We start from the raw sequence: 72089 nt of genomic DNA, 5'->3' as shown, positions 1-72089 counted from the left end.
CTTTACATATAGGTCATCGAACTTATTTGGTTCATGAGAAAACTGCCTGATGCTTGATTGCGCGGTAACATTTTTGACAGTCAGATGGGGATCATATTGTCTGTTGCAGATGGTAGGGAAATTTTATTCCAAGATATAATTAATCGCAATGGTTGCATGCATGAAATCCTCAAAAGTATACATACCACAAAGAAGAGGAAAAACATACCACACTTTCTTATTAGAATCCTTTAAGACTTTTGAAATACCATTCCCTACAGTTTGGTATGTTATTTCTCGAGCCAAAAGTTCGTTAGGGATATACAGAGGCAAGACATGGGGGTTAGCAAGACTACCAAAGACTTAGACGTAGGTAAACAACTCATCACCAAACCAATTTCAACTGTGGAGTAAGTCGGTTTCGGCTTCTGGGGAAATCCTATGAGTTCTCTTGTCAAAGATGATTTTATAAATAGGCAGCATTACTCCACAAAAACTTTTATAAAAATGAGGATGATACTTTGAGTCCCAAAGGATATCGTGATATATATGGATAGGATTTGGGTCCTCTAACATCCACTTCCATCCCATAGAGGTGAAATCCACAGTGAAACACAGGGCATCCATTGCATAGGCACTCATGTCGAAGGGAGGAATTATATTTTTGAAACCTTATGATTATTTCTAAAATTTAGGATATGAGTAGCTAAGTTTTCAAACAATATATTTCCCCAATCTTATATATATCCTTTTGAGGTAGCATCAATCAGTGGTGTCCATTGATCAGAAAATTTCTAAGTATTAGAATAAGCAAAGAGCTTACATATCATTGCAGTTATTTGACAATAGGGACCATCAAGAAATTCAATAGCATACATACACTTTTCCTCTTGCTTATTCGTGTTCAAATCTCTTCTCCATGCCCTAACAGGCTCTAATGCATGATCATTTTGACTCATGAATTTCTCCACAAACTATTTGTTATATTTGCACTGAGGTGATGGAAAATGGTATATTTCACTAAACTCACTGTCATTGAATGAGCTGATAATTGTTTTCTTATGTGTCTTGAACTTCCTTTCTGCAATGCTTAATTTTTCAACAACCCATCGAACCATGTCCATATAAGGAAGGATTTTGGGTCAGGCCGCTATCTTATGAAAGAATGAATTTTCCACATCACTGTAAGTGGTATTTGAGACTGGTGTAGAATCCTTGGTTGTAATTATTATTTGTGTGACTCTAGGTCCTTCATCCTCAAATAGTTTATAGATAGATTCCCAAGAGGTACTTTCAACATCTAGAGAATAGATTGTGTCAGAAAACAATCCTGGCATATTGGTGTTTTCAGTTGGAGGAGCGGTCAATTACTGCTAAGAAACAAGCTTCTTCTTTCCTTTGGCTACTTTAGACATTTTTCATAATTACATTTGTTGGGACTCGCCTGTAATGAAAAACACAAGTCTAAGTCATAACTTCTTCACCTAAAATACTTAGTGCAAATAGCGAATTTCACATGAAAAATTATGTATTTAAGGGCGAATTATGATAGAATTGAACTGCAATGAATGAGGATGATTATAATCTCAAAAACCATAAATTCACCACTTTCAGATATTAAATGTCAAAACTTGAATTCACAGGGGTTTTCCCACATCAACATATCAGAAGAGATATATCATTGAAATCAATTAGATGTGCATTAGAGAATTACGATATAGGTAAATCCTAATAAACTATATTTAAAGAAGTAACGACTATAAGCAAAGGGGAGAAGTGATATTGGGACTTCTATATCAGCGATGGCATATCAGATATTTAAGAGCGAGTATCTGATAAAAAATTTATGATATTAAGTGTAAACAGGAATATCGGAGATGTCATGGTATAGAAGGGAACAAGTATCGAAGATAATGGATATCTATGCTGGGAAGTATCGGAGATACTGAGTATCAAGAATAGTCGATATTGGAGGAGGTAGGTATCAAAGGAATTGAGATATCATAAGTATTGAGTATGGGACACTTAAAAATTTAGGATATTGTGAAACGTCGATATACCAAGTGGCGATTTTTGGGCCGATGAATCTTATAGTATTTAATTAAAAATGGAGTGCATGACTTATCTTATCTTTTTAGCAAAAGCCCCTTTTAATAAATAAATTAACCATCGGGAAAGTTTTATCAAAGAATGGATTTACCATAACTTTCTTAAAAGAAAAGTTACAATATTATAAGAATCTGATACAAATCTTCCGATAATGCATCAATTTTGTAATAAGACGACCTATCGGGATTTTAATTTATCATATCATTATAAAGGTTGGGCCTCTAATACTTGCGTTCTAATAAGGGAAATTTTCAAACCTAAGAGATTTTATAACAACTTAAAAAATTCCCTATCTTTATTGAAAACTAAAGAGTTTTATTAACATAAAATAAGTTTCCTTAATATTTATTATATAATTAAAATAAAAATAAGTGGGGGGGTTGTTGAATACTACAACAATTGCCGACATACTGGGTGAAGCAGTTATCTTTGTAAAATTAAATGACATTTTAACCACTAAGAACTCATTAGTTTGTAAATTTTCACAACTTGTTATTGATTAAAATCTTCATTATCTTTGTTAGTTATTTAATCAGTTGTAAAGATAAGTAGAGAACTATAGAAGCTTAGCATTTAGATAGACTTATTTGTCACTGGTAGAGCCACTGCTACCAGCAGACGTCCATAACCTCAACAGGGTTACCATTTAACCAAATTGTACCAGTATCCCATCAACTTATAGTAATTTTAGAGGTATTAATTTTCTTTTTTCTTTTTTTTTCCTTTAAAGCGATTGTCTTAGTTTGGTGGCCAGATGATGACAATGCCATTCACAGGTTATAATGATATTGAACAAATCAGCTCATGATGATACTTATTATCTTATAGTTATGCATCCATAATTCATTATCCTGTCTTGGTGACCAATCATGATAATGTCAACATCATTAGTTTCCCATGATCATGGTAAGTCGAATCATGATGATACCTCTTATCTTCAATTTTTTTTTATATTTTTTGAATTACACTTAAAAATGTAAAATTAGTGGATGGAGAGGTAAAATCACTACTTAAGAGTTGTTTTTGGCTTGAGGGGGCTTGGAGCCAGGTTCGTAGTTAGTGGTGCTAACCAACAAAACCCTACACTGCCAGCCCTTTTGGCAGCAACCCATGTAGCACAAGTTGCAGTCTCACCCAAGGCAGTATTGGGGGATGTTAGAACCAAGTTTCTGCATATAGAGGGTTATATGATGTGTTTTTGGAGACTTAGGGCTTTATCTTGACCTTCGCAAACCCTAACCCTCGGAACCCATAACTTACAGTAAATAACAGCTAACCGAGTTATGTCCTTCGCTGATTGTGCTAAACAAGCCTAACATCATATAAATAAACAAATCCACGTCTTCGCAAATCTATTAATTAATTTTCCTAATTAATTACATTCAAAAGATCATAAATACATAAATTTCATAATTACATAGTAATGCATAGATACATAGATATCACTTCAAAATATGTCTTTATTACTCTCAGATTCTCAGTTACAAACTCTTTCCAACCTTGTGCACATAGCTACAGGGGCCTGCGCACTCAGCTATGGACTTACCAAGGTCTTCGCGCACATAGTTATAGGGGCTCGCACACTCAGCTATGGACTTGCCAATGTCTTCGCGCACAAAGCTACAAGAAACTTCCCCTTCGCCCAAGTACAGAATAAAAAAAAATAGATTTAACTTATGCACTTGTACTTCGCTGCCCTATGAATCTTCTATCACTTCATTTTATATTATTCCTTCATTACAATACCATGGTCTACGAACCATGGGCGGGTCTCAAAACACTTGACTTTAACCAACTAAGGGGCTTTGACCTTCCTGAAGCCCCTTTGACTCCTATGGACTTGCGTTACTCACGCTCCACTCCTCAAAATGCGGAGACTTTATAAACTTTAACAAAACCTTAAAAAAAACTGACCCAGGGGACCCCATCCCAATAAGCCCCCAACACAAAGTCATGACTCGTCCTCAGTCACTATGTTGACGTTGCCTCAAATTTTGCTTGCAAACCACTGAATTTGATCTTCAACGCTTGAATATTTGTTTCTCCATGCATGGCAGCCTCGCGAACTTCTTCAACCAACTTCTCCAGCGTTGGACCTTGAACTGCAAAGCCCATGGTCCTCTATGTCTGTTGAAGGGATTTTAACTTGCTTTGCATATTCTGTGACAGTTGGCTTGATTCGTCAGCTGAAGGTTGCATTCTTGCGGATATGATAGTAGCCTTTTGATGCAACTCATCAATCTGAGTTTGTATGAATTTCCCTTCTTCGATTTTGGTGAACCTCTTCATAGGTGCTAAGGTCCGAACTGTCACCTTGATCTCATCAAACTGCAACTTCTTTTCACGGATGTCATATTCGATCATTTGCAAGTGTGGGTCCTCCTGCAGCGAAACCCACATTTCCATTGTCTGCTCAAATTCTTGGGTTGTGTTATATTCTTTCCACAACTAGCTACCCTAGTTAACAGGGGGATTAGAGGGGGTGCAGAGCCCCCCCTTCATTGTGCTGATTACACAGTGGGAGGGTCACAGGGGGGGCAAAATCCCCCCTTGTACGAGGTCCAGGGCAATGCCCCAGGGAAAAAACAAATTGACCCTATATTAGGTGGGTGGACCTACCTATGGTTTTGTGTATGGCTTTCGCACATGGTTTTGGGTGCGATGGTTTTCGTTCCATGCTACTAGATGCTTTGGAATGCATATATATCTATTGTAACATTGAAAGGAAAATAATGAAAAGTCAATCTGGTAGTCCCGGTTTTGGGATCTAGGGGAAAATCTCTGTGTATATGTGTTTTATGTGTTATGCTCTCGCATTGTTTATTTTCTATTTTTAGAATTCATATGCAGGTAATTTTTGTTCGGGGTTAAAACCTACATTTTTACCTCATCAACCCAAGGTTGCGTTCTTGTGGAAATGATAGCGGTGTTCTGACGCAGCTCATTAATCTAAGCCTGTATGAATTTCCCTTCTTAGAGTTTGGTGAACCTCTTCACAAGTGTTAATGTTCGCATTGTCGCCCTAATCTCATCAAATTGCAGTTTCTTTTTGTGAATGCAGCTTCGATCATTTTCAAGCGTGGGTCATCCTACAGAGAGGCCCACATTTCCATTGTCTGCTCAAATAATTGGCTACAGTCCTTGAATGCAGCAGCCAGAGTTTTCATATCTTCTTTAATGGTAGCTTCACGCTTCTCTCTAACCTCTAGAGGTGTGGTTCGTTGCAGCTTCAGTTGAAGCTCTAAAATATGTAGTTGCAGCTCAAGCCGCACCTTCCTGATTTCCTCCTTGGATTCCTTCATTGCAACAGCGAACTTGTGAATTTTCTCTGCTAAGGCCACCTCTACTTGTATTTGGAGCTTAGGGATCTCACTGCATACTTGGGTAAGGGTTGCCTCTAGCTATTCATTGTGTTACACAACTTTGTCGTGGGCCTACAAGGCCTATGCTTTTTCTACAAACATCTGTTGATTATTTGTCTTTACTTCGTCGATAATCAATAGAGCTCTTTCCTCCCAGAGGCAGACCTCGTCTGAAATTCCTTGGTGTAGTTCGTGCAAGGTCTAGATAGGAGGTGCTACAAGGTTGATACTCATCTTGGTCATATGCAACAGCCTAGCCTGATCCTCAGCTATTTCTACATGCAAGGAACCTTCCAGAAACATCACTATGTGGAGGTCTGAAGCTAGTTCTACCTTTGATGCCCCGCTCTCCTGACTCGCACACGCTTGACCCGTGCTCGCTTCGATCACTCCTATCTGGACCTGTAATTCCTTCAGGACCTATTGCATTTTTTCTAGAACCTGGTGGTACTAGTCTTTGATGTGTCCCCATATGTTTTCAGTAGCGAAGCGGACAACATCGTCGATCTCATCAAGGTCCCCCTCAGTGAGGACAAATGGTGTAGTACTTGTAGACCTATCAGACTTCTACTTCTTGCGAGGTCCCATCAAACTTTGCTTATGTCTCTTCCTGATCCTGAAGGGGGACTCTAAGTCCTCTGATCCGACATAAGGTTTTGTGTCCCATTCTTCTTCATCTGCGGTTTATACTTCAACATTTGTGCACTCTGTCTCGTGTTCTTTGAGGTCAATGGTGACTTGCGTTGTTGCTGCCTGCACATCTTTTTCCTTATGTGCTTCCCTCTCTTTCTTAGAAGCATTTTGTGCTTCTTTCTCTTTCTTAGAAGCCTTATGTTCTCCTTTCTCCTTGTCTTTCATGGCCTCTATTGCATTTGTTTTTTCCCTATTTCTACTTCTAAGGCCTTACTTGTTCATGTGGCTTCAACATACAGGGTGAGTCAGTCGCTCGGCCATCGGCGCATGACCCCCATAATATCATCCTCTGCGACTAAATAAGGAAACTTGTTCCATGTTCCTAAGGCATCCTTCTTCACGCACATGGACAGATTGTGAAAATTTTCTTTGAAGTCTATTATATTTTTATATTGCGCATGTAGACTAGGTGACAACCATGGCTATTGGTTGATCACCATACACAACTATAATTCAAACAGGACCCAGAACATCTTGGTTTCAACAATACAGTCAAGGTTCTTCGTTGCCCATAGCGAGAAAAATTTTGCAGCCTTGCACAAGTCTGGATCCGGCATTGGGAACTGGGAATCCTCGGGTGTCCTCCAAGCTACCAGTGTGATCAATAATGGTAACCATGTGTAGTGGAACGTTTTTCCGTCCTCCTGGGATTTGCAGAAATCAACCAAGAATTCTTGGTAGAGGTACTTTTCCCAGTTAAATTGGACCCCCTGGCTGCACTGCATAGCTAAGGATACCACTAGTGTTGGCACTTCATCGGCATGACACTTCTACATTATTTTTCCTGCCAAAATCTATGCAGCAAACTGCACAACTCCATGTGAGAGAGAGCTAACGGAATAGCCTCGCGACTTCTTAACCAACCCGAAGTCGCTCTTCATCTGATCCAAGAGATTTTTCTCCTATTACTTCGCCACAAAAGTGTTTGTGGGGTTCGTGACCCGATAAGATAGCACTCTTATTTTGTGGACCATCATATCATCAATTTGGATGGTCCCTCCCATCCAAAGGCACCCATCATGAACGAGAACCAACAATTGACACACACAGATGATATTAATGATACTACAGCTAAAATGCGGGAAATATAACATGTTGATCAACCATGCACACTCAATATCAGTCACCCACTTCATTAGTTTAAGCCTTCTAACACTTGCCTCCTCATAGTATATTGATTTCAAGAATTCTAACTGTGGAAACTTTGCATGATCGCCAAAATCCTAATCCTCCATCTTCAGAAATGGTACCCGGGCCAACAAGTCGCCCTCAATGGGTACTTCATCCAGCAACAATGGCATGAATACCTTGTATTTCAATGAGTCAAGGCCCTTAGTCACTTTGGCAGCCGATTTCCTAGGGGGTATATATGGTGGTAAATGACTAATTTCCTTTTCATCCTCTACACTGATATTTTCAATCCCCATAGTCAACTCTTCTTCATCTAGATCCTATGGTTTCGTCGGCTGATTATTTTTATCCATACGAACCTTATGTATAATGTCAGTAGGGATTTTGCGCGGTGATTGCTGACCTAGGGCTTGTTGTGGATTTTTCTCCTTTTCCTCTCCTATCGTGGAGGTAATAAGTTTTGGCCTCAGTGACCTGGGTGTTGTGGTAGGGACTGGTGGTGTTGCAATAATCTTGTCAAGGCTCTTCCAAAAGAGTTTCTTTTACCACTCAAACAAATCTGCCTCAAACCCAAGCCCCTTCTTCGAAAACTCCCTCTCTACCTCTTTCCAATATCGTCAAAACATACAGTAACCATCTATGCTCAAACTTAGGTGCAAAATATCAAGACAATATCTCTGGAAGCAAAGCATCTAAATGTGGAGCGAGATGTTTTATTTATAGCCCTTTTTAAATTCAAATCCATCGATTCCCTCCAGATTTCCCTCATTAATTCTCTTTTGGCGACAGATTTCCAAAGATGTGCTCCTTAAATGCTTTTCCCCCACTCCTTTTAATGGAAAAATAGCCATCCAATCATCTACAGTGATTCCAATGGTCACTTTATATCCAAGCTGCGTGGGACCCACCTTGCTAGCACAGTTCCTTCATCGCAACCCCCACCTACGCCTTTCTCCTAACCATCATGCAGCCCATTCTCTTCACCAAGCTTTTCTCCTAACAGCGTAGTTTATAGTCCCGCACTTCCTTGCAACTGCTTGAAGTACTAAGATTGTCCTGCATCCATGTAGTCATCGCGTAGGGGCGGGATCGCCCCTTTACAACTTCAACTGGCTCCCATTGACTCTTCCTAGAAATAGCTCGTCATTAAAATTCGTGAGCTGAATTGCACCTCCATCCATAATCTCCTTGACAATATATGGTCCCAGCCAATGCATCTGAAACTTTCCAGGGAACTTAGTAAACTTTCTATCATGCATCAACATTAAATCTCTATTTTTGAAGGTGTGATGCTTAATGTGGTGATCATGCCACACCCTTTCTCTAGCCTTCTGCACCAACTGATGAAAACCTGCCAAGAATCGATCTTCTTCTAACTCTAGTATCTGCGCAAGGCATTCTTCCATTATATCCTGATCTTCTATCTTCGTGACTACAACAATCATTAAGCTCATCACTATGTACTCCATTGGCATCACCACTTCTTGTCCATAAACCAGTCGAAATGGTGTCTGTCTAGTCAACTTCTTACAGGTAGTTCTATATTCCCAAAGAAAAGTTGGTATGCGTACAACCCAATCATTCTTATTCACATTACAGATCTTCGTCAAAGAATTCTACAGGATCTTATTGAAAGCTTCAACCGTTCCATTTTCTTGAGGATGGTATCACATGCTTTTTTGATGATACATCTGGAATTATTCTAGCAAAGCAGCAATTGTTTCATTCAGGAAATGCGAAGCCTTGTCACTCATCAAAATATTAGGACATCCAAACCTAGACAGAATGTACTCAAACATAAACTTTGCAGTTGTAGTTGCGCTACAATCCTTCATGGGTTGCACCTCAACCCACCCAGTCAAGTATTTTTTCTTTGTGATGATGTAGCGTGTTCCTATCTTCCTTCCTAGTGGTTGAATAGGTCCAAAAAAATCTATTCCCCATTTTTCGAATGTATATAATGAGACTTGCATGTTCAGGGGAAATTCATCCCTTTGCGACAACTTCCCAATCCTTTGACAGACATTGCATGCCCTACAATATGCCTTGGAATATTTGTGTACAGTTAGCCACCATAACCCATCTCGCAGGATCTTCTGCACAATCTCTCTTCTAGCATAATGTCCTCTAGCAAATCCTCCATGTGCTTCAGCGAGGATACTTTGTCTTTCGTATCCGGTACATACCTGCACAAAAATTCACCCGGCCTCATTTTATACAAGTTCCCTGCAATTACGAAGAAATCTACAGCCCTGACCACCAATTACTTCTTCTGATGTGTCTTATATCCTTCAGGGGCGACACCTATAGACAAGAATTGGATTATATCCACAAAATGTTCATCTGCAACACGCATAGCAAAGAGTTGTGCATCAGGAAATCCTTCATCAATACTTGTAGGTTCTTTGCCATTCTCAATCCGTGAAAGGTGATCGGGTCCAACATTTAACCTTCCTGGCTTCATAATTACTTCGAAGTCATACTCCTGAAATAACAGTAGCCACCTACAAATTTCCCCCCCAACACAAGCTTGTTGACCAAGTACTTCAAAGTTGAATGGTCTGTATACATTTTGAAGTGTGCACCCAACAGATAGTGCCTAAACTTCTGGAGTGCATAGACCATTGCCGACCCTTCGTGCTTCGTGGTTGAATAATTATTCTCTTCCTTAGACAGTTTTCTGCTCACAAATGCAATCGGGTAGTTGATATCTCTTGCACCTAGTTGGGTTAAAACTACTCCTAAGGCTATGCAGGATGCATCCACATGTACATGAAATTATTTCTTCCAATCGGGAAACACTAGAATAGATGTTGTAATCATCTTTACCTTCAAAGTATCTAATTTTTTCCAGAAATCATCATCCTGACAAAATGTCACATCTTTCTTCAATAACTTCTCCATGAGCGCAACAATCTCCACGTATGCCTTAATGAACTTTCTGTAGTATCTTGTATGGCCCAATGTTGCACGCAGCTGTTTTACATTTCTTGTGGGCTCCAAATTTATAATCACCGTAATTTTAGTAGGTTCCATCATCAACCCTTTCTTACAAGCAATGTAGCCCAAAACTATTCCATATGGTACGCAAAATATACACTTCTTCATATTTAGGGAGATCTGATACATCCTACAAGTATCCAACATCAAGCGAAGACTTGAAACATGATTTTTAACTAATCCGAACACCGTCCAATCATCAAAGTAGACCTCCAAAAACTTATGAATAAATTCCTTAAAGGTAGTGACTACCACCCTAGAAAATATCGTAGGGGAATTCTTAAGTCCAAAGGGCATAACTGTATACTGAAAAGAACACCATTTTGTAGAAAAGGTAGTCTTACTTCGATCTTCTGGCGCAATCTTGATCTGGTGATGTCTTGAGAATCCATCCATAAAAGAGTATGCTTCTTGACCACCAACGTTTTCCAAGACTTCATCTGTGAACGACGTGGGGAATGGATCATCTACATATGCATCATTCAACTTCCTTAGATCTACGCAGATCTTGATGTCACCCTTTGTCTTCTTTTCTTGAACCACCATAGGACTAACCCAGTCTGATTCTTCTACAGGCTCAATAATTCTTGATGCCAGCATCTTATCCATCTCTTCGCACAATGTTTCTTTGTATTTAGGATTCAATTGGTATGGGTACTACTTTACCCGCTTCGCATCTGGCTTCAGATTGATCTTCATAACACCCAGATCACCTACTACCCCCTTTAGATTAGAGAACTTTGTGGGAAACAAATCCTAATATTCATGTAACAACTCTGTGACTTTGTCAACTGTGTCCTCATCCCAGTAATTTCCTATATTAGTGAACTTCGACTGTTCTTCCAACCCGATGTTCACTTGCTTGGTCTTCAATGGTTTTGAAATGTCAAGAACCTCTACCTCAGGCCCAACAACTTTGCGTTGTCCCTCTAACTCGGGGATATTGATATTCCTGGGATCTTCCTCGCCCTCTTCTGTGGTAACATTGTATCACTCCAGAGCATGGCGCAGCTGCGTACTTCAGTCAGGTTGTACCCACGTGATAGGATCTATAAGAGTTCTGAATATCGCAGTCTTGATTTCCTGTAATGTTTCATCAATAAATTTGAATCCATCCTCAAAATTGAATGTTAGCAAAAATCTCTCCTTCAGAACATCCCACTCTGTGGTTCCATGTCGCAACTATGTTTCTAAGTACTAATTCATCATAATAGTATCCAAGGTATGGAAGAATATATGTACCCATTCATGTTATGGTTCCTCTCCCCATGCTTTCGTCCAACGAGCCAGATGCTCGCGCAGATCATCCTTCCCTGCATATTTTTTAGTAATGCAGGTATTTGCATAGCCAAATCACAACTTCATCATCCTTTAATACTCCTTCCAGTCTGAAAAATTGTTCTTATGTGACCCCACCATCTGGTAGGTGTAGCTTGCAGTGCTATGTCCAATTCCTGGAACCAATGCTCCTTGGTACATCCCTTTCAAATTTATCAAGAAACAAATTTACATCTTCTAAGCCATCATAATATGGTAAATTGTGTACCTCACTGGATATACACTAGAGTGGTTCAATAAGTCTGTTGCACCATAGCATTGATACTTCATGCAATCTATTCTACCAATGCTCAAGATCCTCATCTGAATTCGAGTTGTAGGAGTTGTCCTTTTCCCAAGTGATTCTTCCATCTGCTGTAGGATTGATCCAATCCTTGTTCTACTCAGTAAGCTTATAGATATGTTCAATATCATCCTCCTCGTAGTAATATTGGACTCGTTCAGTATATCATGCACCCTCAGCTAGATCCAATGGAACAATAATTCTCAGTTCCTTATTTTCAAACGTCATGTTACACTTCTTCAGGTTGACGACCACATTCATATCAAACGCCCAATCGATTCCAAGAAGCACTGGGTAGGGATTACTATCATACACTATTTCAATTACATAAAAATTAGCTATAGCGGGTGCCCCTTCAATGTCTACAGTTACACCATGTAGGTATCCCATAGGAATAATCTTCTGTTGGTTCTCCATTCGCAGCTGAATTGGGGACCATTGTAGTGCCATCTTGCCCATTCTTTCCCAGGTTTGTTTAGCAGAAATATTCACATCATAACCCAAATCTAAGATCACCTGGTCCATTTCAAACTCTCTTATTTGTTCATTCAATCTCATCTCCCGACTAGTCCTTTTCTTACTTTTGTCTACTTTACGCACTACGTGTTGTTCAGAGAGTGGCTTACCCTTGCCAACGCAGTTGTCTATTAACTCTTGTAGTCCCTCCACTGCTTTCTAGTCCCTTAAGAGCTTCATGCAAGTTTGCAAGAAGGATTTTAATACTAATGGATTTGTTTCCTACGCAGCAATGACCTCTTCAGGCTTCTTTGTTCGTGCATTCTGATTCTGTAATGTGGAAGCACCTGAATCCACAAAGTTCTTCTTCGCCTCCATAAATTTTTCTTTTTCCTTATGCAAATCAAATTCAGTATCTTTGTCAGCATCCCTACACACCCACGAATTTTCCTCTAGTTGTTTCCTCGCGGCTTTGTCTTCCCCAGTAGTTATACCGCTTCATGTAACTGAATTTATTCTTGGACCATACTCGCATGGTTCTGACCTCATCATCTAGATGTTTTGAGTGGGCTTCTCGCTCTTCTTCTCTTGCATCTTTGTGATGAGTATAGGACAATCTTTTATTACTTGGTCAAATTGTCGGCAATACTGACAAGAGGGGTGTGTCGGGTTCTGACAATCTCGCGCACAGTGACATGGTTCCGCATAATTGTAACAAATAACTTATCTGCGACCTCCTCCATCCTCCCCTTGTCCTTGGAATCCTCTACGCTCTGCAGGTGCACTTTGATCCTGCTATGGACGTGTCTCCGCGTGTACTCTATATGTTGGAGTTTTGTCCATCATTAACTCATAGCTTTAGCAATTATGCTCATCATGGCCTACAGACTTACAGAAATTGTAGAATAGTTGTTGGGGAGTCTGTATGAACTTATGCAACAAATGGAAATTGTCAGTTGAGTGTTTTCCTATTATTTGGAAGATAGCACACTAGGGTATTACACCATTACTCAATCCAGCGGAATTTTCTGGTTTTAGGGGGTTAGGACCTCCCCTAATTAGATAGTTCTGATATATCAGGCAATGATCCTTGTCATGACCATTTCCTTTGCACTTTAAGCACCACACTTCAGAATGGGTCTCATTTTTTACCTCTTTTCCCTTTTTGAGATCCTGCAACTCCATATGCAGGCTAGCCAACTGCGTTTGAATCTACTGCACTCCTATATTCGTATCCTGAATAGGCGAAGCCTCCAACTTCATAGAAATTTCTAGCGCTTCAGCCTGTGATCTAAGCTTCTGTTGTGACAATGGTAATCTCAAATGAGGCAACAATGTAGCAATATACCAGTCCTTATGTTGCTCGTCTGAAATCTGTAGATTAGCCTGTTGTAGCAGACATTTCATCTTTTGATCAATATCCCATGTAGATTCATTCACCTTCTTCTTAATTTATTTGAGCTCAGTCACATATTGGGCTTGATACTTTGGCTTTCTAAATTCATTATTCAGTGCATATTTTATGTATTTCAATGATGCAGATGGATGAGTCGTATTGTACTTAATATACCATCTCAACGCCCTATCCTGCAATGTTGTGACTGTTAGGATATTCCGACACATAGAAAATAGTTAAGTACAACTTGGTCTAGTATAGAGTTAGGTATAGAGTTAGGTAAAGTGTGTTTCTTTACCGTTGTACATTTTGTAACTTACAATCTGACGGTCACGATATGTAGTGATCTGACAGTTCATTCTCTCCTCGGTACTACCGACACTTGATCCATGGCTTGACACCCGATTGGTCCATGATTTCTATTTAAAGCGCATGGAGGGTCATTTGTAGGGTAATCCGTGCATGAGAGAAGCATATGTAAATTTTCATTCTTTTATTAATAAATTGCCTGAAGTGGCCACGTTGGCTCAGGCCGTGGACTGTTTCCCTCTTTGAGGGTTTTAACCACGTCAAAAATACTGGTGTATTGATATGCGATCTAGTTGTGAGCGGTGTCCTTTGGTGTTTTGTCTGAGGAACTTACCCTGTAAATTCCTACATGGTATCGGAGCTATTTGAGGGCCGCGTCCATTGGTGATCCAAATCTGAAGCCGGTAGAACTGCATCCGACTACTGTTTCCTAGATCTGTTGTTTTTGACTGCTTTCGGGCCGAGAGGACTACTCTATTGTGTTGGGAGCATCTGTTCCAGTGAGGAACCCCTTTCCTTTCACGCGAAAAGGTTTCCGATAGCCCTAGCTGCGTCATTTTTAAGATCTGGAGGTATACAGTGTTTATTTGCAGTTTATTGTTATTTTCTCTCTGTTTATTTCGGTTTCGGTTTATTTAGCCTTTTTTATTACCGGATTTATACCTTTCATTTCTACGTATGCTCTTTGCCCTACGACTCTGTGCAATCTGGGCTAATCAGAAACAGAAAGGAAGGATTTTTCTCATGCGTATGCTCTTTTCCCTGTGCCTTAGTGTGATCTCGGAAAATCAGAAACATTGAGAAAAATATTTAGTTTCCGGCTAAAGCTAACTTTGAGCCGCAAGGTTCATTTTTTAAAATATTTAGTTTTTCGACTAAAGCTAACTTCGAGCTGTAAGGTTCATTTTCTTTGCATGTCCATGTTGGGTTTTGTGTTTTTGTAGGGAAAAAGAGCTTTCTCAAAGCAAGCACGCAACCCAAAGCACCCTCTCTCTCTCTCTCTCTCTCTCTCTCTCTCTCTCTCTCTTGGTTCAAAGCTATTTTAAGAGAGTAGAGGTCTTGGGTTCAAGTCTCCATTTTGTGGGGGCGGACTTTTTCATTTCCACACATTCCCGCACTTCGTCGGCAACTTCATCAACTTTTTTTCAAAAAGCCATAACTTCTTCATCCGGAAGCCGTTTTCAGAGCCGTTTTTTTTAAACCAACGTAATTTTTCGAAATCTATCCATTGGAACACTTAGTTTCAGCATCTTTTGCTTCAGTTTCCATTGAAATGGAAAGTCAGTACCAAGTTACCCTTGACAGCACCAACTACTTCCAATGGTTGGCCTACATTGAGGATTTACTTAGAAGTAAAGGTCTCTACAGAATAGCCTCAGGCCAAGAAAAGAAACCGAAGGATGAAGATAAGGCTTCTAAATTGGAAAATAGGCAAGATCAAGTACGTGGATTGATAGGGATGTCTATTTCTCTAGATCTTAGATTCCATATTGCAGAACTTGATACTCCTGATGAAGCAATGAAACAAATCAATAAAGTTTTTGGGATTAAAAATGAACTTAGAGCCCATCAATTTGAAAATGAGTTGCTTACATTGGACCCTAATAATTTTTCTTGCATTGAAGATTTCTTGTCCAAGTTCAAGACCCTTAGATATCTCTTGGAAGGTGTTAAAGTTAAGAAAGAAGATAGTAACCTTATCTATTCCATTCTTACTAAGTTGGGACCAGCCTACTCTGTGTTTGTTTCCACCTTCAAAATTAACTCTTAATTAATGAAAGAAATTTTTAGTTTTTATTTCAAAACAAAAATGTAGTTTCAACTTATATAGAATTAACAAAATTTTGTATAGTTAATAATTTTTTTATATTTAAAGAAAATTAACTATTAATTAATAAAAAATATTTTAAGTTATATTTATAAATTGCCAGTTTCAACCTATGTAGTATTGACAAAAAGTTTAGTATTTCACATTGTGATTATGACAATGGTCAACATATCTTTAAATAATATTTAATCTCAATCCATACATGCACCAAATAGGTATGTTTATTTTGGAATAGAGCTTCAACAATTTTAATTTAATTATCCATATTTATGAGTTGGATAGCAAGAATTTAATCTCCATAGATTATTCTAGAATATACTTAGTAGTATACACAAATTAAAAGTTGAGATTTATTCCAAAGTGATTATGCTCTTTTTTCCTTTTTAATTAAATTGATTAATTAAAAAAAACGTCATATGAAATGAGCTATGGTTTTTTTGACAGGTCATGGTATTGTAACAAAGCCGATTAAGAATCTATACGTTAAAGTGGGGATAAATCTCCAAGAATAAAAAGGTATTTTAATAATAATAATAATAATGTTATAATTTAGTTAATTTTATCATTTTTAAATTTTGAACAATGCGAAAAAAAAGTGATCTAAGAAACTGGATTCATTCTCCCCCAGGTGTCCTAAATCTTGCGTGTTGAACACGATTCTCAAGGGACACATGTCTGATTCGTGGGTCTAGTGTGTCTGAATACAAAGGATTCGTGGACCTAGCGAATCTAATTCGCCCAAACAATGTGTCATGATTTTGGGACACGTGTGCCTCTTGAAAAATGTGCCATGACTCTTTAAAAGCCCAATTTGGTACCCTTTCTCATCATTGTAATGATTCTTTAATAAGAGAACAAGAAAAACTCTTACACCTTGGTCTTCTTAATCTTGGAAACTCTTCCAAGAAAGCGTTAGCCGCCCAGCAGCAACCAAATTCAAAGAATCCTAAGAAGTCATATCCTAAAAAGAATGGTCCTAAACCAAACAAGGGTCCTAAGCAATCTCAGCCTCAAAATGAAAAATCATTTCAACAAAATGATAAGACAAATAAAAACAAATGGAAGAAGACTGATAGACATTGCAACTTTTGTAATCGAGATGGCCACTTAGAATCCAAATGCTTTAAGAAGATGCTAGCCTTGGAAGCAGCGATGAAGAAACATAACATCCATGTGGAGCATTCTTCAACTTCAACTTCATCTTCAAGAATGGCACTTTCTGCATGTGGTTGTCAATCATCTCGGTCTGGTTATGCATTAAATGTATCTTCTTCTTCTCATTCTCATGAGTGGCTCATTGATTCTGGAGCTTCTTATCACATGGCCAAAAACAAAGCCATGTTTTCTTCTTTAAATGATTGTAACACCAAAAATATATATGTTGGTGATGATAGATCTCTTAGTGTTGTAGGGACTGGAACTGTTCATATAGACAATGGTCAGTTTAATGATGTATTATGTGTTCCAACCTTATCCTGCAACCTTCTATCTATATATCAGATAACTCATTTAGGTGAAGGTAAAATCGTTGAATTTTCACCTCATGATGTTGTAATCAAGGACCTAAGAGATCCTAAAAATATTTTAGCTACTGGCATTGCTGATGATTCTACAAGGTTGTATAAGTTTCACAACTTTGGGTCATCAAATCTTCCCTCAGTATTTGTTGCTCATAACGATGAAGTGAGCAAACTTTGGCATGAGCGATTTGGTCACTTAAACTATCGCTCCCTTCAGCATCTATGTAAACAAAATATGGTGACAGGTCTTCCTATGGTATCTTGCAGAGATGGTGTTTGTTCCGGATGTGTACTCGGAAAACATCATCGGGAGAGTTTTGAAAAACGTGCCTCTTGGCACGCCTCAGCCCCTTTACAGCTTGTGCATAGTGATTTATGTGGTCCACTTCCAGTTGTGTCATTCTCTGGCTGCAAGTATTTCTTAACTTTCATTGATGATTTCTCCAGACGCACTTGGGTAGACTTCTTAAAACTCAAGAGTGAAGTATTTAACACATTTTTGGCCTTCAAGGCCTTTGTTGAAAAACAATTTGGACATCAAATTCTTAAGCTAAGATCTGATAATGGCGGAGAATATGTTAAAAACACATTCATCAACTATTGCACTGAGAATGGAATTCAAATGCAACATAAGTTACATATACTCCACAACAAAATGGTGTAGCTGAAAGGAAGAATCGCACCTTAAAGGAAATGGCTAAGTGTATGCTACAATCTAAAGGACTTGGTCTTAGTTTTTGGGCAGAAGCAATTAACTGTGCAAATTACATAATAAATCACACTCCTACTAAGGCTTTAAATAATATCACTCCAGAAGAAGCATGGAGCTCAATCAAACTAGATGTAAGTCACTTTCGTGTTTTAGGAAGTGAAGCGTGGGCCCATATTCCAGATGAAAAGCATAAAGCTTTAGAACCTAAGAGTGAAAAATGTACTTTTGTTGGATATTCTGAAGATTTCAAAGGCTATAGACTTATTCCATTTAAGTCCAAAAATGTTATCATTAGAAGAGATGTAAAATTTGATGAAAATATATCGGCCTGCGAGCCTAGTCCGGCGGATGTGCCACCTCTCCCTATCTCTTCTACCTTTGAAAACATTTCTTCTTCAGATGATGAAATTGAGGATGACAATCCTCCCCCACCTTCTCAGGATCCTCCTTCAGCTCCTCAGCTTCCAAAATGGGTCTGTGCTACTCGGGATGCAGCAGGTGATCTTGTCGGTGATCCTACAGATCAGCAACGCACACGTTCTCAGTTTGAGAGAGCCTCTTCTTTACTGGTTCAAGCTCTAGTAAATTATGATCCTGACAACTTTGCAGAAGCTTCAGGCCATCCAAATTAGGAAGCAGCTATGAATGAAGAATATCATTCATTGTTGGAAAATGATACATGGGATCTTGTTCCTCTACCAAAGGGACGAAAACTTGTTAGATGCAAAATGGGTTTACAGAACCAAGTATGGACCAAATGGGAAAGTTGATAAACATAAAGCTCGTCTTGTTGCTAAAGGTTTTTCATAGGTTGAAGGCATTGACTACACTGAAACCTTCTCCCCTGTTGCCAAAATGAATTCTATCCGCCTTGTTCTTTCCCTTGCTGCCTCGTTCAAATGGGAAGTCCATCAAATGAATGTTAAATCTGCCTTCTTGCATGGGGACTGGCATGAAGAAATCTACATGGAACAACCCATTGGCTTCATAAAAATAGACTCAAGCCTTGTATGTCGGCTTAAGAAATCCCTTTATGGTCTCAAGCAAGATCCTCGAGCTTGGTATGCCAAAATGGATAGCTTTCTTTTAGAATCTGGCTTTTCTAGGTGTCATTTTGACAATACTGTCTACACCAAGCAAGTGGGCAAGTCTCTTATCATTCTTGTTCTTTATGTTGATGATCTTATCCTTACCGATAGTGATCCCAACCTTATAAACCATGTGAATTCTAGCCTTAAAAGGAAGTTTGAAATAACAGACTTAGGAAACTTACATTATTTTCTCGGTCTTCAAGTCTTGCAATCCAAGGAAGGTATTTCCCTTTCTCAGTCCAAGTGTGCCTGTGATATTCTATGCCACTTTCACATGGAAGACTGTAAGCCAGCCCCTTCTCCCTTTCAGTCTGGAGTCAAACTTTCAGTCACTTATACTTCTCCTGAAGTTGATGCTACCTTATACCGTCAACTTGTAGGAAACTTTTGTATCTAACCCATACTCGTCCTGACCTTTCCTTTGATGTTGGCCTTGTTGCTCGGTTTATGAAAAACCCACGTGAAAGTCATTGGAAAGTAGCTAAAAGAATACTTCGTTATGTTTGAGGTACAGTTTAGTTTGGGATTCATTGCAGTGCCGAAGCAGCTCCTCTATTGGTTGGTTTCACTGATTCTGATTGGGCTGGTGACCGTGATGATCGGAAGTCTACTGTCGGTTATGTGTTCACTCTTGGTTCAGGACCTATTACATGGGCTTGCAAGAAACAAGGTGCCATTTCTATTTCTTCAGCAGAAGCAGAGTATCGTGGTGCCGTAGAAGCTAGTAAGGAAGCCTTGTGGCTTCGTCAGATCCAGTCAGAGTTTGGCTTTCAGCAGCAGCATTCGACTACACTTTGGTGTGATAATCAAAGTGCCATTCAGTTATGAAAAGATCCAGTCCAACATCAGCGCAGCAAACACATCGAACTGCACATGCACTTCATCAGAAAGCTCATCCATGACCATGTTCTTGAAGTGCAATATTGTTCAACAGATGATCAAGTTACAGACATCTTCACAAAAGCTCTCACAGAGGCGAAGTTCACTAAACTTTGATTTATGGTTGGACTTCAGGAAGTTTTCACTAAGGGGGGATAGGCTCTAGTGCCTCCTTCCTTCTCCTATTGTGTCATATTTGTAAATCCTTCAATCCTATCCCAAATTGTTCTTAAGGGGGGATGTTAGGATATTCCGACACATAGGAAATAGTTAAGTACAACTTGGTCTAGTATAGAGTTAGGTATAGAGTTAGGTAAAGTGTGTTTCTTTACCATTGTACATTTTGTAACTTACAATCTGACGATCACGATATGTAGTGATCCGACGGTTCATTCTCTCCTCGGTATTAGCGACACTTGATCCGTGGCTTGACACCCGATTGGTCCATGATTTCTATTTAAAGCGCATGGAGGGTCATTTGTAGGGTAATACGTGCATGAGAGAAGCATATGTAAATTTTCATTCTTTTATTAATAAATTGCCTGAAGTGGCCGCGTTGGCTCAGGCCGTGGATTGTTTCCCTCTTTGAGGGTTTTAACCACGTCAAAAATACTGGTGTATTGATCTGCGATCTGGTTGTGAGCGGTGTCCTTTGGTGTTCTGTCTGAGGAACTTACCCTGTAAATTCCTACAGTGACTAGTTGTGCTTTCTTCAGATCATCATCCATTATCTGCTATGACTTCCACACAGCATCTGCTACAAACCAAAATTGATCATGGTCTTTCATCCCTAGACCCCTGAATATAGGAATCTTCATAGTGTTCACCATACTAAATATCGGAGGTGGAGGTGGAGGTGTAGGTGTGTGAGGTGGAGGTGATGGCAGAGGTGGAGTGGATGGATGTGGAATTCGCACAGTGCCATGATCTACCGACTGTGTTGCAACTTTGGACGACTTCAGACTCTTGCTTTCTTCTTCGCTGTCGAATGCTCCCAATAGAGGATTGTATTCAACAATTGCATCTAGATCTTTTCTAAACTGTTTTCCACTTCGCGTAGCTCCTGTCGAGCCTCTTCTAAACATCAATTTAGTGGAATAACCCATTTCTCATACAATAGAATTTTAATCGAAGTTTTCAGATACTTACCTCTTGGTCCTTTGAAAAATCAGCATTCAACTTCACTATAATTGATCGACGTATTGATCGTGAACTCAGTGATAAATCTGCCCAAAATATGATCGATCCAGTAATCGACAGCCTTCACAACCTTGTATTTTGATCCTTCCAAGCGCTTCACTAACTCTGGAGTCCAAACAATAGGGTTATCCAGCTTCTAGGTAGGTTGACCATCCGCCAATTTAGCCAACCATTCATATAATTCACACGGAAAAGAGCAAAAGAAAACTTTGTGTTCCTCTGTATACAGGTATCTCTACAACCACTCTTCTTTCAACAAGTGCAAATTTTTGTTTTCTTGGGCTAAAAACTCGTGCATCTTCTGATATATCCACTTTTCAATCTCCTTCTTTGTTGGTTTCCACGGACCCCACATCACATGTCCCTCAGATAGATCCTAGTCCCGACAACAAAACCATTTGTTCGCTTGAGGAGGCTTGGACCCAAGTTCGTAGTTAGATGCACTAACCAACAAAACCCTACACTACCGGACCTTTCGGCAACAACCTGCATAGCGCAAGATGCAGTCTCACCCAAGGCAGTATTGGGGGATGCTAGAACCAGGTTTCTGCATCCAGAGGGCTATGTGATGTGTTTTCTTACAAACTTAGGGCTTTATCTTGAACTTCACAAACCCTAACCCTTGGAACCCAGAACTTACAATAAATAATAGTTAACAGAGTTTCGTCCTTCGTCGATTGCACTAAATGGGCCTAACATCATATAAATAACTAGATATACGTCTTCATGTTGAAAATAGCAACAAGAAATGCTAAAAATAGAATTGCTAAAAAAAGCAATGCTATAAAAGCATATCTTTCAATATATGTCTAAAAGCATATCTTTCATCTAGTGTAAGTCCAAGGCATAAATTGATGTTTTGAGGTTTATGATCAGATCCCAGGTTAACCAATTCAAATCTTAAAGTAGAACTTTGAAGTTTTCAATTGGTCACTTTTTTTAATCTATCTTTCAAATCATACAAGTCTTCTAATTTCACTACGGGCTTAGGAAAATTATTTTCCTCAAAAGAATTGTTTTGTTTCTTGTCATGCTCATCTTCATCAATGATTTGATCAGAGTAAGACCCTTCAGAAGTTAAAAAACTTAGGATGTCATTGTCATCATTAAATACATGCCAGTTGGTTATGTTATCTGGAATGGAGGGACAAAAAATTAATTCAATTGAAAATCTATCAAGACTAAAATCTTCAGGTGGAATGAGCTTGGAAGCAACATTGGCTAGGAGATCAACACTAGAATTCTATAATCTTGGGATCATAGCTATATTGAATGCAATGAAATGGGAAGTTATATCTTTGATCAAATATTGATAATGTTTGAGGTGATTAGAAACACAATGGATGTTGTTTCTGACTTGTTTTATTAAAATCTATGAATCACCAAAAAAATTAATATATTTGACATCAAGACTAATGGCCTTTTGCAAGCCATATACCAACGCTTCATATTCAACAATGTTGTTGGTACAATCAAATTCCCATCTACAAGCTGTAGAATTTTCACTGTAGATCACCTGATATATGCAATGTCCTAAAGCATAATACTAGATCTACTTCTACCATAAACTTTGTGGAAGCTTAAACAGATATGAGCATCATCAACCAAGAACAGATATAACTCAGAATGAGAAGTAATCAACCATAACACAGAAGATATAACACTAGGGAAAGCAACTGCCAACCCCAACTCTAGATTATCACACAAGTGGAAATCTTGTTCAACTTACAAAAAGAATCAGCTCAAAAGCTATCCTTCTCTCTCTGCAATCAAATAATACAGCTCACAGACTAAATAGACATAGAATATATCTTCCTCAAGCCCTCGAAACCTCCAATTTCCTTGTGCAGTTTTGATTGGGGTCCAATGATGTCACATGTGTGAATTGGCCTCATCACACTCACTGTAACCTCTGATCCAACTACGCAATCCTTAAGGAATAATATTCCTTCTGCATGCAAGGAATATTCACAATGGAATATTCTTGCAACTGATAGTACACTGTCCCTCCATCTGATCTCAACTAGGTCTCTGACTGAACTGACATGCATGAGTTATCCATGAGTGAATACTCAGTTATCTGAAATACAGTAGTTACATGCATGCAAGCATTAACTAACTAAACTCTCATTAATTTAACAAATTGTTAAATTAATCTAACTGGACTTGACTCAGTTAACTGAGCCAACTAATTACAACTCAATATTACAACTCATCCTTATCTCTTTAACTGATGGATAAATCCCTCAATCAAAGGAGAAATTGTTGCATGTCCTCACATAGACTTCATGTTCATAATTCCTTAACTAATTAACTCAAGATGAATTAATTAATCAATTTACAAATAGATGCTAATATTAAATTCGAATTTTACTTCCTATGTTTAGTCCAGGACTGACTAAAATAAGAAGGGATCCTGAAATTCTATTTTTAGCACTTTCGCTTTTCACCCATTGTTGCTAAGATCCACAATGGTTGAACTGCTATTTATAGTATGCCTATTTATAGCAGTGCTATTTTTAGCATTTTCTATTCTTAGCATTTCTTGTTGCACTTTTCAACACTCCCTCTCAACAAGAAAGGGATTATCAGTAACCCCAATCCTATCTCTGTGGAACTTGAACTTGCATTTTGAAAATGTCTTAGTCAAAATATCTACATCTTGTTCCTCGGTCGAAACATACAGCAACATCATGATCCTCTGACCACATAGTCCCATAGATGATGGTAATGAATATCTATATGCTTGGACCTATCATGAAACACGGGATTCTCAGAGAGTTTTATGCAACACTGATTATCACAGTATATCATTGTAAGATCCATCATTTGACCAAACAATCCCACTAGAATCTTCCACATCCAAATGGCCTCGCATGCTCCCTGACTGGCAGCCATGTATTCAACCTCTGCTAAGCTAAGTGCAACTGATCTCTGTTTCCTGTTGTACCAGGAAACTATAGCTGAACCAAGGTTGAAGATTTCTCCAGAAGTGCTCTTTCAGTCTGATGGACTACCTGCCCAATCTGCATCTATGAAGCCTTGCAGCTTCACTCCCTTTGTTCGTCTATACCACAATCTATATTGTGTAGTGCCTCTGAGATATCTCAGCACATGCTTCGCTGCCTTCCAAAATAGCTTGGTAGGTTGAACCATAGCTTGACTCATCTGGTTCACCGCAAAGCATAAGCTGGGTCATGTGTTCACCAGATATATAAGTGAACCCACCAGCTGCCGATAAACAGTAGCAACTACTACCTCACCTGAAGTAGCATCCTCCTTCCTCCAGTTCCCAGCTAGAGGAGTCTACATGGGTTTGCTTTTCTCCATGTGAAAGTGCCTGAGTATCTCATTAGCATGCTTTCCTTGAGGCACAAATACTTCCCCATCTTTCTGCCACACTTCCATGCCTAGAAAGTAGTGCATGAGGCCCATGTCCTTCATCTCAAACTCTCTTGCAAGGTCCTCCTTACAAGATTTGATCAGCTGATCATCACATGTCAAAATCAGATCATCGACATAAAGTACAATAATCAATGGCTTACCTTCTACCATGATGTGGTAAAGGTTCGCATCTGATTCACTCTTGGTGAAGCCCAATCTGGTGAAATAGTTGTCGATCCTAGTATACCAAGCACAGGGTGCTTGCTTCAACCCATATAGTGCTCGCTTGAGTTAGCAAACATGTGACTCACGATCAAAGGTCTCAAATCCTTTGGGCTACTCAATGTATCCCTCTTCCTCAATCTTCCCATTGAGGAACGTCGTCTTCACATCCATCTAATGGATCTTCCAACCCATTTGAGCTGATAGAGCTAGCATTGATTTGATAGATGAGTACCTTGCTACAGGAGCAAAGTTCTCATCGTAGTCGATCCCCTCAACCTGTGAGAAACCTCGGGCAACAAACCTTGCCTTGTGTTTCTCAACACTGCCATCAGCTGCTTCTTTACCTTGTAAATCCATTGGGAACTAACCATTGACTTGTCCCCACGTCTAGGGACAACATCCCACACATTGTTCCATGTGATAGAATCATACTCTTCTACCATTGCATCAACCTAGACTAGTTGTTGCACTGCCTCCTGAAAAGAAGAAGGTTCGGTCACTACCCACTCCCCAACTAGGGCCATGTAGCTAGTGTATCTCTCGAGAGATCTCCTCTGTTTGCGCTGAGAGGATGGCTGCCCCACATTCTCTCTTGCATCTAGCATCAATCTGTCAGCTTCCCGCAAGCATTTCCACCTATCTCTGGAAGACTCTCCAGGAGTGGTGGTCTCCACTACTGGATCCTCTGCATGTGGCTGATCCACATCATCAGGAGGCTCCTCCTCCTTTGGAACTAAAAGTTCCTCATCTCCATGCAACTTGAGCTCCCTCTCAAGTGACACTCGCATGGCTCTCTGCTCGTCGAACTTCAGATCCCTACGCACTACGGTCCTCTGACTGGCAGGCAGAAACACACGATAGTTGTGGGGTGTATCTATGTACCCCACAAGTATCCCCAACTCAGTTTTTGGGTCTAGCTTCTTCCAAGCATCTTTGGTCACATGACAGTAAACTGATGATCCAAAGATGCGGAAGTGACTCACATCTGGTCGCTTCCCCGAAAAAGCCTCCATAGGTGTCTTCATCCCCAAGATATAATGAGGACTTCTATTCTGAAGGTACATTGTTGTATAGCATGCCTTAGCCCACAGATGAAGTGGTAGGCTTTGGTCATGCAATATCACTCGAGCTGCTCCCAAAATAGATATGTTCTTCATTTCGGCCACCCCATTCTGTTGTGGGTTATGGGGTGCCATCAGTTCCTGTTTAATTCCTTCTACCGCACATAAGTCTTTAAACTGTTGGGAAACATACTCTCCACCATTGTCACTACGCAAGGCTTTTACTTTATTTCTTGATTCTTTCTCTGCCAAGGCTTTAAACTCACAAAACCTCAAGAAGGTATGATCATTCTTTTGTATAAAGTAGATCCAACATCTAAGAGAAAAATCATTAATAAAAATAACATAGTACTTTTGTTTAGCGATGGAGGCTGTAGAGAATGGTCCACAAACATCTGAGTGAACTCACTCCAGGATTGCTCCAGCTCACTATCCCGATCCTGAAAGGAAGATTTTGCATAATTACCCAAGGTGCATCCTTTGCATGTATCTGTTTGCTCCAGTTTTCCCTTGGGTAAGCCGGTAGAAATTTGCGGCATGATCTTCAAGGCCCCGTGATGCAAGTGGCCTAGTCTTCTATGCCATAGCTCGCCAACATCTTGGCTTTGCACCACCTCTGCTTTTGAACTCAGTGCAGCAGAGTCTTCTACCTCCATCTTGTAGAGATTCTTTACTCGAATCCCAATTCGCTTTGTCTGTCCGGTGCTGATATGCCTCAGGAAAACGTTTCCTTTACTAAAGACTACATCATAGCCTTTATCTTCTAACATAGCAACAGACACAAGATTCTCTTTCAGACCTGGTACATACTTAACAGCAGATAGGGTGAGAGCAACACCATGCTCCCTCTTAAACACAACTGTACCTTCACTGGAGACACAGTACTTCCCATCATCGCCCATCTCGATCCGCATCTAGAGATCCTTCTCCTCCAATGTACTGAAAAGATTCTTGTCACTCGACATGTGGAAAGAAGCTCCACTGTCTAGGTACCAAACACATCCCACCATGGATGAAACCATGCATGCGATAAGAGAGAAATCCAGCTCAAATTGTGAGGCTAATGCATCACCATTAGATCCCTTTGAGGAACCCTTCTTGGATTTCTTCTATGGACAATTAGTAGCATAATGACCCACTTCATGACAGTGAAAGTATCGCACTTTCGACTTGTTAAACTTCTTCCCACCATGAGAATATTTAGATTGGGATGCCTTCTCTTTCCCTTTCTTAGCTTTACTCGCTAAAGCTAGATTTTCTTCATCATCTTTTTTTGATGAAGATCCATCCCTAGTGCTTCACCTTATCTCCTCCTGCATCAAATCCAACCAAAGTCGTTCCCAATCTAGCAGTTTCTCTCTTCCATTAACCAAGTCCTGGTAGCTATGCCATCTCTTAGGATGACCGAGGAGCACAAGACTCACCATGCCATCATCAGCTGTCACGATCCATACGCTTTCAAGCTCATCCCTGCAGGTGGTGAGCTTGTTTAGGAATGTAGATATTGTGTTGCCCTTTTCGCACTTAATCTTTCGAAGCTTGTCTTTCAGCGCCAGCTTCCTCTGATCGTTGCTATTCTGATAAATAGCTTTCAATTTTTTCCACATCGAAAACATAGTCTCCTTCCCATGGAGGCTCGAGACAATGTGATCTCGAACTCCCTCCAGGAGGATTCTCCTTGCTCTAGCCACACACTTTTTCCATTCCGCCAGTTGAGTAGCATCAGTTGGCTTTTGGACGTCTTAATCAATGAAGTCCTTTAGACTGTTATCTTCTAATACTACCTCCATGCGATCCTTCTAGGCTATATAATTCAAACTACCATCAAGGGCATATTTGAGTCTTAAACCACTAAACGCCATAGGTGAAATAGAGATGTGATAAGAACTCAATTTCAATATTCAGAAACCAAACTTCGAAATTCTCCTGCTTGTATAATGTTCTTCCTTGATCACCTTTACTCTGATACCATGTATACTTTTCGTTGTAGATCAACTGATATATGCAATGTCCTAAAGCATAATACTAGATCTACTTCTACCATAAACTTTGCGGAAGCTTAAACAGATATGAGCATCATCAACCAAGAATAGATATAACTGAGAATGAGAAGTAATCAACCATAACACAGAAGATATAACACTGGGGAAAGCAACTGCCTAAAACCCCAACTCTGTATTATCATACAAGTGGAAATCTTGTTCAAGTTACAAAAAGAATCAACTCAAAAGCTATCCTACTCTCTCTGCAATCAAACAATACAGCTCACAGACTAAATAGACATAGAATATATCTTCCTCAAGCCCTCCAAGCCTCCTATTTCCTTGCGCAGTTTTGATTGGGGTCCAATGATGTCACATGTGTGAATTGGCCTCATCACACTCACTGTAACCTCTGATCCAACTGCGCAATCCTTAAGGAATAATATTCCTTCTGCATGCAAGGAATATTCACATTGGAATATTCTTGCAACTGATAATACATTGTCCCTTCATCTGATCTCAATTAGGTCTCTGACTGAACTGACATACATGAGTTATCCATGAGTGAATACTCAGTTATCTGAAATACAGTAGTTACATGCATGCAAGCATTAACTAACTGAACTCTCATTAATTTAACAAACTGTTAAATTAATCTAACTAGACTTGACTCAGTTAACTGATCCAACTAATTACAGCTCATCCTTATCTCTTTAACTAATAGATAAATCCCTCAATCAAAGGAGAAATTTTTGCATGTCCTCACATAGACTTCATGTTCATAATTCCTTAACTAATTAACTCAAGATGAATTAATTAATCAATTTACAAACAACGGTTAATATCAAATTCGAATTTTACTTCCTATGTTTAGTCCAGGGACTGACTAAAATAAGAAGGGACCCTGAAATGCTATTTTTAGAAAATCTATTTTTAGCACTTTCACTTTTCACCCATTGTTGCTAAGATCCAAAATGGATGAACTGATATTTATAGCAGGGATATTTATAACAGTGCTATTTTTAGCGTTTTCTATTTTTAGCATTTCTTGTTGCACTTTTCAGCACAGGCAAGCATATTTTTTTCTCCATCAGGGTTTACTAAGATAAAACTATTGTGTCGCTAATATGTCCTTATTATTACCATTATTTAACGCCTATTTCATCTATTTCTACTCTTCTTTATCATGTCATTTATCATGGTTTATCATATAATTCCATATTATAATGATTTATGCTCTTATGGATAAATATTATTTCTTTTCCTTTATTTTTAAATAAATTGATTATTATGCATGTTTTTACCAATGATGGTTTATTAATAAATTTGTTCACCATTTTAACCTCTAAGATATTTTCCAGATTGAAGATTTGATCTCCAGCTCATCATTAAATGTGCCAACTTAGAAATTCACTGGAATAAGAAGTGACAATTTTGCATTGGATGTTTTGGGCAAATGGAGAAGAATCTGGAAAATCTGAAACATGGGTTTTGTCCAGAAAGGACCAAATTAGTTTTGTGATGAGTCGTTTTCCCAAATTCAGTCTATACTAAGAGAAATGGAAGGTTCTCTAAAGACATTTTTCTCATATTCGTTGTTCTGACCATTTTCCAAAATATCTCAGCTGCAATGCCAAATTCAACCTGTTCCTGTTTAATGACCGATGAAGAGATATTCCAGACTTGATCTTCTTTATCAATTTGTTGTGAGCAATCCAATTTTGTAATGAGAATCATATTATAATCATCTCTATTGTAACTGCTCTCTGCTCTCTGCGTATTTAAATGAAAATAGAGATTAGAGAAGAGGAAGAGGATTCATGATGGATGATTAGAGAGAGAATTAAATGGGTCAATAGATTAGAGATAGGATAGGGTAGGATAGGAGGAAAGGGGACGGATCTCTATTATTTCAAATTGTAATTTTGATTTACAGACTTGTGGTGCCAAGAGAACGTGATCATATTGTAATGTCACTCAAGTTCAATGATTAATATATAATTTGGAGGTTGTTGTTTATTCGCCTTATCTAAAGTAGCCCAGCAACATTCGTCGGTGACTAAGGGCCCAGTCTCCGGTGGATTAAGCTGCTGCTCTATATTATATCTTTCTGATTTCTGCAAGTGTGGTTTGTTTAATAATTACCTTCTGCATTTGAATCGCGTTGCAATTTTCTTCCATCATAACAAGATTATTATTCATTACAACTTAAATTGTTATGCTATTCATTTTGGTTATAAAGTTTCGTTGTTCACTTCAAATTCTACCATGCATTACAGGTTGTTGCTTATTTAATATTACTACTCATTTCTATTAATTTTGTAGTGTTGTTCATTTCCATTTAGTATTGTTGTTCATTTAGCTTTGCGGTTCATTTCCATTTAGCGTTGTTGTTCATCTTCAATAATTTAGTATTACTGTTCATTTCCATTAATATTTCATTTCTGTAAGATGAGCTTTGTTGTTCAATTCATTTCTGCTAAAGTTAAGCTTTGCTATTCAGTTTTTCAATAGACTTAGTCGTTGTTCTTTTCTGCAAGGATTTGATTTCATCTTTTAATTGATATTGCAGCAAGTGTGTTTTAGTAAGCATTTCCAATTGAATTTCCATTTCCAGTTATTTTCTTTAGTGTGGATTGAAAGATCAACAACTGTAAAGAACATTGACTATAGCTGTCTAAGTTCTCATATTGGAGATCTTGCCTATGATTGATTTTCATTTGCATCAGTTTATAGGGGAGAGAGTTATCATTACTGAGTCCTCAACTGATGATTGTTTGAGTGAATGATTTAGTTCAGAACATTTCAGTTTCTTGTTGTTCCAATTAGATTTTGTTTCCAGCATTCATTTATCTTTGCATTTTAAAGCACTATACTGCAAAACATTACTTTTGAGCAAGTGACTGCTTCAGACTATAAAAAATCATCCTCGGGTTGACAATAAATGTGAAAATAATTAGGAGTTAAAAAGACACCTTTTATCACCCAACATTTTGGTGCCATTGCCGGGGAGAGTGTAGCCATTTCTAAGAAGTAGTGTGCATCTGATGAGTGCTTGTTAGGAGAGAATTGGGTATTAAAAATGGAAGGTAAGAACCTGCGTACGGAGCATGTAAAAGCCTTGCTCCCCCCTGCTTTCCAATAGGATTGTTAAAGAAATTAGGGTAGAAATAAATGTTTGAATTTCTGTGTGAATGACTGCACGAAAAAACATAAATTTTGAAAAACAAATCTCATGATTTCACTTGAGTGGTGATGTAAGCACCGCCCATTTCACTAACCAATTGATAGGAAAATTTGAAAGAGGAGCCTCAATGAAACACATGAAGAATATCTTCTATTATGGTAAAAAATGGCTCACATTTCTACTTTTGAATTCCCTATCAAAGATCTAGGAGGAGTGACACAAATGCACATAATTCCCCCATCTTCTCTACCAAATTTTCATGGTTTGACAAATGAAGACCTAGATACATTTTTATTTGAGTTTGAAATACTTTGTGGAGGATATTATTATTGTACTAGTGATCAAAGGTTGAAAGTGTTTCCTCTTACTCTAAAAGGAGCAGCTCTCTGATGGTTCATGAGCCTAGGTGGGAACTGCATCCAAACATGGGAGGAGATGAAGAACATATTCTTGAAGAAGTACCAAGACTACTGTGAAACCAATGAAGATATTTTCTTTATGATACAAGGGGGAGATGAAAGCTTGGAGGACTATGTAGAGCGATTTCAATCTAACCTTCAAAAATCAAAACATAAGCATTTGGAAAAAGAGATCTTAAAAACACTCCTTCTTAAAGAAATCAAAGATGAATTTTTAGAACTCTTAAATCTGATAGGAAAAGGTGATGGTTTTCAATTGTCATATGATGATGTTTGTGAATTGTGCATAAGCTATTCAAGAGGAATCTCCAACGTTGATAATAATTCTAGAGATGTTTGTTCTTTCTTTTCCAAATCTGCAACAAGAACAGGAGACATAAGAGCTGAAACCAATGTTTTATTTGAAAATTTTAAAGTTGATTTTATTAGCTCTCTAAATTCAAAATTGAATGTTTTGCAGGTTCAGAAAAGTCAAGAAATTGAAGAAGTGTTTTTCCCTCATTACCAAAAGGAGCATCCCATAGATATTTGTTCTTCCTTATCTAGGATGGAAGTATCATTTCAAAGAGATGAGGAAGCTGCAACAAGGTCAAAACCATGGAAATCATGGCCTACAGGTATGGTTCAAAACACTTCTTCTCCATTCTCTTACTTGCATAATCCATTATGGAATACTAATGTGTTAGGGCAGCCATGTCAATCTCAATATAACCACCACCAATCTTGTCTACAAGTTTGGCATGGTTCACCTTATGATTGCATGACTACTCTCCCTCATATTGTAGCACAAACACATCATCCATATTCCTCACCAGCTCTTCCACAACATCCAGCTTGCATATCAAAATCATCCACTCAACCCAATCATCTACATCATCAAAATGCTCCATTCCGTACACAATTTCCTGCTCAACTCATTCCACACCCTCACCATAATAAACCAGTACAACATGCTTACAGTGTTGAACTACAAAATTTACCCACCCTTCCCATCCATTCTATCTCACATGCGCCATTAGAGAAAACTTACAATGAGATTCACAATGTTTCAAATTCAAAAATTGTAGAAGTTATCGAAAAAAATGAGGTTTCTTCTACTTTGCAGCATCACTTCATACTTCAACAATTTTTGACACCATCTTTTCAAGGGAAGTTGGCTTCTCATACCCTAATATTTATTAATATGCATTTTTCAAATTTGGGTATGTGCATACATGAAGCCCTATTTCGAAAATGGTTCCACGAGAAGTACTCTTATACATAATCATATTCATTTTTCAAATCAAAGTAGGTTAGTGTAAAAAAATAAAAAAAATAAGGACATAAATAAATACATTTTGTTTTTATGTAAAAATAGTTTTTTTTGCAACACGTGGAAATCAACATTGATGATAAATTTTTTAATTCATTTGTGTACGTAGATGAATTATAATGGAAACAATATTTCTAAAAACACTCATTTTCATTTTTATCACCAATTTGGAAAAAATTATTGAATATCATATTTTTTGGCTTGTGAGCTTGATGAAATTTCTGAAAACACAGTCGGGACAGTCAAGTTTTGAGGGACCAAAAGGGAATATTTTTAAATTTGTTTCTATCCTAAGTATACCTTGATGTATACTTTCCAAACCAATTTTAATCACTCAATTTGGACTTGAAACGAAAAAGTTATAACCAAAACATTGACAAAGTGTCTAGCAGGCAGCTCAGGAACAGAGTTGGGACAGTCTGTTTTTTAAGGCCTAAATAACTAAATTTTTAAAACCTGTTTCTCTGGTAGATTTCCCTATGAATCTAGTTTACAAGGCAATTGGAATCACTCATTTTCGATATCGTATGAGGAAGTTATGATCAAAATATTGACTGCCTATCGTAAATCAGCACTCTCAAAACTCTATCTTTCCGGTTGTTCCTTAGAGTATTTGACCTATCAATTATTTTTGTCTTCAAAACTTGTTTCTATTGGAGATAATGAATCTACTTTAATTTCCAATTCATTCGAATCCGACATCAAACGAAAAATCTATGCTTAAAATATCCACTATTGTTCTAAGTGGAGAAATCGAAAATGACTCTGTTATGCAGGTTGTTCTAAATAAAATCGGCATATCATCTTTCAGTTTGGGGGAGGCATTGCTACGTATGATGGATGTTTTCTACTTTATTTCTCATTTAAGGCATACAATTTCATTTTTATACAGTGCAGAAATTGATTTCCATATATTTTTAAAACTATGAACTCAATTCTTGTGATTTCTGGATAACACAGATGTATCATTAAAATACACAAACCCAGATAATTTCATGTTAAATTAGTTCATACAATTTCAAAAATCATGCACTCTCACCTACAGCCATTTTTCTTATATCTCATGATCCGTGCATCAAAACGATCTGATTTTTGGATCATAAAAGCATTAATATATTATAAATATACTTGCAAAATTTCAGCAAAATCTGGTTTATAGTTTTTGAGAAAATGGTTAATGAAGTTTGTTGTTACTTATATCATATTTTGCTACAACTTCATAGATACATAACTTCAATGTCAATATAAAAATTGTTACGCCTTCATCAAGATTGCTAAAATTGAATATTCATTAATTGAGGAAGAATTCATTTGTTCTATCCATTTCATGAGCTTGGATGAACAATTTTTTATTGTTTGGTTAACACAGAGTCTTTGGGTTGCATGAGGACATGCAATATATTCAATTTTGGGTTGCATGAGGACATGAAATATATTCAATTTGGGTGTATGTTGGGCTGCTAATATGTCATTATTATTACCACGCTTTAACACCTATTTCATCTATTTCTACTCTTCTTTATCATGTCATTTATCATGGTTTATCATATAATTCCATCTTATAATGATTTATGCTCTTATGGATAAATATTATTTCTTCTCCTTTATTTTTAAATAAATTGATTATTATGCATGTTTTTACCAATGATGGTTTATTAATAAAAAATTTCACCATTTTAGCCTCCAAGATATTTTCCAAATTGAAGATTTGATCTCTAGCTCATCATTAAATGTGCCAACTCAAAAATTCGCTGGAATAAGAAGTGACAATTTTGCATTGGACGTTTTGGGCAAATGGAGAAGAATCTAGAAAATCTGAAACATGGGTTTTGTCCAGAACGAACCAAATTAGTTTTTAATGAGTCGTTTTCCCAAATTTGGTCCGTACTAAGAGAAACAAAAGGTTCTCTGAAGACATTTTTCTCAGATTCGTTGTTGTGGCCATTTTCCAAAATATCTCAGTTGCAATGCCAAATTCAACCTGTTCCTGTTTAATGATTGATGAAGAGATATTCCAGATAGGATCTTGTTTATCAATTTGTTGTGAAAAATTCAATTTTGTAATGAGAATCATATTGTAATCATCTCTGTCGTAATTTCTTTCTGCTCTCTGTGTATTTAAATGAAAACAGAGATCAAAGAAGAGGGAGAGGATTCATGATGGATGATTAGAGAGAGAATTAAATGGGTCAGTAGATTAGAGATAGGATAAGATAGGAGGAAAGGGGATGGATCTCTATTATTTCAAATAGAAATTCTGATTTAGAGACTTGTGGCACCAAGAGAACACGATCATATTGTAACGTCACTCAAGTTCAATGATTAATATATAATTTGGAGGTTGTTGTTCATTCACCTTATCTGAAGTAGCCCAACAGCATTCGTTGGCGGCTAAGGGCCCAGCCTCTGGTGGATTAAGTTGCTGCTCTGTATTATATCTTTCTAATTTCTGCAAGTGTGGTTTGTTTAATGATTACCTTCTGTAATTGAATCGCGTTGCCATTTTCTTCCATCATAACAAGATTATTATTCATTACAACTTAAATTGTTATGTTGTTCATTTTGGTTATAAAGCTTCGTTGTTCACTTCAGATTCTGTCGTGCATTACAGGTTGCTGCTTATTTAGTATTTCTGCTCATTTCTATTAATTTCATAGTGTTGTTCATTTCCATTTAGTATTGTTGTTCATTTAGCTTTGCGGTTCATTTCCATTTAGCGTTGTTTTTCATCTTCAATAATTTAGTATTACTGTTCATTTCCATTAATATTTAATTTCTATAAGATGAGCTTTGTTGTTCAATTCATTTCCGCTAAGTTAAGCTTTGATGTTCAGTTTTTCAATAGACTTATCGTCGTTCTTTTTTGCAAGGATTTGATTTCATCTTTTAATTGATATTGCAACAAGTGTGTTTTAGTAAGCATTTCCAATTGAATTGTCATTTCTAATTATTTGCTTTAGTGTGGATTAAAAGATCAACAACTGTAAAGAACATTGACTATAGCTGTCTCTCAAATTGGAGATCTTGTCTATGATTGATTTTCATTTGCATCAGTTTATAGGGGAGAGAGTTATCATTACTAATTCCTCGGCTGATGATTGTTTGAGTGAATGATTTAGCTCAGAACATTTCAGTTTCTTGCTGTTCCAATTAGATTTTGTTTCCAGCATTCATTTATCTTTTCATTTTAAAGCACTATACTGCAAAACATTACTCTTGAACAAGTGACCGCCTCAGACTAAGTACACTCTTGAAATAAAAAATCGTCCCTGGTGTTAGAGTCGGTCTAGTAGCCCTCCATCAGCGATCAAAGCTCTTTGCATTTCATTAGTAGGTTTCTCATCAATGTCATCTTATTGCATTCCATTAGGCATGCCATAACCCTGATGGAGGAGCTTGTGTCTTTATGTTCCCCTCTTGGCACTGCTGGTTCAAGTTGTTTCAGTCAATAAAATTCTTTACAGGGACATTGGTTTTGTTTTTAAGTCAAGGTCCTAGGTCTAGGGTTTAGGTCCAATTTGTCTTTGAGGTCATGTCTTTAAAGGTCAATAAATGCCCAGCAGGCCAGAGGGATGTCTATCTAAGCATCACTTCAAAGGATTTCATATTGTACAGCTATTTTTTCTACCTTGAGTTCAAAAACCCTGTTTTTGAAGGCAGGGTCATTTTCTCCTGTTTTGTAAAAATTTGTAAAAATTCAAACTCTCCAGAAGTTGGCATGCAACCCTGGTCTCCTTTGCCAAGACTCTTCAGAAGCTACCTCTGCAAAAATTTTCAAGAAAAGGCATCATTTCAACCAATTTCAGGACAAAAAGGAAACCATAAGTCAGCAGCATTTAAATTTTGAAAAGTGTCATTTTATAAACATTAGAAAGTGGGTTTGAGGGGAAATTAATTCAAATCAAGTTTATAAAAGCTCCCCTCCCTTCATTTTATCATTATTTGCTTCCAAGACTCCAAAAGCAAGAGAAAAAGGCGATTTAGTGTGAAAATTGTGCAAGTTGGTGGACAGAGCCCACGCGCTACGCATCAGGACTTGCGCGCTACGCGTTCGGCAGGCGCTACGCGTCGGGGCGGTCAGCACAGTGGGAAAAAGACATGGGCGCTACGCGTTGGGCGCGCGCTACGCGTCAGGACCCGCGCACTATGCGTGGGGTATAACACACAAAAAATTTGCCTACAAGCTTCAAACGACCCCAAATTTCTTCAAGGTTGTAGGTAGGCCTCTGATCATCAAAGTATTTTGCTTGATAAAGAAAAATGAGCATGGGAAATGTGTTTTAATGCCATCAATTTGAAATGAGAAGTTCATGTGTATTTGCTTAAAAATGTCAAAGTGCAAGTAAAGCTAGGGTTTTGTTTTGCTGCTCTCAAGGTCATCTCTTTCACTCCCATTTTTTCCCCACATCCCAGCCACCTCCCTTATCATTTTTACCTAATCTCCCTACCACAAATATCAAAGGCCCAAAACCCTACCTCTATCCCTAAAATTCAATAACATAACCCTAAACCCTACTTCCCATAAAACCCTGGAAAATTATAATTGTATCATGTTGTATATGTCATGATTCCTTTCCTTAATTCCCTTTTTCATATATTTTCCCTAATTCCCCTTAAAAGTATCCCTTCCCTAACATCTCCCTTGTGTTATTTGTCCCCTTGAAACAGCATTTCAACAGTAAAAACAGCAGGTCATTTGAGCAGAAGCAGCAGTACATTTCAGCCACTTTGCTCTTGAAACCATGTCAGAAACCGAAACCGACTATGAGCAAAGTGATGATCGTGAGTCAACACCAGAGGTTGAGGTACAAAGGAGGCCTCACAGGGGTGGTAAGGGTGGTCAGCATGTGAGAGAGGAACCCATCTCTTTGACCTATTTGCAGGCTTGTCCACTTGCAGTCACATGTTTCCGCCATCAGTCATGTTATGAATTTTGCAAGAGGATTTCTCAAATTCAGCACCATAGGGAATTGGTCCGCTTGTTTGTTTTGCATTTACATGACGGGCATGTAAATCTTGCAGGGGTGGATTTTATATTGTCACCTGAGATTGTTGCTCAAGCAACAGGGATACCCAATGTTGGAGAAGAGTGGAACAAGCACAAACTATTGGACAGATTTCAGTATGAGCCCTACATTAAACCTGTGTACATGAGGTACATGGCTGGTGTATTTCCTTTCAGATTTTTGAGGGATGAGTATGCTCCCTTGATGAGGCTCATCATTCGCTATTTCACCTGTGAGGGCAGATTTTCACGTTTGTATTCGTACCATATCCGCTTGTTGATGCATTTCACATGGGTACGGATGATGAACATACCATTTTTCATGTGCCGGAATATTGAGAGGATGGTGCCCTTGGTTTAGAGAAAGAGCCCAGCATAGCAACATCAGAGCATCTTTCATTATGGTTTGATCAAGCTTGTGGTCATGCATCAGTTGGCTCAGCAGGGTATCCCATGGGAGGATTTTATCTCTCGAGATTTTTTCGCAGCATCACCACCTCCTGAGGTTGTTCATGAGGAGGGAGGACCTTCACAACAGCATGATATCCCCGAGGCCAGACATGTCAGCTCCCCTCCATTGGTCACATATCAGAAAGGCCACAGGGCCTTATTTGCATCAGCTCGGCGAGTATTTTCTCCACATCAGGTGGAAGGGGTCTCGCCTTCTTCATCAGCACCGCGAGTGTTATCTCCACACCAGGTGGAAGGGGCCTCGTTTTCGACAGCAGCACAGGTACAAGAGAGAGGGAAGCAGCCCAAAATTGATGAGGGGCCATCAGGTGATCCAGGCATAGATGTTGTTGACCTCGATATCAGTTCTCCTAGCTTAGAGCCAAAGGAGATCATCCAGCAACTGAGGGCTGAAAATGACTCGTTGCAACAAAGGTTGGAAATGGAAAATTGGACAATCACCTACTTAGAGCAGCGCAACAAGCAATTGGAAGATGAGCACACTCTTGATGAGTTGTGGAGGATCCATGAAGACCGCAACTTGGCGCGCAAGACACCCGGTGATTTGGTACCCGTTGAGCGAGAGGCTATGCTCCTCCAGGTCAATGCTCATTTGGAGAGGCTGTTGGCCAAGGCCAACAAAGATAAGGACCTGCTCCGGAACATGAAGAACCACTATTGGGCCCGAATGCACGTATACAAGGCGAGAATGAAGGTGCTCAAAAGACGGTTGACCAAGGCACTAAAACGAAGAAAAGGGCCCGATCCCCTCCACATATTGGTTGAGGCTTCCTTGAATGAGCATGGTGCTAAATGACTCAACTCCAGCACAAATTTCAAAAAAAATTGAGCATTTTTGGTCACTTGTGAATTTTTTGGGCTAAAAACAGGTTTTCTTCACCAACGCGTAGCACGCCGCGCGCGACCCTTTAGATGGGCAACTCCATTTCAGGAAAACTCAGCATTTTTGTATTTTTCATGCAAAAATACACCTGCTTAGCAATTACCAAGACATTTTCATCAAGTTTTGAGCCTCCAGAAGGTCAAAAAACAAGCAAAAAATGACTTTCTGCCACTTTTTTTACACACAGGAAGCAGTCTTGGGAGATTTCAATTTTGGAGGGGAAAATGGACACCAAATTCAAAAATTCCACTTGGGCTGGAAATTAGACATCCAGAACTTTCCAACAAGCCCACTTTTGCCTCATTTGGACACCTGGAAGTGCCTCAAAAGTTGCTCCAAAGGCGCGCTACGCATTCAGAATCAAGGCGCTACGCGTTGGGCAATTTTCACGGAAATGCACCTACAGCTCAGCAAAACGAAGTTTTGACTAGATTTGACTTTTTGGAGTGGATTTTGATCCTCCTCGTTGTAAATGATGTAATTTTATGATATTTTGACACTCATTTATCTCTTCTAGAAGATTCATTCATGAGATAGGCAAAAATTTAATGAATGAATTGGTTTCCTAGCTTATAGAGGCAAGTTGTTTTGACTGCCTAGTTTTCAGTGCTCAGTTTAGAATTGGTTGAAACAGCTCCTAGGATAGTGATCTCGACCCCTAGAGGCAAGGAAAGATGTTATATTGCCTATATTATGTACTTTCTTGGTCATTTTCATGGTTGGACTCTTGAGGGAGAAAGCTTCTATTGTATTACTCATTGTATCTCTGCAATTTTGGAAAAGGAAGAAAGACCAGGGTTTTGCAGTCCTTTTTGGGATTCCTGTGGTTACATTTATTGATGGTGTGTTTCTCTTTGTACTTGTAAGTGTTTTATGTGAATCATCTTCTTACTTTTCTTCTGCAAATTAGGAAAATGAAGTGTTAAAGTAGAATTCATGATTCCCATGCTCTGCTTTTAAGTTTTCTTAATATCAATGTTTTCATCTGTTTAAGGAGAACTCAAGGTGTTTACTTGATCTCCTTAGCTCCTCACCAGTCAATCTTACCCATCTGACTCTTTCAAAGGCATCAATACAGTCTCCTACCTTGCCCCAAAGAAACCCTGCAAAAACTGTGTCCACTCCCCGCACCCAAAATTGCCTTTCCCCAACTTTCCACCGAAACCCTAAAAATTGCAAATCAAACCTTTTTATCCGTTTACTAGCCTAAAATCAGTGTTCTTTATTGGTTATCTCTGCCCGTTGAAGATCTTTGCCGAGATAGACCGGGGAGAGCCCTCTCCTGCCCCGTAGGGCTAGCTACGAGGCTAAGTGGTTTGATGTTGCCTTGGAGTTTGCCTTTCTCAGCCTGAGGTGAAATTTCAAGCGCTAACACCTGGGTTCACAATTAATGTGAAGATAATTAGGAGTTAAAAAGACACCTTTTATCACCCAACAACAACCAACTCTTCCACCATCATTAGATTTTGATCCATCAAAGTAAAGAGTCCAAAACAAATTGTCATACTTATTTACAGAATTTTCTATAGTATTGATACATATAGATGAATCTATTTGAGAAAAAAAATAATTTGAGATGAAACAGAATCAACTGAAAAGGGAGAGTTATATGCTGGAAAATCACCAAAGAAAGATTCAAGAGTTCCAAAATTGTTGTTTGTAAACACTACTGATTCATTTTCCTCATCTAAATCAGTCATCGAATACTTCATATGATTTTCCCTATCGACATGAATTTGATTAGGTTTTCCATTATATGGGAGCCAAAGATGTGGCCAATCAGTTGAAAAATAACCACGTAGTTTCTCAGACCGGTCCCTGCTTAAAATAATACAATAGAATTTAGGGATGTTTGCAAGCAAGATATCGATTATTTGACAAACTTTCAAATTTAAAGATAATCTAATCGAAACAGAATTTATTTCTCCTAAAACATTGACTTTTGTCCGGTCTAATTAATCAATCTGAACAACATATTTCTGAGGTGAACTATTCAATTTGAGGCAAACTAAATAAGGCATGATATAGGATGATGCACCAGAATCTACTGAATAGTTGTGAACATTCTTATTAAAAATTTCAAAAGTAAAAAGAAAAGGAGTATGGAAATTTGATTTATCTCCAATCAAAATAGCATCAGAAGAATCAATCGTTTATGTAGGTACATGTGGAGGTTTTCCTTTCCCTTTTGAGACTTTTGCAATAACATCATTAGAAGGTAATGGAGATGTCAGGATTGCATTTAATTCTTTGAGTAAAAAATTATGTTATTGTTTTAATTTACTGACCTCATAAAGGGAAATGTTGGATTTGATCTTTTTCATGTCCTCCATGATATTATATTCAATGCTATCAGAGACTATCAAGGTCTTAGATGATGAGGGAGATTTGGAAGTAGTTGGAGCAGAATTAGAAGATGGAGTAGAAGTCTTTTTAACCATGCCCTTTTCTTTAGTAGGAGGAGTAGGGGAATTTTGATTTTTATTTGATGGAGAAGTATCAACAAGTCCCTTACTTCTAGTACTCACTAGCAGAGCTTCCTCTTCTTCTTCATTTTCTAAAGTGGTCAAAATGAAATCCCATAAACCATGAACTTCAACTATCTCTTCTTCTTGAGCTTCTTCTGCAGATAGGATTGTTTTTTCTTCTTCGTCATCTTCATTAGATTTTGCATTCGATATATCAGTAGGATGTGATTATGATGGTTGATTCCTTTTGAAATGATGAAAGGATTTATTTGAAGACTCAATCATAGGTTTCTTGATTTCTACCTGTTACAAAATTATATATTACGGAGCAATGGAACACATAAAATATTGCAGAAATATAAACACAAAAAACGCACAAAACAAGAGAGACACAGATATATGTGTTTCACCTAGTTTGGGCTACGTCCACTCCGAACAGCCAGTCCTTCCTTTCTATTATCCAGCAAAATGAAGAGACACAACCTACAGCAAATCCGTTGTAATATCCTCTGTTTTCTCTCACAGTCTCACCTCTTAGTTTCTTACTCACAGAATACACCTCTATATCTCAGCCTCCAATACAATGCCCTCATACAAAGAAAGGGGTTGCCTTCTAGGGAAAAAAACCCTAAACTAAACATAAGTTCTACTGTCAGATCATCTGCCTAATGAACGGCCCAGATTGACTAGAAATTACTATACTTTTACAAGGAAATTTTACATTTGTTTTTAGCTTCGAGGGCGCTGCCCCCGAGCCCCCGCCAGGGGACCGCTGGCCCCCAGACCCCCCAGCCGGGGGGGATCGGCCCCCCGGACCCCCACGGGGGGGACAAGTCCCCCCCGCACCCCCTCGCGTGGAGGGGTGTACAAACTTCCTAGGGTATACATCCGGCTGAAACAAGGACCTCTGAACAATCATGCTCCACACACAACAATCTCCCACTTGGAGAATGATTGTAGAAAATCCACCGCTGCTTCATTTGCTGGACAATGACTCCTCTTTGGACCTGGTTGTTTCTCATCTTCATCGTCATCCTTGAAGACCAATTGAAACTGAGCATATTCTCAGCATTCTCCCTGGTTACAACTTTTGTTAGCATATCTACAGGATTCTGGCTAGTGTGTATCTTTTCCAGCTTCAACTCTCCATCTTCCAACACTGATCGTATGAAATGGTACTTGAGCTATATGTGTTTAGTCCTGGAATGAAATGCTGAGTTCTTTGCAAGATGAATGGCACTTTGGCTATCACTGTATAACATGCCCTTATCATGCTCCTTACCCAATTCACCCATAAACCTTTGTAACCAAATCATTTCTTTACTAGCCTCTATAGCAGCAACATACTCTGCTTCTGTTGTTGAAAGTGCAACAACACTTTGGATTTTTGAAACCCAACTGACAGTTGTTCCTCCAATAGTAAATACATATCCTGTAGTGCTCCTCTTGTTATCTCTGTCACCTGCCATATATGCATCAACATATCCCTGTAGAGAAATGTTTGCACCACCAAAGCATAATGCTTGATTTGTGGTACCTTTCAAATATTTGAGAATCCATTTCACTACCATCCAATGTTCCTTTCCTGGATTTTTCATGTACCTTCTTACGACTCCCACTACATGTGCAATATCAGGCCTTGTGCAGACCATTGCATACATTAAGCTTCCAACTGCTGATGCATATGGAACTTTAGACATATAATCCATGTCTTCTTGGGTCTTTGGGCACATTTCCTTGCTAAGTTTGAAATGGCTAGAAAAAGGTGTACTAACTGGTTTTGCATTGTGCATATTAAATCTTTTCAACACCTTTTGTATGTACTCATTTGGAGACAATGTTAATTTGCGATTTTTCATGTCTCTAGTGATTCTCATACCAAGGATTTGTTTTGCAGCTCCCAAATCCTTCATTGCAAATGAATTTTCCAATTCTCTTTTGAGTACATTTATTTCCTGCGTGATAGATCCTACAACAAGCATGTCATCCACATACAATAACAATATAATATAGCTACCATCATTTTGCTTTTTCAGATAGACACAATGATTAGAGTGACATCTAGTATAACCTTCTTCAGACATAAACTTGTCAAATTTTAGATACCACTGCCTTGGAGCCTGTTTTAAGCCATACAAGCTCTTCTTCAACCTGCACACTAGTTTCTCCTTCCCTTTCACCTCATATCCTTGTGGTTGCTGCATATATATCTCTTCCTCCAAATCCCCATGGAGAAAGGTTTTCTTTACATCTAACTGCTCAAGATGCAAATCTTCAGCTGCTACAAGACTTAAAATAGTTCTGATTGAAGTCATTTTAACAATAGGAGAAAATATTTCATCAAAATCAATACATTTCTTCTGTGCAAACCCCTTCACCACAAGTCTAGCTTTGTACCTCTGTTTTCCTCCATCTTCTTCCTTCAGCCTGTAAACCCATTTATTCTTTAATGTAGTTTTTCTTGCAGGCAACCTGACTAAATCCCAAGTATGGTTATGCATTAAGGAGTCCATCTCTTCTTCCATGGCTACCTCCCACTTATTCCTGCTTTCAACCTGCATTGCTTCTTCATAGCATTCGGGTTCACCAGAATCAGTCAACAATAAATAATATAATGAAGGAGAGTATCGTTCAGGGGGTCTACTTATCCTGGTAGATCTTATAACACCACTTTCAGGTGTTTGGGGTGCATGTTGCTATTGTGGTGGTTGTTTTTGTTGATTATTATTATTTTCAGGCACCTTTACCTTTTCAGTGATTTCATCAAGAACTGTGTATTCCTTGTTTTCTTTTTCCTGTTTCTTTTCCTGCAACCGATTCTTATACAAGACCTTTTCATTGAATATTACATCTCTGCTCCTAATGATTTTGTGATTTTCGTAATCATATAAGCGATAACCAAAATCATTAACACCATATCCAATAAAGGTACATTTCTTTGACTTTGCCTCAAGCTTTGTTCTATTTTCTTTATCAATATGGACAAAGGCCTCACAACCAAAAGGCTTTAAAAAGGAGTAGTTTACCTTTTTACCTCTCCATGCTTCCTCCGGAACACCACCATCCAAGGAACTTGAAGGCCCTTTGTTTATTAGATAAACAGCAGCATCTACAGCATCTGCCCAAAACTGTAAAGGCAATCCTGCATGCAATCTCATGCACCTTGCACGCTCCATGATTGTTCTTTTCATCCTTTCTGACACACCATTTTCTTGTGGTGTTCTTGGAACTGTCTTCTCTCTACAAATTCCATGCTCTGAACAGTACCTATCAAACTCTTTGCTGCAATATTCACCTCCATTGTCTGATCTAAGACACTTCAATTTCTTTCATGTCTCAATCTCAACCAAAGCTTTCCATTTCTTGAAAGTATCAAATACATCAGATTTATTCTTAATACAATAAATCCAAGTTTTTTTAGTTGCATCATCAATAAAAGTAACATAATAACGAGAGCCACCGAGAGATGATACCTGAGCACAAGCTCTAATTTTTCATTCTTCTTTTCTTTCCCAACTCTGAGAAATCTGACTCTCTTCTGTTTTCCATAAATATAATTCTCACAGAAGTCCAAATCAACATTCTTCAAACCTGCCAACAAATTCCTTGAGTGAAGAATCTTCATCCCCTTTTCACTCATGTGTCCGAGCCTATGATGCCATAATGTTGCATCTGCTCCTTTGGAAGTTAAAGCATTAACAGAGTTAGAAATACCATTGCATAAATACAATGTACAAACCTTTTCGCCTTTTTCTATTACCAGGGCTCCTTTGGTGACCTTCCAAGCTTTATCTATGAAAGTTGTCACACAACCTTCATCGCCTAACTGCCCTGTTGAAATCAGATTTCTCTTTAGATCTGGAACATGCCTTACCTCCTTTAATAGCTATTGGTTTCCATTCTGTTGTTTTACAAGAACCTTACCCATTCCAACGATTTTACAGGGTTTATCATCACCCAGACGAACTTGTCCAAAATCTCCTTGAACATAGTCATGAAAGTATTTCTTATCAGGTGTGGCATGGAATGAAGCCCCTGAATCTACCACCCAGGAATCAATAATATTTTCGAGAGAAAGAATCAAAGCATCTTGTAACACCTCACCTGTCACATTTGCTTCATGATTGTTTTCTTTCTGTGCATCTCCTTCTTTTCCCTTCCGAGATCTACAGTCTTTCTTTAGGTGTCCTTTCTTTCCACATTTCCAGCACATTATCCCTTATCTGGACTTGGATCTGCCTTTCCTTGATTTACTGTGATATCCTGAGCTCTTTCCTCTTTCCATTTTTCTTCCTCTAGACTCTGCACTCAAAGCATTCCTCGATGTCTCACCGGAGCTTTTCCGTCGCATTTCCTCACTAAGGATAGCACCGAGAACATCATCAAACTTTAAAGTACTAGATCCAGAAACGGAGTTACTAATGGCCATTACCAAACCATTCCAACTTTCTGGTAATGAGCACAAGAATAACAGAGCTCTAACTTCATCATCAAAGTTTACCCCTACAGAACTTAACTGACTTGTAACTGTATTAAAATCATTTAAATGGTTTGCAATTGATCCACCTTTCGACATATTCATATTAAATAATTGTTTCATAAGAAATACCTTGTTTGAGGCCGAGGGTTTTTCATATAGTTTCGACAACGTCTACATCAAACCCTCTGTCGTGGTTTCCTTCGAAATGTTGAAGGCGACTGACGCAACAAGACACAATCGTATTGTTCCGAGTGCCTTTCTATCGAGAAGGTTCCATTCTTCGTCTTTCATACCCGTCGGCATCTTTGTTTTTATGCCCAATGGTAGGTATAGATCTTTCTGATACAGATAATCTTCCATCTGCATCTTCCACAGCGAGAAGTTTTGGCTGTTAAATTTCTCGACCCTAAACTTACCATCTTCCGCCATTGCTCCCACTCGAACCAGGAACCCTTCTTTCCTATGAGTTTATCAGCCAAATAGACCTTCGGCTCTGATACCAGTTGTTAGAAAATTATATATTACGGAGAAATGGAACACATAAAATATTGCAGAAATATAAACACAGAAAACACACAAAACAAGAGAGACACAGATATACGTGGTTCACCCAGTTTGGGCTATGTCCACCCCGAACAGCCAGTCCTTCCTTTCTATTATCCAGCAAAATGAAGAGACACAACCTACAGCAAATCCGTTGTAATATCCTCTGTTTTCTCTCACAGTCTCACCTCTCAGTTTCTCGCTCACAGAATACACCTCTATATCTCAGCCTCCAATACAATGCCCTCATACAAAGAGAGGGGTTGCCTTCTAGGGCAAAAACCCCTAAACTAAACATAAGTTCTACGGTCAGATCATCTGCCTAATGAATGGCCCAGATTGGCTAGAAATTACTATACTTTTAAAAGGCAATTTTACATTTGTTTTTAGCTTTGGGGACGCTGCCCCCGAGCCCCCGCCGGGGGACCGCTGGCCCCTGGACCCCCCAGCGGGGGGGATCGGCCCCCCTGGACCCCCGCGGGGGGGACAAGTCCCCCCCGCACCCCCCCCCCCCCCCCCGCATGGAGGGGTGTACAAACTTCCTAGGGTATACATTCAGCTGAAACAAGGACCTCTGAACAATCATGCTCCACACACAACACTACCATCTCATTAGACATTGTCTTCAAAACCTTTTGTAATCCCTCTAAGTCGTAAGGATCTTTGGGAGTCTTTTCCTTGGATTCATCCTTAAAAGTAACCTTTTTGGTTTGCTTCCTTTCTTCAGTAGCAGAATTTATGTCAAGAGCCAAACTCTCTTTTCCACAGATAGAGCTTCTTTCATGTTATCAAGTAGTACTATTTTATTAGCTCTATCTATGAACATAGAAATATTTTGAGGAAGAGCACTAATGTACCATTCAATCTACACATTAGTACTAGTTTTGGAAGTGTCTAGGATTTTGTTTTACAATTTGTTAAATCTCGAGTTAAAATCCTTAATTTTTTCATTTGGGTTGGCCCTAAGATTTGACAAATCATTAATCAAAGTGGTAATTGTTCAGTCATCCCCAATTTTTAACAAAAATTGTTCTTCAAACATATCCCAATTTGTTATTTATCCATAAGGAAGAGAGAAATAACAAAAACCTATAGATCCTTCAATTGTGTAAGGAAAATGTTAACAAACACAATCCTCTTTGAGACCCCATTTAGATTAATGGGCAACATGAAATTTTGAAGGTGTTCCTCAGCACGTAGACCATCATCAAGATTAAACTTGGGTAGCCATCTTTCTAGATGTTTTGGAAGAGGATGATGTTAAGTGTGTGTTATATTCTTTCCACGACTAGCCTCGCACGCAAAGCAAGGGGTTTGAGGGGGGCGGTAGCCCCCTTTTATGGAGTCCGAGGCAGCATCCCAAGAAAAAAAATTGGACCCTATATTAGGTGAGCGGACCTACCTATGGTTTTATGCATGGGTTTTGCACATGGTTTTGGGAATGATGGTTTTCTGCCCATGGTATTTTGTAGATCCGATCAAGGGAACTATGGTTATGTTCTAATCCATGGTTAATGGATTGGGGTTTATGAATTCTTTGGCATGTATATTTATATTGTAACATTGAAAGGAATATAATGAAAAACCAATATAGAAGTCCCGGTTTTGGGATTCAAGGGAAAATATCTATGTATTTGTTTTCTCGCCATTGTATATTTTCTTTGTTTTAAGAATTCATTTGCAGGTAATTTTTGTACAAGTTTAAAACCTACATATGTAATGGTGGAGTAATCTAAACTTCTCTTGGGTTGTTCCATGGTCTATTTTCCATTCTGGGAGTACTAGGAATAGAGGAAGTTGCAAGCGATGTGGAGGTTGTAGGAGATTGAGCAATTGAAGAGGTTGCCTCTGTAGTGCTACTGATTACAATAGCACCAATTACTTATGGAGAGGAATATGAATGGAAGGAATCAAAGTATGATAAGAGGAAGGTAAAGGGGTAGAGGAAGGAGAGGGATCGACAAAAGGAGTATGAGTTGGAGAGGACGATGTAATAATCCCATTAGCAAAAGACTGAGTCTTTGGAGTACTTTTATTTTTCTGATAAGTGGATAATGGAAACTCAAAAGGTTTGACTCCAAGTTTATCACTATGGGATCTAGTTAACACACTAAAATATTGTAAGGTTGAAGTAACACTTCCTTCCAATAAATCAGATTGAACAGTTTTTTCTCCAGAAATGGAAATTCCTTCCAATCTCTGAATCAAAGTCTAGACTTTAGGGGGCTCATTAAGTACTTCTGTAGAATTTTGGCCAACTGGCTTTGGAAGTGTGCTAGGATATTTGGTGGTTGTTTGAACAACTTCAAATCTAGGATTAGGAGATTTGGAATGGGATCTTGAAGTTGGTGGTGACTTCGAAGGAGACTGACTCTTAGAATGACCTTTTGATTTGGGATTAGACCTTGTTTCCATTCATAGTCTCATGGCTCTGCTTATAGTGCCAAAAATATTGAAGGGTTAAGGTGTCTCCCTCAACATTGGGGGAAAACCATCCAGTCATGACCTTAGAGCATATCCTTTTTTGTTTGGAATGGTGGCTCTGACTGGAGATTATGGAACTAGTTTCCCTTAAAATAAATTATAATAAATGGATGGAGTATAAGTATAATTCTCTAATATAGTTAAAACTAAAAATAAAGAATAAATAATATCTATCTCGGGAAATATATATGTATATGTGATTTTAAAAAATTCCAATAAACAACATGACAATATAGACTATCTTGTGATCATGAGGTCAAAACAGAAAATTATAACTAATTTAATTAAATTAGTTGATAAATTCGTCACATATATGATATTTCATTGTTTATGCATATAATATATAATTCCAATCACACATATCATTAGTGAAAAAATAACAATTGTTATAACACATATATGCTAGACATAATAAAATTACCATTCAACTCTTAAACAAAGAAATAATAAACAGATAATAGTACTCGATAAATCGTTACTCTTCTCATGAGAAAATGGTGGTGGTTCAACTTTCTATTAAGAGAAACTTAAGTTACGATAGTGCAAACAAAATCCTTCTTTCCAAAATTCAGAAACCATTCTCCTTACAAATGGAGGGGATTTATAGTCTCAAAATGAAATACAAATATAGAAAATAGAGAAAAACTTGAAGAGGTTTTAACAAACAATGCTTAAAATAAACCAAAGAGACATATTTAGAATTTTTTATATCAAATCGTTTAGGCCTGTGAAGAGTACTTCTCTCCCATTCGTTGTTGTAGCTCGTAGATATCTATCATATTCTTTAATTCGGGTGGAGTCTTTAGTTGAATCTGCATCTGGATGATAAATATTGTGTCCCTTAATGCTGGAAACATGTGATTGGTGGTATTGGATAGGCACATAAGCATAAACCATTGGCTTTGTGGTTTGACTAAAAATTGCCAATGGCTTTCCAAGTCAATTTTAGATAGATGCCCAATTATTTCAACCTACTTTTTGGATGATTCCTGTCACATTTTAGTGAGCAGTTTGATATCTAGAAGCGCTCCCTTGGGGCAGTTTGATATGATATTCACCTGGAACAAGTTATCATTGATTGTCTCCATGAGATCATTAGAGATATCTCTCGCATTGAATAATGTTGCCTCTACCTGTTTAAAGTGAATCTCCCATTCTCTAAAGACTATTTCCTTGTGTGGCTCTTCTATTCTAGGAATATCAGCTATTCTCCCATCAGCGTTGTCCTTCCACGTAAAGAAACTTGTAATATTTTCTTCAATATCATCAAAATAAGTTTTGAGGTTTGATAATTGGTCAACCAGAGAACTGGTTGTATGACATAAATCATGAATAATGGCCAAACTCTGAAAAAACACAATTTTATGTTAATAAAGGAGAGTATTTAACTCTCGTGCTTCCTTTTTGAACTTTGTCAATTCATGATTAACCTTTACTTGTTCTATCATGTTCTATAATTCCTATATCTGAGTGTATCGGGCTTGCTAATCAGTGTCATATTGAACTTAAGGGCATTAAAACTATTCTAGAGTTCAATGAGTTTTTCTTTCCATTGATTGGCAATCTTTTCTTTCTCAGTCTCAAACCATTTTTTTAACTATACAATTTTGTCTTCTTTTTCTTTCAATAACTGTTGTTTTTTAGTGTCTTTGTCCATGGTTGTGGAAGCATAGGCTCCCGTGAACTGAGTGAGTCTTCCTAGTTCCTTTGAAGGAGTGGACAAGGAAGAATTCTAAAAACTTCGAAAGAAGCATTTCTAGGAACTAAAGCCTAGGATTGCTCGATTTTTCTTTTCTTTCTTTGTCTTTTAACAACAACCTTATGCTTAGGAATGTAAAATACATTAAGTGGGGGAATTTCTTCAACCTTTATTACAGCCTTAGAGGTTGGGAAGACTGATATAACTTCAACGTCTTCAACTTCTAAAGGATTTTCAAAGGCCTTTACTATGATCAGAGTCTATTCCAAAATTTTAGAAATATTTGGGACCTTCTCTTGTAAGGGAGTCTTCAAAACATGTGGTTCATTGTCCTTCAAAACCTAGCTATATTGTTCCCATATTTGCTCAAGCTTGGAACTAGGAAAAATACCTTCAGCCTGAGAAGGGGGAATCTCCTCTCTTTTTTTTGAGGCGTATCAGTAGCCTATATGGTACTAGTAACTATAACATCATCTTGAATTGTGTTTTCTTGAGGAAAATTTAATGAATCCATAGTTAAATGGGATAGCCTTGCGGCCCGGTATTGGGTGAATTGAGTCATTTCTTATGGAGTCAACTTCTCTGTTGCTTGTCTTGTAACCATTGAATAGGTAAAATCATTTTCAAATAGGTCATCGAACTTATCTGGTTCATGAGAAAACTGCCTAATGCTAGATTGCACAGTAACCTTTTTGATATTTTTATGGGGATCATACTACATATTAGGGATGGTAGGGAAATTGAATTCAAAAATAGAATTAATCTCAATGGTTGCATTCCTGAAATTATCCAAAGTAGAAATACCACAATGAAGAGGAAAAACAGGCCACACTTTCTTATTAGACTCCTTTAAGACTTTTGAAATACCATTCCCTACGATTTGGTATACTATTTGTTGAGCCAGAAGTTTTTTAGGGACATACAGAGGCGAGACATGGGGGTTAGAAAGGCTAGAAAAGACTTGGACATAGGTAAATAACTCCTCACCAAACCAGTTTCCACCCCGGAGTAAGTTGGTTTGGGCTTCTGGGGAAATCCTAGGTATTCTCTTGTAAAAGATGATTTTATAAATAAGCAGCATTACTCCATGGCAGATTTTATAAAAATGAGGCTATTACTTTGAGTCTCAAAGGATATTGTGATATATATGGATAGGATTTGGGTCCTCTAAGGTCCACTTCCATCCCATAGAGGTGAAATCCATAGTGAAACATAGGGAATCCATTACATAGGCACTCATGCAGAAGGGAGGAATTATATTTTCTGAAACCTTACGCTTACTTCTAAAATTCAGGATATGAGTATCTAATTTATTAGAAAATATATTTCACTAATATAATATATATCCTTTTGAGGCAGCATCAATCAGTGGTCTCCATTGATCAAAAAATTTATGAGTATTAGAATAAGCAAAGAGCCTACATATCATGGCAGTTATTTGATAATAGGGACCAACAAGAGAGTCAACCACATAAATACCCTTTTCCTCTCACTTATGCTTGTTCGGATCTCTTCTCCATGCCCTAATAGGCTCTAACGCATGATCATTTTCGCTGATGAATTTCTCCACAAATTGTTTGTTATATTTTCACTGAGGCAGTGGGAAATGGTACATTGCACTAATATCACTGCCACTGAATGATCCGATAATATTTTCTTTTCTGTCATGAATTTCCTTTCTAAAATGATTAAGTTATCAATTACCCATCGAACCATGTCCGTATAAGGAAGGATTTTGGGTCAGGAAGCAATCCTATGCAAGAATGAATTTTCCACATCACTGTAAGTGATATTAGAGACTAGCATAGAATCCTCGACTTAATTGTTCTTTGTGTGGCTCTAGGTCCTTCATCCTCAAATAGTTTATAGATAGATTCCTAAGAGGCACTTCCAACATCTAGAGAATAGACTATGTCGGAAAATAATCCTGGCGTATCAGCATTTTCAGTTGGAGGAGCAATCGATTGCTTTTGAGCAATAGGTTTCTTCTTTGGTTTGGCTACTTTAGACATTTCTTCATAATTATGCTTGTCGAGACTAGCCTGTAATGAAAAACACAAGTCTGAGTGATAACTTCTTCACCTGAAATACTTAGTGCAAATAACAAATTTCACACAACAATTTATGTATTTAAGGGCGATTTATAATAGAATTGAACTACAATGAATGAGGATGACTATAATCTCAAAAACCATAAATTCACCACTTTCAGATATTAAATGTCAAAACATGAATTCGCATAGGTTTTCCCACATCAGTGTATCGAAAGAAACATATCGTCAAAATCAATTGGATGTGCATTATAAATTTACGATATAGGTAACTCCCGATAACTCATATTTAAAGAAGTAACAGCTATAAGTAGAGGCGGGAAGTGATATCGAGGCTTCTATATCAGCAATGGAATATCATAGATTTAAAGAGCAATTATCTCGTATGAAAGTTCTAATATTAAGTGTAAACAGGAAATCATAGGTCTTGTGGTATCAAAGGGGACAAGTATCGGAGATAATGGATATTAGAGCTAGGAAGCATCAAAAATATTGATTATTGGGAATAGTGGATATCGGAGGAGGCAAGTATCGAAGGAATTGAGGTATTGGAAGTATTGAGTATGGAACACTTAAAAAGTTATGATATTGTGAAAAGTCGATATGCCAAGTGGCGGTTGTGGGACCAACCACTCTTATAGTATTTAATTAAAAATGGAGCGCATGACTTGTTTTATCTTTTTATCAAAAGCCCCTTTTAATAAATAAATTAGCCATCAAGAATGTTTTATCGAAGAATGGATTTATCGTAACTTTCTTAAACGGAAAGTTATGATATAATAATAGTACAATACAAATATTTCGATAATGCATCAATTTCATAATAAGAGGGCCTATCATGATTTTAATTTATCGTAACATTATAAAGGTTGGACCTCCGACACTTGTGTTCCAATAAGGGAAATTTTCAAACCTAAGAGATTTTATAACAAATTCAAAAATACCTTATCTTTATTGAAAACTAAAGAGTTTTATTAACATAAAGGAATCGTCCCCCCATTATTTATTATATAACTAAAATAAAAATAAATTTGGGGGGTTGTTGAATACTACAACAATAACACAACCAAATCCCAAGTATCATTTTTCTCCATAAATTATGTTTCTTCATCCATAGCTTTCATTAATTCTTGTCTTTGATAGATTCTTCAAATGATAAGGGTTGAAATGAAAATAATGCAAAATTTTGAAATAATATCTAAATCATTATAAATATCCTGCAAACTTCTCATTTTTCTCTTAACGTTACTTGATTCATTACCTAACTAATAGTTGTGAGTATTATAAAGTACTGATCTGCTAGATGATCTAGAATATCATGGAATCCTTGTTGGTGTGTATTTGATTGGTGTCATTACATATCCTGTTTTTTTCTCATTTTATGCCACGTATTCTTCTTCTATGAGTGACACTTTTTCAGCAACAGTTTTGTCTACACTCCCATTCCATGACTCATGTTCTTTGAACACCACTTATTTGTTGATTATAGTTTTTTTTGTGATGAGATTATATAATCCATATGCTTTTGAATGCTCGCTATAACCAATAAAAATACACGTTTCACTTTTATCATTTAACTTTCCTCTTATCTCTTTAGGTACATGTGCATATGCTAAGTATCCAAACACTCTTCAAAGACTAATACGGGCATACCTTTTACCTGGTACTTGCAATCCTTACTATCAAGTAGCTTTCTCCATGGAACGTTTTTGACCGCAACATTCTTGGTCTAACATTCATCTTCAAGAGGAAGATGCATGGTCACCACTAAGAATCTGAGGTTAACATAAATTTCCAGGTCACCCACATGGGATCTTCTCCCATTAAAAGAAGCAGAAAATGCTTTAACAACCTCATTACTATGTCCCTAGAACGACTATAAAATTTCCCACTAGCCGACTCGGCGAAACAAAACCATAAAATCACCATTTTCTCCAATAAGTTCTGCCCTAATGAGATCGGTTTGCACTACAAGCAACATGTAGCGAGGAAAGATTTATAGGCTTGGGTGAAATGAGGTTCGAGGAAATGAAAGACCAAACATTAAACCCTAAGTTTTAGAGCTCTCAGACCAAAACGAGAAGAGACAAAATGAGGATTTTTTATGAATACCCTCTCGAAAAGCCGAGAAATGAATTCAACAAATGTAAAGTACTAGCTTGAGTCAATGCCATTATGGCTTAGAGATATGAGAAATGACTGGTGATTGTGGGTTAATGAGCCATATGGCAATTCGTATTGCCACAAATTGACACTTGGGACTTAGGATTCTAAATCAATCGGCGAATAGGCATGGTAACATAACACATCACCTGAAACCAGTGTTTTCCATAAGTGAAAATCCATAAAAAATATTACTAAGAATCATATATTTCATTCGAAATTAGTGGACCATTAATCGGTAGATGTGACATGATGGAATTTTTAAATGATGAAAATGCAATGCTAAAAACAAAAGGCATACAGCGCCACTAATATAGGGTATAAACAGGTTATGGCCATTGATTCACACATTAAATAATTAAAATCATACATCATACAGAGATAAAAGGATTAACCTAGTAGTTATTTTGATAATTTATAAAGGTTACCCTATTAGCATTAGAAACTCAATTAGGCCTACTACAGAATCTCTAATTTTATAGCAGCAAACATTTTCTTACGGAGTTGTCTATAATGCGATTTTTTGGAGATTCAGGTGACGGAATCCAGCGGAAGAAATTGAGGTTAAATCTGGATTTGTTGTAGTTAAAATGGTTTTTTAACTGCGTATTTGGATTCAGCACCTTGAAAAACCCCTTGGACGCTTTGATTGTGCAGAAACTAGCCATCAAACTTGTGATTCCAATAAATTGCTGCCAGATTTTGACCGGAAAAACCCACCGGAAAGGCTTCCAAAAAGTCTCATTATAGACAACTGCTTTTCTTACTATGGGAGCAATGATAAACTCACTAATCATAACAATCAAAGTAAATAATCCTTACGTCACCAATGAATGAAAGAATAGGCCATATAATGCAACACACATCATGAGAAAAAGTTGAATTCGATATAGAGATTAAAATGATAATTAAAGGAAAAGATGCAGAAATCAATCCAATACTAATCCAATCAAATCAAAATGAGAAAATGAGTAAATTGTTTAGGAGGGGGTATTTACTTTTATAAAAAATAAAAGGGAGTAGGTTGGCCTACCAATAGGTTGGAGGGTGTAGTTCTTAGAAAAATCCACAACTAAAAATATTGTACCAAAGGGAAAGGTATCCTTGCAAATTATAAAGTACTAATCCTATGATTATCCAATAAGGACATGTTGAACCTAATGTTGATTATTTCCAAAAATTCCATCACATACTTATGCTTAGTGACACAAAATTAGGGCACAATTATAGTTCTAAATTTTAAACCTATATGTCAAACTCCTAATTTTATGTTGAAAGAATGTATTTCTTTTAAGTACACAACAATAACTTGTGACACCACCATTTCCATATTATTTATGTCTTTTCCACGATTTAGTGCATAAGTGACATAATTTAATCCTTTCATGTTTAAGTTCCATCCCCCCAAATTCATTCCCCTTAATTTTGTGTATACATTAGCTCAATAATTAAAATGCATTGCACCTAGCACATGCCCCATCTAAATAATAGTTTGCAAATTATTTGTCACCATCAGGCCTTGGACACACAATGTTATGAATAAAATCTCTTGATGAAATTGGTGGTAGTATGACTAAGAATTCCTACACAGTTATTATGAAAAACACAATGGATGTGTACATATGTGTCATAATCATAACCAAATTATTTGTGGTATCTATATTATCATGTCTTATGTCCTATGCATATTATAACATAACAACGTTTACATTTGTTGAAATGTATTTGGCCTAGCTTCATCTTGTGCTTGTTCTTGAATATTCCATAGATTTTTATGTTTATGTAATATCAAGAAAGTACTTAATATGGGGTTCATGATCACTATAGCCTATTCTCAACTTTAGAAAATCCCTTTGATTGAATGAAGGCCTAGTATTTTCATGCCAAAAATTATGGACTAGTCTGTTAGCAACTTCTATTAACTTCATGTTAAAACAAGGAAACCCGCCAATGAATTCCCAATAATCATAATCTATTTGACTTGGGTTATCAAGGATTTCTCTTCCAATAGAATATTTTTTAAGGGTTTTAGCACTTTAAAAAAATTAGATGTGTGTAAGTGGAATACCTCATGATCTTGTTCATAATAGACTCTAATAGTACATGACATTTTGTATTAACATTGTTTCAATGTATATTTTTTCCAATTGTATTAAATCATATTCAAGGTATCTGGCAACATGATTGGTGTCCTCTAAACTTTTAATTATACTTGTGCTTAAAAAAAATTTAACATCATCTAAAGTGCATGATTTTAACAATGCAAAAAAATAACTAACATTCATATGCATCATTTTTTATTCAAAAGACACTAATAGTTTTGTTGTGTTTCCAACCAATAGTTTGTTTAGTTAAATTACATTTAAGATTACTATAGAACTTTCATTCACATGAACACATAAGTGCATGAGAAAAACCACCTATATCCCTTTAGTGAATATTCATATGATATTAGTGAATCTTAGAGCCCTAAATAAATCCTCAAATTCACACATACATCCTTTTTCAGGGTTCTTTGTAGTCCTTTGAGTGGATACAAGTGTCTTAAGTAGGTTTTATAAATTGAAAATGAGCATGGATGTCTAAACATGGTCAATGGAGTACACAAGGGCACCAAATCCGTAATTGAGTTATATTCCTCTTAGGCGTCGTGAGAAAAAACCAAACATAAGGACATGATCCTTCACCAAGGATTGTTTACCCTAGTGTTGGATATGATTGTAGCTAAGATGTTTTAGAGACCATGAATGGGTATTGAGGCCTTGAAAATATTCATGGTAGAGAAACAACAATTTAAGGCCCTTGACCATAGCCCGGTAAGAGAAATAACAACTTTCATCCTTAAACATTTCTTTTCAAACTCAAGCACTATGAACATGTCATTAAAAGTTTTCAATCTATAGCACCATAAAAACACCGAAGAAACATTACACAAGCTCTCTCCAAGGAATATTTGGCATCTTAATTGAATATGGGTGTCATTATGTGGTCTCAGGCATCATGGATCAATCTTAGGCCCATGATCATAGTCAAGGGAGTGAAACAAAAACCTCGAGCTCTAAGCATAACTTCCTAGGATTAATAACATGAACACTCCCTTAAACCACAAAAAAATACCTTGGATGGTGTGGTATGACTTGACCATCATCAAACAAATAAAACAAATACCAAAGAATCTCACTAAAGCTCCTCAAGCTCATGATCCTTGAACAAGTATTGAACCAACATATATGAACCTTATAGGGGTTCTTTGGCCCCCAAGTGGGTTACAAACACTATGTTTAGTTTTTATGCACTATAATGTTTTGTTGAGGAATAAACGTAGTTAAGGAATAAACAATAATTTTGATCCCTAATTAGACCTTATAAATTCCAAGTACCATGAATAACACATAGAAACCATGACATGAACCCTCTCTAAGTAGTATTTGACATCCAAGTTGAATATGGGTGCTATTGTGAGGTCTACAAATTATGGAATGTTCTTGGCTCTATTACATAGTTGAGGTAGGGAAATAAGATCCCTTATCTCAAAAACTTGCTTCTCAAGCTCAAGCACCATGGATAAGTCCTAAAACCGCCACTTCTTATTATCATCATTCCTCTTTTCTTCCCAACTTTGAAAATATTGAGAATAACTCTTCCACAATGTTTTCACCTGAGATCGTAAATGACCTTGAATATCCTATATCGATTCTTGAATCTAAATATGAAAAGAATTTAGAAAATATATCTACAAAAATTATGCTTTATATCTTAGTGAACCCTGGAACTACAGAGAACGTTCAATAGGTTCCTCATGTTCACTTGATGAAATTCAAACTTACAAGCCCCTATTCCAAGAATTTCACGACATTTTTGCTTGGTCTTATGAGCAAATTCCAGGAATCGAACCGAGCATTACAATTCATGAAATTAAGACCTACCTAGATGTTAAGCCTATTAGATATATATTACTTCCATTGCATCCTAGAAAAGTTTCCAATATCAAAGCTGAAGTTGAAAAACTTCTAAAAGAAGTATTTATCTATCATATTCCCTTGACTAATTGGGTTTCCAACATTGTTCTTGTTAACAAGAAGGAAGGTACCATTAGAGTATGTGTCGATTATAGAGACATTAATAAAGCTTGTCCTAAACACAACTATGCTACTCCCTATATCGATCAAATAATGGATGATTGTGATGGAAATGCTTTTTCTTTTATGGATGAATTTTCTGGACAATCAAATTAACATACTCCCTAAAAATTAGTTTAAAACCACATTCATTTCTCCATGGAAAACTTTCACTTATCAAAAAATTCCATTTGGACTAAAGAATATTCGTGCCACCTTTCAATGGGCTATGTCTTACACCTTTCATAACATTAAGCATATTGTACAACCGTATTTAGATTATCTACCAACCCATTTATTGAAATGATAAGATCATCCAACACATCTATGAGAAATATTTATCATATGTCGACATTACAATATATACTTAAATCCTCACAAATGTATCTTTTGTGTAAAATATGGTTTTTTACTGGGATTTTTCATGTCAAAAGAAGGCATTCGTGTTGACCCCCTTAAGGTAGAGGCTATTCTGAATTTTCCTCCTCCTTCCAATTTACGCCAACTCCAAATTTTGCAAGGGAAAGAAAACTTTTTACGTCGATTCATTCCGAATTATGTAGAGCTAACTAAAGGTTTTACTCAGCTTTTGAAAAAAGGAATCTCTTTTGTATGGGATGAAACTACTCAAAAGGATTTCAATGCACTTAAACACATGTTAACTCACACACCTTTGTTGCATCCGCCTGATTATCACCAAGATTACTTTTTGTATTTAGCTACATCTGATGTTACCATTGGTATGGTATTAGTTCAAGAGGATGAATTAAACAATGAACATGTGATTTATTATTTAAGTATGAATCTTACCAAAACTGAGATTAAATATGCACATGTGGAGAAATTGGCCTTGGCAACTGTACAAGTTGTCCAAATATTTTGTTACTATATTATTTTGCACAAAACAGTAGTGGTTTCAGATTGTAACCATATGGTTTACATTCATACCAAACAATTTCTTGGGGGAACATATTCCAAATGGATTGTTATCCTACGGGAATTTGACTTGGAATTTGTGAAATCCAAGTCGAAGAAATCATTGGTATTTGTTGGTTTGATTTGTAACTTTCCCTATTATGAAATAGAACTGTAACGGCCTCCTCCCACATCCACCTAAGTAACGATCCAACGAAGGTAAACATGTGACGAGAAGTTACTATGATATGATTCGACTCACTATGTGTTAGTTAAGGAAGTGGAATCAACGAAAGCACTCCATACCAGACCTTCTGCACCTACTACAGGACTCCTAGAATGCATCCCAGTCATTCCCCTTACCAGCCCCTGGGTCCCACTAATTTTTGAGACTACTAAACTCCTGGATTCTCCCTTGATATGGACAAGGGTGTGTCTAAAAACCTCCAGATGCCTGCACAACATGGGTATGCATGTATCTGGGGACTTTTCTCCTTAGACCTGTGCCTACGACTCTGAGATTTGTGTCACTTTTCAAGCCTAGAATTCGGGTCACTGCCCAAAAACCCCTATATTTTTCAGAATCCATAATTTACAGGATGACAAGACTTACAAAACAAAAATTGACTTCAGGACTAAGCATGACCATCCCCGACCGACATTTTGTCCAACACTTGGCATTAATGAAATCTACATGACATGAATATAAGACAGAGTATAAATTACTAATAACTCATATGAGACTTGACAAGAAGGATCACCACCCTCTTCCTTTAATTGTTTGGACATGAATTAGGTCTTGCATCCATTATCCTTTTGGTTACAATTAAATAAATGAAATAACAATGACAATAACCATGATTATAACTAGCATTAAACCATGTAAATAACAATGAGATAACAGTTATTAAATACACAATAACAAGTACAAAAGTAAGAGAACTTAGCTTTTATTAAACAATGGCAAAGCCGACGAGGTTCAAGAGTTCCACGTACCACCCGACCATAGACATGGATGAACCAAATCTTTCTTTCAACCAATCACTCTCGTTCCATATTCCAATCATGAATGTGGGATCTCATTGATAAACCAATCCAAAAACAACCAAAGTAATCCAGAAGTTAAACCACCTCCACCCTCACCAAACCATGATCTCACCAAAACCGGCACCGAGATCACAAAACCAAACTAAGTTAGGAATGCCTTCAAACTCTATCACTATACTTGAGGAATGTTTTATCTCATTGTCTCTCAGGATTACCACAATCCACACCAAATCACTAGGCCCTAAACCAAGACACTAGTTTCTTAGTATTTACCACAATCCACACCAGATCACTAGGCCCTAAACCGAGATTCCACCCTCAGGATTTACCATGTATCCATCTAAAATCGGTCAAGGGATTCGTAGGCCTTTGGGAATTTTCCTGAGACCACCTCTGCCCCAGATTCCAAAACCAACTGGCAATTTCAAAATCTCAAAACCAAAAAAAATCCCTTCACACCATGGTTATCCAGAAAAAGGAAAGGCAAGGCTGAAAACCACTGTCATAGCCTAGAAAAACCATGCCACCAATAGCAATAGAACCACATACCAACATGCAAAGTCATGCATGTCAAAATCAGTTAGGAAATCACACATGCAATATGTTACCTGCAAGTATTCCTGCTGAAGTTGCTTGATCATGCTCTTCCGTGCTTCATATTTTCTTCCTTTCCTTTCCTTGTCCTTCTTTTTCTTGCTTTTCACTTCCTTGCTCCAAAGCTGAGAAAAAGCTTGAGAAAAAGCCTGCCAATTTATCCTCATAAGCCTTTTTATTAATGAGGCCTCTATTTTCTTCAATTTCCATTATTTTCTTTCAATTTCCTCCTCACATGCAACCTGTGACCTTTCACCTTCCTTTTCTCCTACTTTCCTTTATTTTCATAAATATGTACCAAAATACATTTTTTCCTTTCCAAAGTCTTTTCCATTGCCTTTGCCAATTTCCTTAGCCATAATAAACCGAATGAACACCCACAATAGGATGGCTTGCCCAACATTAAGCTTGGAATAAGTGTCCCTTAACCATGGTCTTATTTTTCCTTTATTAACTTTTATTACATGAAATTTTAACCAGGGATGTCATAGACCCCTCCCCCTTGGGGAACACCATCCTTGGTGTTAAACCACACCGAGACCTCAATAAAACCACTAAAAAGCAAACATACTTCCCATGGAACTTTATAACTTAGCTTGTTGCAATATTTACAATGAATGACCATTGCTGAAAACATGACAACATACCGTGTACTGGAGCTTTAGAACACAACTCATTACGGTTTTATAATAGCCATATATACACATACACATTTGCTTGAACCAAAAAATAACCATGTTGTCTATCAAGCTTTATAAATCCAACTCAATACAATATTTGCAATAATATACACATAAGCACATTTTCTCAGCCAACAAATAAAATGATACTATGCATGTATCAATCAACAAGGGAATCCAGAGGCTCACACCTCCACCCTCAAAGTAATACCAGGATTCACCTCCTTCCCAAGAAGTCCATAATCCACTACAAGGTCAAATATGCATTTGATGTCCAGCATTACAATCCTGCGCTACATGTCCCCTCAGTGAATAGTTACCAACTCATCGTTCAATGGCAAACTCCCAATGTGCATCTAATTCCATCTGCAATGATAATGACAAAAAAAAATACATCCCCAGCCTTCCCTTCTCTTCTACACACTCCCTCAGACAATATGGTCACCCCTTCCGTATATTCACTCACCTTCCAAGTTCCCCGACATCTCCTATCTTAGGTGATCCATCCCTTTGCAAGGATTCCTCACATCGAAAGGTTACAACCAAGGAATATACCTGCCTCAACCATCATACCAGTCATAGCATGCTCATGGAAATCAATGGACATTATTGGGCACTAGTGTCCCACAATGGCCCTACTCCTAAAGTACTTTACCAGCATACTGTTGCATGTTCCAATTCCTTTTGTTGTTGTTGTTAATGCTTACCGTTAATTTCAACCACCCAATAGGATAGTTCATGCTTTCCTGTACCAGGAACATAATTTCCATTAGATTAAATTAAATTGAAATAACTTCAAATCATACGTCATTGGTGGCCCGTCAACAAGGTACATTTGCAATTATGTTTGCTTCCTATCACAACAAGTCAAACTAGAATCTTTGAAAAAATCATCATGTATAAACATGTCACATTAGGTTAGCTCAAAATACAACCATCACAGATCAAAATCATAAATCATATGTAACCATCATAAACCAGAATCATAGATCACATGTAATCATCAAAGACCAGAAGCATAAATCACATGCATAATAAAAATCGAATAAATTATTTATACTTATCCTTTAATTGATCCTTAGCTTCTACCTTTTTCCTTATTATGTACGTACATCGAATCAGTTTCCACATCTAACAAACACCCAGTGTCTTCTTTTCAACCATGTGCACCTACACATAGTGTTCATCACACACATACAACCGCAAACAACATACAACACCATGCAATACATGCACCTACACCTAACATACCACACATACACCTACACCCAGTGTACAACACAACACAAATACGTACACAGAGTACAACACAATGAATACATATGTCACGATACCATGACTACACAATGCACATAAACAGTATTGCATGCCCGCAACACAACATGTACGACATCCGCACAATACCACATGTACACCAGCACCATATGTACAACATGTAAATATTATCACTTGTACATAGCACCACCTGCACAACATGTGCACATCTTCACATGTACATGGCATCACCTACACAACGCCTCATGTACACTGCACCACCTATACAACGGATACACAGTACCACATGCATGACATGTACACGACACCACGTGTATACATCATCACATGTACATAGCACCACCTGCACACAACATAACATATACAACACGTACACAACACCACATGCACACAACGCCTCATGTACAATCATACACACAACACTATATGTACATACTACATAGTACTTTTTGTACAACATGCACACAACACCACATGTACATAGAGCTACATATACACCATGTACATAGCACCATATGTACACAACACTGCATATCCAACATGTGCATAGCACCATATGCACACAACACCACATATCCATCATGTGATAGTATAATATGTACACAACACCGCATATCCAACATGTACACAGCACCATCTATACCCGACACTGCATATGAAATATATACACAACATCATATATACAATAAGCATGCAACATGATATGTACACAATACTACTTATGCTACATGTACACAACACTAGTATTGCACATCCAAAACCACACTGTCTCTACCAAGCAACCTTGCTTCCAGTGTCTCTCTGTCATCCATGCTTATCCCAACATGCCACGGATCTTACTGCTTTCATTCTGCTAATGTATTTCTCAGCATTACCTGTCCATAATGTAAAAATAGGCATATTATAAACACATAATATGAACCCATTTCCACATGATACTGACCTCATAAATCTGTCGAGGTTACTCTTTCCACTTGATTCCTCATGAAACCAGATCCTATTTCACGTCATTCACCTACATAAGCAATCATTCCTCCACAAGAACGATTCCTCACAACCCTGTCAGACAGTGACATAGACACATACATACATATATATATATATAAAACATTAGCATAAAACAAGCATGATTTTTGATGAACCTGTCAGATAATGACATACATGCATACATGTATACATATATATACATCAGCATAATCATGATCACAACATAATTACCAAATAGCATAAGGTCAAGGTTAAGATAACACCTATTATCCATGCACAACATGCACAACATTGAGAACAATAGTTCCCAACATAGCCAAGGCCTCTGATGCCTCAAATCCATTTACTTTACCTTTTTTTATTACATTTACCATTATTGTCCTACCACCGCCCATTTACACCAATGGAACCAACCAACTCAATCGACTTTCATACTCTTGGCTTCGACTTACCTTATATAGGCACCCACTTCATGTGATTCTTACATTACCTGTTTCATTTCATTCAGCTCTCCTCGAGCTCCACTAAATTTCCTCTTTTCCCAAACCATTCCCAAGACTTTGAAAACATAAAATGAAATATCAAAAAGCAAGCAAGAGAAAACCATGAAAACCAATAACAATACGACACCACAAACAAAGTGGCAAGGCCTTGCACCAGACATAAACAAAACCGCAAATCAAGCTCAACAAATCACAAAAGACCAAAAGCACAAGACTCTAAATAGACACCATGACTCAATACCCATGGGTTCCCAGTGCTTCCAAGGGAAAGCTAAACTTGAGCCTTCTTCAAGATCCCATGGCAATTTATTTTCCATGCTATTCTCTGTATCATACTGCCAAAACACATAATTGTCAAATCATAAACAAATGTAAGAATATACCAATTATATTACCTTGTTGTGCCAATCACGTTGTCTTGTAACTAAACACACATGTCAACCACATGTTCCAAATATCAAGACAATCATATCTATCAATTTGAAATCGACACTTACCAAGACTAACAATCATGTCATAATCCATAGTCAACCCATAGTCATTAAACATAATGCTACAAGTGTCACCTATTACACTCAAGTACATGTCAGCAATCTCAACACATATGTGTGAGTAAAACCATCTTAAAACAAGATCATTTCTTGATGAAATCTTATAGACATAGACTCATATCATGTGATTAATCAAGCATTCAACAACAGATAGATGATTTAATAGACACCAGCACTCAAACACCAAGTAGACAACATAATCAAACATTCAAGCACAAAGTAGACAACATAAGCAAGATCATACCTTAATGTATCTCAGCAGAGGCTATCTTTTCTACACAATCAATCCAGTTAGCACTATATAACTTCACAACACATCAAATCAAACACAAATAATATCATGATATCCATAACATTAAATAAGTAACATGTTCACATCATAAGCTCATAAACATTTGTCGTTCATGCATAACAATCACTTATGTATGATTATTCTAGATTAGTATGACATAATATCACAACATAATAACTCATACTTGAATTCCATAACCCTAACCATTTGCATAGACCAATCCAAATTAGTATGATACATATAGCATTAAGATATTAACGTAATAACCCTAATCATCAAGTTACTAGCATATAACAACAACAAATTATACATCATGCTCATCAACAACATATAACCTAATCATCAAGCTAACTAGTATATAACAACAAGTTAACCTATAACATACTCATCAACAACATATAACATAATCATCAAGTTATCTAACATAAAACAACAACAGCAATGTGCATACAACCATAGGCTACTATCATTCATGACTATCCGACACATGTGCTTATGACTACACTAATCAATTAAATTTTATCATACATGTAACCATAATAATAATAGAATGACAAACATATAAGTAACCCTAATGCTTACAAAAACCATGAATCACATACCTACATGCCAAACATACAAACTTGTAGGATGATCTTCCCTTACCCCAAAGTCTAGTGTTGCAACCTCATTCTAATTATTTGCATCTCTTGCTTCACCTCAGTGAACACATCAACATCATAACATACCAACAAAATCATGATGACCTGAAATGTCTACAACAACCTCATGCACAGCAACCATGCCCATAATGATAGATGCATAAAAACATATAGACATCGCCATGCATAACAAATGCATATACAACCATACACTCATGATGACACATCCCACAACACCACCATCAACCTTCTCATGGTGACATCACTACAACCATGATCAACACCATGAAAATGCAACAAACACACGGGCTACAAGAATAAGGAACACATATGCAAAGGGGTGAACCATGCTCTAATACCACTATGTAACAGCCTCCTCCCACATCTACCCAAGTAACCAGCCAACTAGGATAAACAAGTGGTGAGAAGTTATTATGATATGATTTGACTCCCTATGTGTCATTTAAGGAAGTGGAATATATGGAAACACACCATACCATACCTTCTGTACTTTCTATAGGAATCCCAAAATGCATGCCAGTCATTCCCCTGACTAGCCCCTGGGTCCCATTGAGTTTTTAGACCACTAAACCCTTGGAAACTCCCTTGATATGGACAAGGGTGCATCTAAAAACCTCCAGATGCATGCATAACATGGGCATGCATGCATCTAGGGACTTTTATCCTTAGACCTGTGCCTGCGACTCTAGGATTTGTGCCACTTTTCAAGCCCATAATCTAGGTCACTTCCCAGAAACCTCTGTATCTTTCAGAATCCATAATTTACAGGATGACAAGACTTACAAATTAAAAACTGACTCCATGACTAGGCATGACCATCCCCAACAGGGACTGACATTTTGTCAAACACTTGGTATTAAATCTACATTACATGAATACAAGATAGAGCATAAATGATTGATAACTCATATGAGACTTGACAAGAAGGATCACCACCTTCTTCCTTTAAATGTTTTGACACCAATTAGGTATTTCATCTATTATCCTTTCTGTTACAAGTAAATGCATGAAATAACCATGAAAATAACTGATCAGAAGCTCAGGAACAAGTGTCGTAAAATAGTCAAAACTGAAAGTGCTCAGAACCGGTTTGAACTTGAATGACCGGATAGAGCTCGTCTTCCTGATTCTGGTGTCGTGAATGGTTCGGAAAACGGTCGCCGTATGAGAAAGTTAAACCAAAAAGAAAAATTGCCCAATAATATTGAAATTTTTGAATTTTTTCAAAAAAAAATTAAAATAGAATATTCCAAAGAATATTCTTTTTCAGGAAGCGAATGGCAGGCTGCCACATGGTAGGCCCAGAGGCCACCATGTGGCCCAAGGTGATGTCAGCAGCATGGCGTATTTCAAAAATTTGTTTGCCATTTCAGCGGATTGAACTTGTGACCTGTTAGGCACCAACCAAACGCCTTACCATTAGGCCACAACAACAGATCTTGAACGATGGGTGGCAGACATTTAATATGAAGTTTAAATGTAGTTGGAGCGGGTTCCGAATAGGGTCAGCCCCCCATGCCATACGACCCAGCCCCGAAACCATGGGCCCAAGCCTACCCGCCAGCGCTTAACAACGGTCATCGCTTATTCAGTAAACGTGGTCACATATGCGTGAAGAACGGGTCTAACTCCATGTTAAAGTGCCCGTTGACAAACGGTTTTGCACGCAATCCAATGCCAAACTGCAATCCAAAATTCTGGTCACATGGCATTAAAAATCAAAAGATATTTCCAGTTAACATAGCGGTGGAATTGGCGGAAGTACCAAATTTGGGCGGTCCCGCCATAATTGGCGAACCTATATGGACCTCCACTATAGTTAGCTAGAGTGATTTTAGGCCAAATTGGAGGAAATCTTCAATGAGCCATAACTTTGGCTAGGAAAGTCCTTTTTGGATGAATTTTTTTTTGATTTTGGGTCTCTTCGACCTTATGAAGCCATTGTCATAGGTTTCACAGCCATCTGAGGTCATTTGCAGGTGATTTTGCTTCATGGAAGTTCCAAGAGCCACCAGGGCCAAATCAGTTTGGGAGTTGCATTGGGAATTGTGCAGCCAGTGAATGTGGAACGAAGGTCATTGCTGAAGGTTTTCAGCATTTTGAATCCATTTCTATAGCTTGTTTTTCCTGTTGAGGCATTCTTCTCACTGTTTAGCTTCAAGGAAGCTTTCAGGGCCACCAAGGCCATTTCAATGCTTGAGCTGTTTAGGGGCTATGTTCATCCATTTTTGGTGATTCAAAAGCCTATGTCTGCTATTTTCAACCTTATGAGTCTAATGGAAGAGGTTTCAGAACCAATTGAGGTCATCTTCACCTCGAAATTCTCCATGCAAGTTTAAAGGGACACTAGGGCCAATTGGGGAAAGTATTGTATAAGGTATAATTTCACTGTTTAGTGTTTGGGAAAGAGCATGTTTAGCTAATTCCTATCTTCTGATTCTGTATTTACAGTCAGATCTGTCTTTTGAGACACTCATATTCTTGTATTAGCCTTTGTAGCATTTTTAATACAAGAGGACAAGCCTAGTTTGAGAGGTTTGGTCCAGCAGATGTAGCCCAGAGGGGGTGAACTGCTTTATCATTTTGATGTATTTATTTGCTGAAGATGATATGCTAAACAAAACTGATATAAAATGTTAAAAAGAAAATATACATAACTTGCATACACACATAATCACCTATTCAGCTGCAGAAAGTTATTTGTCTTATTCCTCAAGACATAAAACTTCAAGTATGTGTATGTCAATGACTTCTAAGTGTTTACTTCGTTATTTCTTTAGGAAAAGCCTGTAGAGGGCGAGGTAGCCTCTAGAACTCATCCTCTCTTTATAGGTGACATTTCCGGTGAATGCCCCTACATTCTATCTCTGTATAAGAAATAAGAAGTTTTCACATTTTCAGAGGTCACTTGGAGTGTATAACTCACATTTGAAATTGTGGGAAATGGATACCTTGCACCCTTAAATAAGTACATTCCATTTCAGATCAGATGGTATCAGAGCACTAGGTTTGCTTTACTGACATCAATAGCTTGATTGTGTAGCTTGAAAGGTGTCTTAAGCAGTGTTGAAGATTGACTGATTTATTATTCTGCAAACTACTTGTTGTTGAGTTTGCTGAAGCTCTTTTGTTCATTTTTATAATGACAACTTCCATAAGTGAGTTCTCAAAATCGTCCTCCTTCACAAGATTTTTTGATGAAGGCTTGAAGCAAGAATTTTTCATCATGATGAATATGGTGAGAGAAATGTATGAGGATGAAAGAAAGACCTCTAGACTTCAAGAGCAGTTGAATTCCATGAGGGAAGAGAAGCAGTTGCTTTCTGACCAATTGTAGGAAATGGAAGGCCAACTTCATATTGCAAACATGAATCTGGAAAGGATGCATGAGTTGGAGACACAACTCCTTGTTGCCAAAGAAGCCTTAGCTAAGTATCAGCTTGAAGAAGAGGTAAACAATTCTAGTTTGTCTTCAAATTCTTATAAGAATGTTGATGTTGGTTCTTTTGAGAAACATACCAGAGGCATAGGGTCCAAGTTGATGTCCAAAATGGGATATGAAGGAAAAGGATTGGGAAAACATGCACAGGGTATAGTTGAGCCAATAATGGTTGAGGTAAGGCCTAAGAATTTGGGTCTTGGCTATGGACAATCTTATGGAGAAAGTTCCAAAGAAGCCATGAAGGCAATTGAAACAGTTCCTAGAAGGAGTTTCATTTCAAGTTCTCTATCTCAAGGTTGTAAAGGTTGTAACCTTGAGGAATGCAATAGTTTGAAACATACCTTGCAAGAAGGTGTGCATAAGAATGCACTTGAACAAGATAATTGTGGAAGCTCTAAAACCATTGAAGGGATTGATGGTGTTCCAAAAGGAGCTTCTTCTTCATTTGATTCACCTCCTCATGAAGGTAATGAAGGTGCAAGAGAAAGGTATAAATCTGATTTCCATAACACTTCCTTTGATCATTTAAAGCATGGAAAATTTCCACATAAGCATTGGAAAAGAATTGCATGTTCTTTTTGTGGTTTGGTTAACCATAGTGTTTCTAGATGTTGGAAAAGAATGGCAACATACAGGAAACTTTTGAAGGAAAGGAGGCAAGAAGCCAAAGTTCCATTGAACAATGCAAATCATGTTGTCAAGAAGATGAACATGTGTTGCACTATTGCCATAAGCATGGACATACTGCTGAAAGGTGTTCGACTCTGAATCCAACAATGCTTCCATGAAAGTTGAAGAAATTGGAGAAAGAGTATGGCAAGGATGGGAAGGAAGTTTCCATCATTAATATGTGTCAGGATGATACACATGTTGATATCGATGTGCAGTTAAAGGAAGCGCCTTTGAAATGGATTGGTAAGAAATAGTTAGAATTCTTATCCAATTAAAGTTGCATGTCTTTTGATTGAATGCATTTTCTTTGTTAAGGGAATGCAAGTTTCAAGATGGAAAAAGCTGAGTATGAGACTCACTCTATTTCAGCTCTTGTCACCCATATGTGTTTTTATTGGGTTGATGTACCTGTTGGTCTTAGAAAAGAAGAGTTGAAGTTGCACATGTACATAGATGTTGTAGGTGTGTTTATCGAACTGTATATAGTTCATTGTTTTTTATACATACATGTTTTTTAAATGTGTCTGGTTGACAGTCGACTAGTGTCGCTTGTGACCACACTTTTACATTGTCGATTGTGTCACACATTGATTATCGACTTGTGTCGATTGTGGTGCACATGTTTTGTCGACTTGTGTCGATTGTGTACACATTTGCTATGTTGATGCTTGAGTCCATTGTTCAGCATATTTCAGGACAAATTGTGGTTGATGATTGTCTTGTTGCACTAGATACCTTTGGTGTCATTTGGTGTAGGGAAAGAATTTGGTGCAAAGTCGTGCACAATTCTATGAGCTGGAAAAGCATGCAAGCAAAGAGGGCTCAAACTTCAGCATGGTTCTCTACTTATTTTAAGAAGTTTTGCAACAAGTATCCCAAGAGTTTGGGATGAGCATTTGCAGTACCTTCAACATGCTACAACCGGTAAAAGCCTTCTCATTTGGGAGGCAACTCTTCTTCTGGAGCAGAGATGCCATGGATGGGCATCGTGATAGTTGTTAAGGTAGGACATTTTGGCATCAGTATGCTCTTTTGGCTGACCGAAAGAGGATATTTCTATTCCTCAAGTGCTGTACAGTTCAGTTCAGAGATTCAGTAAGCTTTTGGGGACCAAAAGCCTTCTCATTTGGGAGGTGTGATCAGGAGCTCAAGACCAAGTGTTGTAAAATGGTCAAAAATGAAAGTGCTCAGAACTAGTTTGAACCTAAACAACCGGATAGAGCTCGTCTTCCTTATTCTGGCACCATG

This window comes from Pinus tabuliformis, chromosome 2_1, assembly GCF_031772625.1.
Source record: "Pinus tabuliformis cultivar Carrire ecotype Pingquan chromosome 2_1, CPIR1, whole genome shotgun sequence".
Taxonomy (NCBI): domain Eukaryota; kingdom Viridiplantae; phylum Streptophyta; class Pinopsida; order Pinales; family Pinaceae; genus Pinus; species Pinus tabuliformis.
Note: the sequence above shows the minus strand (reverse complement) of the source record.